Source organism: Nicotiana tabacum, chromosome 9, assembly GCF_000715075.1.
Source record: "Nicotiana tabacum cultivar K326 chromosome 9, ASM71507v2, whole genome shotgun sequence".
Lineage (NCBI taxonomy): Eukaryota > Viridiplantae > Streptophyta > Magnoliopsida > Solanales > Solanaceae > Nicotiana > Nicotiana tabacum.
The window spans coordinates 9,345,242-9,417,330 of NC_134088.1; the positions used below are offsets into that span (position 1 = coordinate 9,345,242).

The 72,089-nt window shown below is 40.0% G+C and overlaps 1 protein-coding gene and 1 long non-coding RNA gene across 2 annotated transcripts; both read left to right on the plus strand.

The window, feature by feature from the left end:
- The first annotated feature begins 23,151 nt into the window (after positions 1 to 23,151).
- LOC107804226 (FIP1[V]-like protein) lies at positions 23,152 to 36,815 on the plus strand. Its single transcript, XM_075221430.1, has 9 exons — positions 23,152 to 24,295; positions 25,599 to 25,825; positions 26,819 to 26,945; positions 27,349 to 27,417; positions 27,523 to 27,663; positions 27,848 to 27,949; positions 28,154 to 28,482; positions 31,621 to 33,223; positions 35,537 to 36,815. The coding sequence occupies exons 1-9, from the start codon at positions 23,309 to 23,311 to the stop codon at positions 36,092 to 36,094; spliced, it is 4,143 nt and encodes a 1,380-aa protein (XP_075077531.1). The 5' UTR covers positions 23,152 to 23,308; the 3' UTR covers positions 36,095 to 36,815.
- Positions 36,816 to 39,206: 2,391 nt separating this feature from the next.
- On the plus strand, positions 39,207 to 42,423 carry LOC107814351 (uncharacterized). Its single transcript, XR_001654529.2, has 2 exons — positions 39,207 to 40,694; positions 40,790 to 42,423. It is a non-coding gene; the product is annotated as an uncharacterized LOC107814351 (long non-coding RNA).
- The last annotated feature ends 29,666 nt before the right edge of the window (positions 42,424 to 72,089 follow it).

Here is a 72,089-nt window from a genome sequence, read left to right on the forward strand (position 1 = left end):
CATTCAGACGGGATCATCGTCGGACCATTACAACATCTGCCCCAATTTCACTTTTGGGGGGAATTTGGATTTTTGTTTTGGTGGAACCCCAGAGAGAGGCTGCCTACGTATCCTTTTGGAATCAAGTCGAACGTAGTTCAGGAAACTTTGTTTTTTATTTTCTTTTGTTTTTCTGTTTTGTTTTGTTTTCTCTTTCTTTTTCCTTTCCTTTCCTTTTTTCCTTTCTTTTTTCGTTTTTTTTTCATTTTCTTTGTCTTTTTTTCCTTTTTTTCTTTTTCTTCTCCATTTTTTTTTTTACTTTTTATCTCATTTTTTTTTATTTTTTTCCAATAACACTTTCAGGTTCCAAAGAGGGTAATCAAAGAAAAGTAACCGGCTCAAAGGGTTTGCAAAGGGTTGATAGTGTTTGGATAGTGAGAAAGAAAAGTCTTCTTCATCCCAACTGGAGAACATTAATGCTATATAATGGATCCAACATAGTACCTTTTGACTGCATTTGTATTGACAATTATTTCAGGGACATTTCCTTTTATGTGTCCCAAGTACAACGCACTCTTTTGGCAGTATTCTTGTTGTAATGTATGGACCTTTCCAATTCTGGAACCAATTTTCCTTCTATTGTTCCAACTCTTTGTTTTATTTCCTTAAACTTTATCTTCATTGCGATCTAATCCTTGATTCATTATTTCGAGGTCTGACAGCTTTCAGGATCCGAGCATGAAGTCCGCAAGCATGTCATGTTATTAAAATCTGCATTTAACAGAATTTAAAAGAGAATAAGAAAGAAAAATGACAAGATTAAGAAAAGAGACATTCCTGGAAAATGAAATATTAATTTCATTTGATTTTTTGATTTTTTGATTTTTGAATTTTTTTTGGAGATAGAAGGGTTTACATCGGATAGTAAGACAATAAAGTAAAACATCCGGATCACACCCTGAGATAATCTGGACGCAGAAAGGATAGCAAGACTGGCAACCAAGACTCCCGTCTGATGGGGAACTTTCATGCTTGGCGACCATTTTTTGGCTTTTCTTCTGTCTCGACAATGGCTGCAATGGCCTTCAGTGCCGGATCAAATTCCTCATCTTCACAAATCATTCGGACTATTGGCCCGATGTTGTGGGCAGGCAACAGATTATTCATCACATCAGGAGCTTCTTCATCCCGAAAAATAATTCTTTCAGCTTCAATCAAATCTTCAACTGCCCTTTTGAGGGTCCAAGTCCTCCGTATTGTGTCCCACTACTCCAGAGTGGTATTCACATCTAGCATCAGCTCGGTGCAAAGGGGACTCAGAGTTTGGCCGGTTTGGGGCCACTAGCTGCAATAGATCTAGCCTGATTAGCTTTTGGAACAAGCTTGAATATGATTCACCAATAGGGGTGAACTGATTCTTTCTGAAAGGCTCTCTTGGTCTAGGATTGTATTGGGGATCATTTGGTTGAGGATTATAAGGAGCTTGGTAAGGATGGGCATTTCTGGGAGGTGGAGCTCGGTTTTGTATATAATGTTGTAGTTGCTCGTAAGATTGCGCGCTCATCACCGCATAGAGAGGCAGTGCCACGGCATAAGCACCATCTTAAAGGGGATAATAGTGTGGTGGGACTATAGAAGGCACCTATGACTGGCTGAATGACCTGCAGGCCCCCCTCGAGCTTGAAACCATCATGGCTCCCTCGTCACTCCCATTTCTGTTCATCAAACCCTCTGAACCATTTTGAACATCTAATGATGTGGCTTTAAAAGCAGCATGACTCAAGATTCGGCCCGTTTTTAGACCGTTTTCAACCATTTCCCCAATTTTGATAGCCTCAACAAACGGCTTTCCCATAGTGGACATCATGTTCTGGAAGTAGTCCGCCTCTTGGGTCTATAGAAAGACCGTGACCATTTCAATTTCATCCATTGGAGGCTTTACCCTGGCAGCTTGCTCACGCCATTTGACAGCATATTCGCGGAAGCTTTCCACAGTTTTCTTTTTCAAATTGGACAAGGAGTTTCTATCGGGCGCGATGTCCACATTATATTAGAACTGGCAGATATAATCGCGAGCCATATAGTCTCACACATGCCAATGAGTAATTTCTTGATATATATACCACTCAGAAGCGATTCTGATGAGGCTTTCCCCAAAATAGGCCATTAGCAGCTCCTCTTTTCTACCAGCACCCCTTAACTGGTTACAGTATCATTTCATATGAGCAACCTAGTCTCCGTGCCCGTCGTACTTTTCAAATTTTGGCATCTTGAAGCCAACTGGCAAGTGGACATGGGGAAACATACAGAGGTCAGAGTATGAGACACTCTTCTGGCCACTCAGACCTTGCATGTTTTTCAGACTTTGTTCCAGGCTCTTCATCTTTCAAGCCATCTCCTCTTGCTCGGGATTTTTAACAACCTTTTCTTGCTCCCCCGAGAGATCATATTGCGGAGGTTGAAAGAAAGAGTATGGGGTCACATATGTTATTTCTGATTGAAGCTGTGGACCTTAAAAGGTGAACATTGGAGGCTCAATATACGACCGTGGTAAAGTTGGTTATGCTCTGGTGCAGACTGGTGCTGCAGAGAACAATATTGAAGGTGCTCTAGAAACTAGCGTCTGGGGGCGAACCACTGAAGGCATGCTAGGAACATTGGACAACATTGGAGGGTGCCCGCACAGGATGAGCGGGTTGGGCATAGGGGCGTTGGTAACCTCACCTGACCTGGGGATCAACTCAGGGAACCCAGGGATTGCACTTGGCGGTTCTCTACCATTAGACCAGGCATCCCACATTTCCAATATGTGGAGACGCAACATTTTATTCTCTTCAACAGCTGTTGATTCTAACTGCAGAATAGCCGATGTCGGGCTATCCTCAGGATCGATGATTTGTAGATTGCTTGCGGAGGCCATATGCGCCTTTGGATCTTGTGAATGAGGGGAGGCCATACTACCAACAAAACCAACCACCAAAACCTGACTAGTTTGCACACCCAACAACCTTGTTAGTTTTGAAACATTTAACATATAGGAAATCGCACATTGGGATGCAATGCACCTAACAGTTAAACGCTTCTACCGTGTGTTTGAATGGTTTCATGTTTCATCCCGGCCTTAACTATCCCTTTTCACTCTGTACCTCTTTTCTTCATTTCTGCCTCTCTTAATCACTCTTGATTTTTTCTCATTACATTTTCGTCGCTCTTTTATTTTTTGGCACTCTCTTTTCTTTTCTTTTTTGTTTTGTTTTTGTCACTCTTTTATTTTTGTCACTCTCTTTTTCACTCAATTTTTCTTTCTCTTTTTTTCAGTTTATTTTTCACTCAGTTAATTTTATGGCTATGATCGAATCCGATGAGGATTGCCTACGTATCATGACACCGCATGAATCAGATCTTGCGTAGTTCGGGAAGATCGAAAATGGAGTAAATTGAAAGAAATGCTTTAAAAGAAGAAAGGAAAGTTTTTTTTGATTTTGGATTTTTGATTTTGATTTTGTTTTTTCATTTATTTTTTAAAGAAAGACTTCTAAAAACTTCTTTTTTTTTATATGAGCTTTGGGAATTTTAAAAGTAAAAAGAAAATATTTTTTCTGTTTGAATTTTAATTTGTTTTCTCTTTTTCTAAAGAAGAAAGAAAATATTTTTAAATTTTGAATATTGCCTCTTAATTTTCGAAAGAGGGACTTTTAAGAAAATGTTTTGGATTTCTGATTTTTTATTTATTTACAAAAGCACGTTTAAAGAAAAGCGAAAATATATTTGGACTTCAATTTTTCAATTTATTTTTTGAAAGAAAGACTTTTAAACAAGGAAAAGATTTTTTTTAATTTTTTTTAATTTTTGATAAAAATACTTCAAAATAAAGGAAACCCGTATTTTGGATTTTGATTTTTTTTTCGTATGAAAGACTTTAGAAAGAAAGAAACTACTTTTTTGAGTTTTTAAAAAACTTTTTTTTTTGAATTTTCTAAGAAACGATTTCTAAAGAAGGAACTAATGGAAAATATTTTTGGATTTTTTGAAAATTAGGGTCGAAACCGATGAGGTTTGCCTACGTATCTCACATCCGGTGAGAATCAAACCCGCGTAGTTCGGTCAGTTTTGACGGAACAAGGAGAACATGGCACTTGAAAATTTTGGCTCATTTTGAAATGACTTTTCTTTTTTTGGAATTTCGGCAGAGTTTTAGAATTTTCTAAATACCTACCTCTCCCATTCTTTTCTTTTTTTTGATTTTCTTTTTTTTTTCTTTTTTTTTTTTTTGATTTTCTTTCCCTTGTCGCGTCCCCTTTTTATCGCGAAATCAGGTTTATGACATTTGGAGGGATGACTCGTTCCTTTTGGGAACTGGGTTTGCGTTTGAAGAGTGGTCACCTAATGATTAAGGTGCATTAGGACACCAATAGAGATTCAACTCTGAGTTTGGTTGAATAACCAGAGATGGGGTAAGGATTTGAAATTATCCCAAGGGGAAGGTGTTAGGCACCCCTCAAGATCCACTAATGTGGTTCCCGGCCAGACAGTTATTGTGAATTTAGCAAACAGACAGGTACGGGCTCAAATATTAGGGGATTTAAACACATAAAAGAAAGAAGCGTTTTAAAAAGAAAGAGTTTGCAAATAAAGGAAAGGGGTCCTAGGTTTATATTTAATATGGATCACCCACACAATGTCCGGTAATCACTCTTTAATAAGGGGCTACACGTGACATTATCGCGTGGTCATCATATCCATATCTACCCTTGCCACCCCGTTAAGGTATTAAAGCACGGATTGGTCTCGATTACTTATTGCATGTTATTACCCGTCCCATTCCTAGTAGTCCTGAAGGTACCTAAGACTTCTAATCCTAAAAGGGAGGGATATTAGGCTGACTTGAGGTTGCAAAGGTAAAAATCTAAGGCGGCATACAAAATATATAGAAAACTACACGTTAAAGGGGAAGCACATAACACATAAGGCTCAAGTATACCTCCTCAAACAAAAACACATAACTAGCATGACTTGCACATACTTTTTTGGGTCTGATTAAAGCACATAAAGACGAGGGAAGTTAATTATTGAGGCGGATTAGTTTATTACATAACTCAGATAAGAAGTCTGAATCAGACATGCCTGCTAGTTGTAGCGATTAACGGAAGTAAATGCAATTTACAGTTATTACTCCAAGGCTTGCCTAAGTGTTTAGACGGGATCCTATAGACATGATATCTACTGAGTTCAGAAGGTGATGAGACAATAATAACTCAAAACGAAGTGTTTGAGATCCTATAGGGATGCTTGCTAAACCTTGTTAAGTAAGGGAATTGAATTATTAAAAGAGATGCAGAATGTATAAAATTAAATTAGACTGATTACAGATTCTGTAGGTGATAGTATATACTATTACGGATTTTAATCCTTATGAACATGATATCTAACATCGAATGTGAATGAAGCGAATCAGAATTATTTAAGAATCCCTATATGCATGATTTCTATGCGTTACTGATTTTAGATCCTTATAGACATGATACCTAACATTGCATATGAGTAGAAACGGACAGGATTTTACTCATGAACCCTTGTAGGCATGATTTCTATATGTTACTAATTTTAACGTGTTACTGAATTATAACCACTTGGGCCCTAAAACATGGTATCTAAACGGTGACAAATGCACAGGATTTTAGATGATCCTTGTAGGCAGGTTATCTAGATGTGAAGTTTAACAAGAAGTCCTATAGACATGGTTTCTAAATGCAGTTTGAATATGCAGAAATTTAAAATAGTCTTATAGGCATGGTTTCTAAATGTAGTTTGAATATGCAGAAATTTAAAATAGTCATATAGGCATGGTTTCTGCCCTTGACATGCATAAAATACCCAACCTTTTTTACTAGCCAGCCCTAAATGTTTATTACAACTTATTACAAATCATGAATACTAAATACTAAATATATCAGGAAAATACAAAGAAAAGAATTACAACCAGAGGAAGCCTGGTTCTTGACTTCCTATATGAGTTATGATATAAACCAACTCAAAGACCCTGGTCCAAAGCCTTTCTCGGACTTGAGTGTGTCAAAGTTCCCTAAGGGCCTCAATAGGACCCCGGGCAGTGCTCACACCTAAGTTTCATAACCAGAATAGGGACAAGTGTAGTATGGAAACGCCAACCCTCATGTGTCCAAGTTTAGAGGGAGCTCATGGGTTCCAAGGCAAGGCTCATATGAGGGGGCAAAACTTAAGTCTAAGAGGAGAGTGCAGGTGCAGAAACAGAGCTTTAATAACTAAGGAAGTAAAGAAGAGAGAAAGAGGTGCTGGGAAACAACCATTAACACTTCAAACAAGTTGATAATTTTACATCAAAGGGGGCAGGGGTTTGGGAATCCATTGCAAGGAGCCTATATACTTAGGCATAAGTTAATTATGGCCATGCACAGCAATAGAGAGTGATGTCATGCTTGTAAAATCAACTAGAACACACAACATATAAGGGTAACATGGAGGTTATGATCCTATGAGGACCAAGTTTGAGTCATGTTCAACAATATTCAATGATGTCATGCCCCAAACAAACCATAAGTATCAAACACATTGGGATAGGGATTTAAGATTCATAATACATTAATTCAGAACAAGAGAAAAGAAATTACAGCATGCTAAATAAGGTACTGAATTAGATACAAGCAATAGGCAGACAAGAAGGCAAGACTATTAAGTAACCATGTTGTTGTTGATGTTGAAAACTTAACTAGAACATACCAGTCAAAGAAGCAAAAATGTAGTAAAGAAAGGTAGCAGGACTTCGAAATATAGCTTTGGCTTTTAGCCAGCTAAACATGCCACAATACAAGTAGTAAAGCAAGAGAGAGTGTTTTTAGTGTAAGTGTGAGTTCAGAACTAAAAGGGTTCCCCTTGTGTTCATGTGTGAAAGAAGAGAAGGTGCCGGGTACTTATAGATTTTGAAAACATGTGAGAAGTAAGGTAATAAGTAAAGTTTCAATACAAATATGTAAATAATCACAATCGGAATCAATTAACCAAGTGGATCCCCTTTAATTAAGAGATCACTTGTTTAACGGGCACTGACAGGCTCAAAATAAGGAAAGAAAATCAGTTTATAAGCAGAATGATTGTTTCCATAAAAGGAGTAATAAAATCATCGAGTAAGTAACCCAGTCTAAGTACAGAAATATACTTATTTTGGGAAAGGGTTCAGCAAAGCAAAATAAGGAAAGGAATCAATTAACCTTGACAGGCGAGTGAAATTAGAATTCATAAAAGAAAGGTTTTGAAATCAGCCACAAGATTGAAGATCAATCAAAGAAGGGAACCTCAGCATATAATAGAGTACACAAAACGCTATACATGCAAGGCCAAACCTATTGGCAAAAGAAACAACATACAATAGTAGCACAAAGTTCAGTAGATAGCAAATATTCGAAGCATGATAGTCAAATAGGTCAAGTCAAGTTGAATCAATAGTGAAGAAAAAATAGAGTATCAAAAGCATGCAAAGGTCTCACAGTAATAGATGAGAAACCTTTTGAAAAGTTAGGGTTTCAAGCATAGTCGAGTTTTAAAGATAGTAGAAACCTAGAGTCAGAGGAATCACATGAAGGAAGAGAGATTCTGAAACAAGGAACTTCAAATCGAGTCAAGTATTTAAACGAACAGTTTCAAACCCAAAGACATAGGGGTTTTCAACAATAGTAGAGCTTAAAATATGATAAACAAACAAATCAAACAAAACTTAACTAAACAAACACTCATCTGACAAACAACTTTTAGAACTCGACTGAGACCCAAAAGAAATTAGGGTTTTCAACAACAACGAGTTCGAAAGATGGTGAACAGACGAGTCAAGCAAGAATTTACACAAACAAGCACACATCTTAAACGTATTAAAAGTTAGAGAAGAGATTTTGAAATAATTTAACTGGAAAACCCCTAATCGGAAAAAACAAAGAATCGTTTTTGAAAGCAAAATTGAAGAAACAAATCGAAATGTCTTAGAAATTAGGGTTTTAAAAGAACCCAAAAGCAACGAGAAAGGCCTTGAAAGTTACCGATCTAACTAGGAGAGTCAAAGGTCTGACTCAAACGGCCATGGTTAGCCGGAGAAAGGGTCAAAGATTACCGGAGAAAGGCCATGAACTAAAATCGAACGAAGACTGGACCAGAGTTCCTCATAGTCTGGCCTTGAGATCATAAGAACAAACACTTAGAAGCCATGGAAGGATGGTACAGGTCTCCGATGACCTCGAAAGGCCATGGATTAGGGCGGATTAGAGTGGCGACGGCTAGGGTTTAAGGGTGTTGTAGAGAGGATTTGGGAGATGAGGGATATCAGAGGTGGCATATGGTAACAAATGAAATAGGTTAAGGGGTATTTTGGGTTTAATTAGGAAAGTGCAGCCGGTGGCTGTTGATCTAAATGATCATCGGCTGAGATTTAAGGGGTTAGGTGGGGATCCGGGTATGGGTCAGCTTTAATTGGGTCGGGTTCGGGTAAGAGTAGGAATTGGGCCGGGGTAATTGGGGTAGAATTTGGACTACAATTGAAATGAACTTTGGCTAAATTTTAAATAGCCATTTTCCACATTTATTTTATAAAAAAATAGTAAATTAATTCATGGTAATAAATTAAAAGTACTAAAATAATTTGTAACACATAATTATCAATTTAAAATACTAGACTTAATTTTTATAAATATAAACGCAATTAAATCTTAAAAGGGGCTAATATCAATTATATGCAATTTAGCTTTAAAAATACTAAATGAATTTGTAAAAATATGCAAAAATTATCTTAGCTATATTTTAGTATAAATATGAGAATCTAATAAATGAATCACCAAAAATAATAGTTTTGGGAATTATTACTGAGTTTTTTATGAATAAAATAGGGGAATACATTGGTTTAAATTTTTTTACAAATTAAGAAAAAATAATAAAACATCTGGACATACTTATATATGCATGCATATGTTATTTTGAAATTATTTTGCGTATTAAAAAATATATAGGAAAAAATTGGGTATCAACATCCCTATTCTAAGAGCCGGTCAACATGCAAGCCGAAACAAACAGATGCGCAAGTAACATGTAAGATGCATTAGGATGGTCTTTTTAATTTGGGTACACCTGTCCTAGAAGGACCCAACCCCTGTGTTGAGTCCCCAAAGTCAAATGCACGTGATGCAAACAAACGTTCCTACTAGGGATCCGGCATGAGGCTGTGTTATTCTAGGTTCAAAAACCTGGGTGTACTGTTCTAAACCTGGCTTACCCGAGCGGACAGCTCGAGCCGAGGGGGGTAGCGTACCGGGAATACAGAAGCTTCACCGGCTTTGCAACTTGTCCGAACCTTGTTCTAAAATTGGGATAAGACTCTAACAGAAAAGAAGTCACACGAAGTGCACACTTCCCAGATGATTTAGAAGACTCAAAGAGAAGAGGGTTTCGTAATAATTTATATACACTCCAAACAATATCATAGCGGTAAAAGCGACATTTAGCACATTAGGCTCAACATGTAAAATCAGATAAAACAAGCCAAGTATAACATTTATTCTAAGCTCGAATTCTTGAACCATGAACCAAAAGTTCTGGGTTATGATCTCCAACGGAGTCGCCAGAGCTGTCACACCTCCTTTTTACCCACCCGAGGGGATATAATGGAGGTTTTTCAATTAAAGTGATATTATTCGAAATGAGATTATTTATTTAATTTCTCACTTGGAATATTTTAATTGGTGTCCCAAGTCACCGGTTTATTTTAAATCCCAAATCGAGGAAATTTCGACTTTCCTTTTGAAGTCTGCGAACCAGAAATTCTAAGTAAGGAATTATGTTAACCCGAGAGAAGGTATTAGGCATTCTCGGGTTCCGTGATTCTAGCACGGTCGCTTAAACTATTATAATTGGCCTATTATCTGATTTTAATACATGTTTTAGCCTATGGTGCATTTTTAACTCATTAACCGTTTTTAATTACTTTTAGGAAGATTCAACGTTATTTAAAACACGCCTTGAATCATACCACATGAAATGCACCCGCGATCCACGACATATTTTATTTAACGTTGTTGAGAATTGGAGTTGGGTCACATGAAATGCACACCCGAGTTTAAGCAAATTAATTTAAATAGCGCGCCTAAGGCAACTACGCATTTTCAAGTTTGCGAGGGCCATGGAAAATTTTTGTGAATGACACGCCTCAATTTATTTCAAAAGATTGTACTCAACTAAAGCAAACTACGGATGTTCATATTTAGAAGTAATTTGAAGTTCAATATAAGGCTACTAATTATATACATGCTTATATATATATATATATATATATATATATATATATAAAGGGCAACAAAAACATAACACACGAAAGGAAAAGACAAAAAGAAAACTTTCCAAAAGTCTTAGGTTATTTAAGGAATTCACGTTACATAACTGATAATGGTTTGGTAAATTATTTCAATGGCCTGCTATTATTTAAACAACAACTATACTGTAGTGTGCTTAAACAATTGACCCCATTTAAATAAATGATACTGGAAAAACAAACTCAGGTACAAAATGAATTAGCCATCAAAATGTTTAACCATAAAAAGTGCAAAACAATTCAAAACCAAACATGAAATCAATGATAGCAACAGTCACAGAATTTTACCAACAAACACCCAACCTAATATGATTAAGATTTAGCTTAAAGGAATCGAACAATTTTATGTTCTTATATCTCAAATGAATCAAAATAATGCTTTACTACTTTCAATCCAAACATAAGAAAATAATGGAATTGAGTGTGAATTCCAACAAAATAATCATAGAGAAGATGGCATTCAAAATTAATTACATCATTTTTGGACTGAAATCCATACCTCAATCAGCAGCAATACATTGCGAAATTAGCCCGAATAAAAGCAAATAAAGGAGCAGGGAGCTCAGCGATGAGACAGACAGAAGCAGCAGCGAAATTGACCAAATAAGGTCTGAAATAAGAGTGAGCTCCAGCAGCGACTCTCTTATCAGCAGTAAAACAAATTAAAACAACTCAAACAGGGACTGAGATCAGCAAATCGGAGCCTAGCTATGCGGAGAACAGCAAACCTATAAATAACGACACCTTTACAACTTGATTAAGCTTTGAAATTTCCAGAGAATATGAAGCATGTGAAACTGAGACTTGAATCAACTTTGTAACTCTTTTTTGGTTCAGTTTTGTTGTTTGTTTTTTGAGATTTTGAAATTTTGAAATTCAGATCTTGAATTCTAGAATTTTCAGTTGCTACTAGGGCTTAGGCGTGTGTAAGAGAGTGTGAATTGAGTGTGTATGAGTGAAGGGAGTCGCTGATTTTGTGGTGTTTTTAGAAACTGAAAATGAAGAAGAGAACCCAGAAGGTCCGCCGTTCCCTCTTCTTTCTTAGAGGTCTGATGGATCTGATCTATATCCTTTAGTCTAGCTAGGTTTTTAATTAAAAAGGGGGAGGTTAGGTCAGGCGGGTCAGGTCGGTTTTTGGGCTTGGGTGGTTTGGACGGGTTTGGGTAGTTTTTAGGCTGGGATTTGGGCCTGATTTGGGTACAAGAATTAGCCCGATTCGTATTAAAACCCCTCTTTCATTCCTTTTCCTTTGTTTTTCTTTTTTCTTCTTCTTTAATTAAAAATCCTAAAATTAAAATTTTAGATTATCTAAAAATATGAAATTAATCTAATTAACTAATTATAAAAATTGTAAACATTATTTAATTCTAAATTAAAAGAGAAAAATCAATAAGCTAAAAATCAAAAGACAAAAATATAAAAATGAGCTAATTTTTGTGATTTTCGAATTTCTATAAAACAACTAATTTACTAATTAATATAAAAAATATAAAATTAAATCCTAAATGCAAATGCAATGTATTTTGTATTTTTCATGAATTAAACAAAATCAAACATGCACACAAAAATGCAAATAATCAGAAAATTTCTACAATAATTCCTAAGATAACAAATTTAAAATAAAAATCTAATTCTTTAGGATTCTGTAGGAGTAATTCATATGAGGCAAAAATCATGTGCTCACAGTATATAACCATCAAAATATGCTAAGGGAACAAAGCTCACTCGAAAATAATCAAATTACATTAAAATCCCGAAATTGATCAAACCCGACCCCGCGGGACCACGTTTCGGATTCTGATAAATTTCAAAAAACTGGAATCCTTACACTCTCAAGAGTTCATTCATACCAAAAGTACCAAAATCCGACCACAAATGGCCCCTCAAATCCCTAAATTAAGGTCTCAAATTTTCAAGCCCTAAACCCCTAATTTTTGCTACTAATTTCCATAGATTTCAAGCTTAATTAGTTAAAAACCATCATAGAAACAAGTTTAGGGTCCAAAAATATTACCTCCATGGAATCCCCTTGAAATCCCTCTTCAAAATGCTCCCTCAAGCTCAAGCCCGTATGAGAAAAATGATGAAATAACCAAAAATTCGTGAAGGAAGCCTTATATACGTTCTGACCCAGGTATTTCGCACCTGCGGTCCATTTCCGCTTTTGAGCTACCGCTTATGTGGTCAAGCGCACCGCTTCTGCGATTTTTTTCCACTTAAATTCCCTTTTCCGCACCCGCACCCAGACTCAGCATCTGCGGGCCCGCAAGTGCGACACACCTCTTGCATCTGCGTCTTCTGCCTTCTTCACCTGTTGCCTTATCTGCTGCTTGATCTCGCTTCTGCGGTCATCTCACCTACGGTCCCCTAACTATAGGTGCGGTTATGACAGTAAATCATCAGCTGAAGCTACTCCAACATATCCTCAAACTCCCCGTTAACCATACGAAATCATCTTGAGGCCCTCGGGACTTCAACCAAAAGTACAAACAAGTCATAAACCACTATTCAAACTTATACCAATCTTCGAAACATCTAAAACAACATCGAAACATCAAATTAACCACGGATTCAAGCCTAAGAACACTAAAAACTTTCGAATTCTGTTTTTGATCAAAAAGTCTATCAAACCTCATCCGAATGACCTAAAATTCTGTACACACGTCACAAATGACACAACGGACCTACTGCAACCTCCGGAATTCTATTCCGACCCTTATATAAAAATCTCACCTATCAATTGGAAAACGCCAAAATTCCAATTTCGCCAATTCAAGCCTAAATCTACTCCGGACCTCCAAAACACATTCCGATCATGCTCCTAAGTCCCAAATCACCTCAAGAAGCTATCCGAACTATCGGAATTCACATCCAAGCCTTTTTTACATAAGTCAACATCCGATTGACTTTTCCAACCTAAGCTTACTCAAAAGAGACTAAGTGTCTCATTCCTTCCAACACCTCTTCGAACCCGAACCAACCACCCCAATAACATATAATACGGCTAAACAAGACAATAAGAAGCAGAAATAGGGTAAACGGAGTGGTAACTCATGAAACGACCGGTCGCATCATTACATCCTTCCCCTCTTAAACAAACGTTCGTCCTCGAACGAGTCAAGAAACATACCTGAAGTGTCAAATAGGTGAGGATATCTGCTCCGCATCTCCCGCTCGGTCTCCCAGGTAGCCTCCTCCACGGGCCGACCTCTCCACTGCACTTTTATTGAAGCTATATCCTTTAATCTCAACTTTCGAACCTGACGCTCCAAAATCGCTACTAGCTCCACATCATAAGTCAAATCATCATCTAACTGAATCGTGCTAAAATCCAAAACATGAGACGGATCGCCAATATACTTCCGGAGCATAGAAACATGAAATACCGAATGCACACTCGATAAGCTAGGCGGCAAAGCAAGCTCATAAGCCACCTCCCCAATCCTCTGAAGCACCTCAAAAGGCCCAATGAACCGAGGACTCAATTTACCCTTCTTCCTCAATCTCATAACGCCCTTCATAGGTGAAACCTTCAGTAGAACCTTCTCCCCAACCATGTAGGACACATCACGAACCTTCCTGTCAGCATAACTCTATTGTCTCGATTGCACCGTATGAAGCCGCTCCTAAATCACTTTTACATTGTCTAGAGCATCTTGCACTAAGTCTGTGCCCAAAAGCCTAGCCTCACCCGGCTCAAACCAACCAACTGGAGATCTACACCGTCTCTCATGCAAAGCCTCATATGGAGCCATCTAAATACTCTACTAATAACTATTGTTATAAGCAAACTCCACGAGTGGTAGAAACTGATCCCACAACCCTCCAAAATCAATGACACAAGAGCGCAACATGTCCTCCAATATCTGAATAGTGCGCGCGAACTGTCCGTCCATCTGAGAATGAAAAGTTGTGCTCAACTCAACCTGAGTACCCAACTCTCTCTGCACGGCTCTCCAAAACTGCGAAGTAAACTGAGTTCCTCTATCTGAAATGATAGAAACTGGGATACCATGCAACCGAACAACCTCTCGGATAAAGATCTCTGCCAACCGCTTTAAAGAATAGGTAGTACATACAGGAATGAAGTGCGCGGACTTGGTTAGCAGATCCACAATCACCCAAATAGCATTGAATTTTTTCAAAGTCCATGGGAGTCCAACTACAAAGTCCATGGTGATCCGCTCCCACTTCCACTCTAGAATATCTATTTGCTTAAGCAAGTTACCCGGTCTCTGATGCTCATATTTCACATACTGACAATTGAGACACCGAGCTACAAATCCCAAAATGTCCTTCTTCATTCTCCTCTACCAATAATACTGTCTCAGATCTTGATACATCTTCGTGGCACCCGGATGGATGGAATACCGCGAGCTATGGGCCTCCTCTAGAATCAACTCCCGAAGCCCAACTACATTGGGCACACATATCCATCCCTACATCCTTAATACCCCATCATCACCTATAGTCGCATCTCTGGTATCATCGTGCTGAACTCTGTCCTTAAGGACACGCAAATGATGATCATCATATTGGCGCTCTCTGATGCGATCAATAAGGAAGACCGAGAAATCACACAAGCCAAGACCCAACTGGGCTCCAAAATATCCAACCTCATGAACCGATTGGCCAAGGCCTGAACATCAACTGCAAGAGGTCTCTCCCCAACAGGAATATACACCAAACTGCCCATACTCACCGCGTTCCTACTTAAGGCATCGTCCACCATATTGGCCTTTCCTGGATGGTACAAAATAGTGATATCATAGTTCTTTAGCAGCTCCAACCATCTCCGCTGCCTCAAAATGAGATCCTTCTGCTTGAACAAGTGCTGGAGGCTACAATGATCAGTAAACACCTCACAAGACACACCATACAGATAATGTCTCCAAAACTTCAACGCATGAACAATGGCAGCCAACTCCAAATCATGAACGAGATAGTTCTTCTCATGGGGATTCAACTGACGAGAAACATACGCAATCACTCTAACCTCCTGCATCAAAATATATCCAATACCAACTCTCGAAGCGTCACAATACACCATATAAGAACCTGAAGCTGATGGCAAAACTAATACTGGAGCTGTGGTCAAGGCAGTCTTGAGCTTCTAAAAGCTCTCCTCACACTCATCTGACCACCTGAATAGAGTACCCTTTTGATTAACTTGGTCAAAGGCGATGCTATAGATGAAAATCCCTGAACGAACCGGCGATAATAACCTGCCAAACCAAGAAAGTTGCGAATCTCTGTGGCTGAGGACGGTCTGGGCCAAATCTGAACCGCCTCTATCTTCTTCGGATCAACCTGAATACCCTCACTAGACACCACGTGCCCTAAGAAAGCACTGAACTGAGCCAAAACACACATTTGGAGAACTTTGCATAAAGCTTCTCCTCCCTTAATCTCTGCAACACAACTCTCAAATGCTCTGCGTGCTCCTCCTAACTACGTGAATATACCATAATATCATCAATGAAAAAACTCACAAATGAGTCGAGATAAGGCCGAAACATGATGTTCATCAAATGCATGAACGTTGCTGGGGCATTGGTCAGCCCAAAAGACATCACAAGAAACTCATAATGACCTTATCGAGTCCTGAAAATTGTCTTAAGAATATCCAAGTCCCTGATCTTCAGCTGGTGATACCCTGAACGAAGATCAATCTTGGAGAACACTCTCGCTCCCTGAAGCTGGTCAAACAAACCATCAATGCAAGGTGGGGGATATTTGTTCTTAATTGTAACCTTGTTCAACTGCCTATAATCAATGCACATCCTCATAGTACCATCCTTCTTCTTCACAAATAGAACATAAGCACCCCACGACAAAACACTAGGCCGAATAAACCCCTTATCAAGGAGTTCCTAAAACTGCTCTTTCAACTCCTTCAGCTTCGATGGTGCCATACGATACGGTGGAATAGAAATGGAATGAGTGCCCGGCACCAGCTCAATACCAAAATCAATATCCCTATCTGGTGGCATGTTTGGCAGGTCTGCAGGAAACACATCGGGAAAATCCCTTACAACTGGAACAAAATCAATACTAGGAGTCTCTGCACTGGCATCCCTCACAAAGGCTAGGTATGAAATATAACATTTCCCAACCATCTGTTGGGCACTCAGAAATGAAATTACCCTACTGGGAACATAATCAGTCGAACCTCGCCATCAATCTGTGGCAACTCATAAGTTAGGATTTTAACATGCTTTATGCCCCTACTTGTCTATGCTTTCATCATATATTGTTACAAAATAGTCCTAAAAGGCTCACAAGTTATGCTTGATTGCAGGTTTGATCGACAAAGTGACGAAATGTCAAAGATCGGCTAAAAAAGGAGTGGAACTTGCTCAAGTATCAAAAACCAAGAAATCTAAGGAAAGAAGGCCCAGTGCGGACCGCGCAAAGTTGAATGCGGCCACACTAGGTGGTTCAGAGAGTTGGTAAACCAGGCTAGAAGAAGCGCGGCCACGATACACATCTCGCGGTCTGCAGTGAAGGCTCCACGACCGTACTACTCTTTTTTGTGGTCCGCGGTCATGAGATTCAGAGAGATGAGAGTTTGTAAAGCCAATGCCATGCGGTCTGCAGTCGTGATTGCGCGGACCGCGCCAGCTCCTTCTGCGGTCGCGGTCCATTCTACGCGGTCTGCGGAGTCCAAGTTCAGAGAAGCAAAAGTCAAAGTCAAAGAGCCCAGTACGGTCGCGGTCCATTTAATGCGGCATGCACTGACCCCACATGGTTTTTGTCCAGTTTTTCCAACCTAGTATAAATAGAACATTTTACCATTTTTTAGGTAATCAGATATATCAGAGTTGAGCTGCGCTCGTGGAAACATCATTTTGTAGCCATTTTTGGCATCTTTGCTTCAAATTAACAATAGATTCTCTGTATTTACATTAGCATATAATTAATATGCCTTGTTCTTCATCTATTTCTTTATTTTCTTCTTCAAGCATGAGTAGCTAAACCAATTAGCTAGGGTTGTGGCTCAATCCTAGTGTGAGTAATTGATGGGTGTTGCCATCTAATGTTAGATTGACTATGAGTGTTTGCTATTTGGGTTGATTTTATGTTTTAATCTAGAATTGGTGGTTGCAAACACTGATTCAAGCTTTGTGGGTTTAACTCTTCTTGAGAAAGAGAGTCCATGACCCCAAAATTGACCCAATAAGGAATTGGGATGGACTCATGAGAAATGATAGTCCCAATTAACGGGTTAAACCTCGAGAGGGTAATTACCCTACTTGAACCCTAGTTGTTTGGTCTAATTTGCCTACCCATTTGGTCTCGAGAGAGTCAATTGGGCAAAATCACTTTCTCTACCGAGAGGTATGAGTGTGGGTAAAATTGTGCAACGGTTATAGCATAAGCCTCAATTATGTCAATCGAACCTTAGTAACATCTACCCGTCAATTAGCTACCTAGGTAGTGTCACGACCCTAGTGCCCTTCTTCCTATTAGATACAACTTAGCAATATTCTCGTAGCATAATTTAGTGTTAATCAGTAGTTTTATAAAAATAGTTATAATTCGAAAACCCAAAAATGTTTGAAGTGACATTAGGAGTACAAACACATCTCTAGGCTAGACAGACAATCTAACTCCACTACTAGCTCCATGAGGAAATTGATCCCGACCCTCATATCGGGTAAAAACTATTGTGACTTGCTCTTCCTACCTGAGTGTAGCATCGAGTTGGCAGCGATCAGCAACCCCCGGCATAACCAACGTCACTGTCTTAGCATGACAGTCTAAAATAGCACGACATGGAGATAACCAATCCATGCCCAATATCACATCGAAATCAACCATACTAAGCAACAAAAGATCCACTCAAGTATCCAAACCCCCAATAGTCACTACACACGACTGATATACACGGTCCACAACAATAGTATCACCCACCGGGGTAGATACATGAACAGATGAATCAAGAGACTCACGGGGCATATCTAAATAATAGGCAAAATATGATGACACATAAGAAAAGGTGGAATCAGGATCAAATAATACAGAGACATCTTTGTGGCAGACTACAATAATACCTGTAATCACAACATCTGGTCTGGCTGGGAGGGCATAGAAACGGGCCTGACCACCAACTGAGCGACCTCCCCCTCTAGGGTGACCCCTAGCTGACTGACCTCCACCCCGAGCTGACTGAGCGGGTAGGGAAGTAACTAGTGCTGAAGCCGAAGGCTGACTCCTCTACTAGGATGAACCTCCCGTAAGACGGGGACAAAGCCTCTTGATATGACCAAAATCTCCACACTCGAAGCAACTTCTCGCAGCAACTGGCGGTGGGGACTGAAGGGATCCCCAAGCACTGATGCCTACTAGAAGAACCAGTCATAGATGAGCCCTGAACTGATGGTGCCTGAGTCGAACTCTGAGTTGGAAGGGCACTAAGAGACTAGTGACCCTGATGTGAACTTTGAGAACCATGGCCAAATGACCCACCACGGTGACCTAAACGGGCTAGCTGAGCATGCCTGAATAAACGGCCTCTGCCATGCTGAAACTGGCCTCCCGAAGAAGAACCCCCAAAACTACTAGATCCCCGAGGCCTCTTGACCTCCCTCTCCTCTTGCTCCTGGCGACGAAGTGACTCAATCTCTCTAGAAATGTCAACCACCTCCTCATAAGAAGCGCCAGATACTCTCTCTGGTCAGAAAAATCTATAGCTGATAGTTGAGGCCATCAACAAACCTCCTGATCCTCGCATTGTCTGTGGGAACTCGCCAGATAGCATGACGGGCCAACTCGGAGAACCTCATCTCATATTGCGTCACAGACATGCCCTCTTGACACAGCTGCTCAAACTGCCTACACATCTCCTCTCTGTAAAATGCGGTACATACTTCTCTAGGAAGAGAATGGAGAACTAATGCCATGTAATGGGCAGTGCACCAACAGGCCTACGCCTCTCATAAGCCTCCTACCAAGTGAAGGCAGCCCCAGAAAGCTGAAAAGTAGTAAATGAGACCCACTAGTTTCCATAATACCCGTCGTACGCAATATCCTCTAACACATATCCAAGAAACCTTGGGCATCCTCGCCCTCTACACCACTGAAAGTCAGAGGCTGAAGTCTATCAAACCTCTCCAATCGACACTGCTCGTCGTTAGGCATAACTAGAACCACAAAATCCTGAGCAGGTGCAACCGGTTGGACTACTGGTGCCTTCGGTGTCTGGATTCATTGAACAACCTACCCGGGTGTACGGGCGGCGGGAGTCTGAGTGCCTCCCCTGGCCTGAGAAGTAGCTGCTGTCGTAGAAACTGCGGCTGCCTGAGCAAGACTGATGCACATGGTCAGAATCTAAGCCAAAATCTCCTGGAGACCCGGAATAACAATAAGCACAGTCGGTGCCTGAGCTGGTACTGCTGGAGCATCCCCCATTGGAGCCTGATCATGAACTGGGGCAGCGGGTAGATCTGCAAGTGTTGCCCTAGCTGTTGTGCGAGCCACACCCCTACCCCTACCACAGCCTCGACCGCATAATCGGCCTCTAGAGGCCCCAACTGGTGGTCGTCTATCCTGATCGGTAGCACGTGTCCTCACCATCTGTGAGAGAATAGAACAACAGAAGTTTAGTTACTAGAGTCAACAGATTCGTACGACAAGAATTCAAGAATGTGAAGTTTTTCCTAAAGGTTGTGTAGCCTCCCGAGGATAAATACAGATATCTCCGTATCGATCTGCAAGACTCTACTAAACCTGCTCATGACTCGTGAGACCTATGTAACCTAGGCTTTGATACCAACATGTCACGACCAAAAATCTAACTATGTTGTGATGCCGCCTATCGTGATACTAGGCCAGCCACTTATTCTCAAACACTCCATTTTTCAAATAAGTACTTAAGGAAGATCATAATTTTAACAGAAATTCAATCAGATAAAAGTATAACTTAAAATCCAGTGGAAAGAAACATAATACCGACCTCGGGTGTCACTAAGTCATGAGCCAAAAACTACTACAACTATTCGAAATAACATGACCAACACAGTCAGAGAATATCCACATAATTAAACTAAAGAAAGATAGGGAAGGAGAGGGCGGAATTGCGGTCGCCAAGCAGCTAATTCACAATCTCCTCTAAAAGCCTCCAACCGGCAAGATCAACAACCGCTACCGTACCCCGAGATACATGGATTTGCACACAAGGGTGCATGGTGAGTACACCAACTCAGTAAGTAACAAGTCCAAACTATAGACTGACGGTAGTGACGAACCAAACCTCAACAAGTTACAACAGTTAATTGTACGGAAAAGTAGACATGCTTACTGTTCATAAAGTTTCTCAGCAGTAATTAAACACAGTATATACGAAGCAGAGTATAAAGCTTAGGAAACTCTAAGTACCAATGCACAGATAGCATGCTCAATGTTACGTATAATACTTCTGCTCATAGTGCTCAACCACTCGGTACTGTATACGGTCCACTCGGCCCAGGAAAGATCCATCCCGAAATGTATACACATCATAGACTATAAGTCACCCAGTACCGAGGAAACAGTCCAATCCAGCCTCATGGAGAAGATCCATCTTCATACCAATATTTTGGACAAGATCCATGTCCAAGGAAAATTCATCCCTTAATATCGCCAACTGCGCTCGTTGGGGGTGTAAAAACTTCGGAGGGGCTTCTCTGAGCCCAAGCGCTATATCAATGCCCGCGAAGGCATGATCAATATCTTGCTGCGCGTGCAGCCCGATCCCATATTGTCAATCAATATCAGGCTCTCGGCCTCACTCAGTCAATACTCTCCAGTCCACACACATGGGCTAAGATGTCATAATACAAGCCCGAACAATGATATGATATGTCAAATAGCAATAATCGAGATTGAGGCATGATCTAATATGCATGAACATGACTGAGTATAGAATATACATGAAACTAATGACATGACAACAAGAAACGACCCATCGGGTCTCAATAGTATTGGCGTGAAGCCTTAACATGGTATTTAGCATGATTTGTAGTTCATTGACTTAATCACACAGATATATCACAAATATCACCAAGAAAGAGTCACTAAGCGGTGCCCTGGAATGACCCAGGCCGCATTTCTCATGGTGCATGCCCGCACGCCCGTCACTTGGCATTTGCGTCACCTCAATAGTAATCATAGAACACATAGTTCGGGGTTTCGAACCCTCAAACCCAAGTTTGAAAGAATTACTTACCTCAAGCCAAGCCAAAATCTAGCCCGCGACGTCTTTTCCTTTCGATTCGGGCTCCAAATGCCCCGAATATAACCAAAATCAGTATATAATCATCAAAATATGCTAAGGGCAAAGCCCACTCGAAAATAATCAAATTACATCAAAATTCCAAAATTGATCAAACCCGACCCCCCGGGGCCACATCTCGGATTCTGATAAATTTCATAAAACTGGAATTCTTACACTCTCACGAGTTCATTCATACCAAAAGTACCAAAATTCGACCACAAATGACCCCTCAAATTCCTAGATTAAGGTCTCAAATTTTCAAGCCCTAAACCCCTAATTTTTGCTACTAATTTCCATAGATTTCAAGCTTAATCAGTCAAAAACCATCATAGAAACAAGTTTAGGGTCCAAAAATCTTACCTCCACGGAATCCCCTTGAAATCCCTTTTCAAAATCCTCCCTCAAGCTCAAGCCCGTATGAGAAAAATGATAAAATAACCAAAAATTCGCAAAGGAAGCCTTATATACTTTCTGACCCAAGTATTTCGCACCTGCGGTTCATTTTCGCTTCCGCGCTACCGTTTCTGCAGTTTTTTCCCACCACATCTGCGGCTTGATCTCGCTTCTGCGGTCATCTCACATGCGGTCCCCTAACCGCAGGTGCGGTTATGACAATAAATCAACAGCTGAAGCTGCTCCAACAAATCCTCAAACTCCTGTTAACCATCTGAAATCATCCCGAGGCCTCCGAGGCCCCCGGGACCTCAATCAAAAGTACAAACAAGTCTTAAACTACTATTCGAACTTATACCAATCTTCGAAACACCTAAAACAATATCGAAACATCAAATTAACCACGAATTCAAGCTTAACAACTCTAAAAACTTCCGAATTCCGCTTTTGATCAAAAAGTCTATCAAACCTCGTCCGAATGACCTGAAAGTTTGCACACACGTCACAAATGACACAACGGACCTACTGCAACCTCCGGAATTCCATTCCGAACCCCATATTCAAATCTCACATATCAATCGGAAAACGCCAAAATTCCAATTTCGTCAATTCAAGCCTAAATCTACTCCGGACCTCCAAAACACATTCCGATCACGCTCCTAAGTCCCAAATCACCTCCAGAAGCTATCTGAACCATCTGAATTCACATCCGAGCCTTTTTTCACATAAGTCAACATCCGGTTGACTTTTCCAACCTAAGCTTACTCAAAAGAGACTAAGTGTCTCATTCCATTCCAACACCTCTCCGAACCTGAACCAACCATCCCGATAACACATAATACGGTTGAACAAGACAATAAGAAGCAGAAATGGGAAAAACAGAGTCGTAACTCATGAAATGACCGGACGGGTCGTTGCACCAGACTTCACATATGGAAATATACTGGGTATGTTATTGGTGTTGAGTGTGTTTTGAATACCAATCTTATTTTTAAAGCTATTAAATTAGAAGTTAACCTTGATTTATCATTAAATTCTCAAAAATCACATTTGATTATTTTTACCTACATAGTACTAATTTTGCACCTTACTAGTAATTTAACCTTGATTAGGAAATTTTCCCCAAAAGGCCATAGTCCTAGCAAAATTCGTACCTTCTTGAGACCCTTCCAACCCAGGTAGGGAGTACAAATTATACCCTTCTTAGAAGCCCTCAAAACCCTCTCTTTCTTGCGTTTCTCTACAGAAACAGAACTCGCACTCCTCTCTCTCTCTCTAAAGCAATATCTCTCTCTCCTAAAATGGAAGATGACGACGAATTCGGAGATCTCTACACCGATGTGCTAACGGCGTCGTTTCAGTCCCAGCAGCAGCAGCCGCCAGCTCCAGCTCCACAAGACGAAGCTGCCGCCCCCAGAGCCGCCGCCGGCGCGGGCCCCACTACCCGGCCGATCGATCTGAACAACAATAGCGATGACGAGGAGATATTATACGGAGCTCCTAATCCGAGTTCGAATCCGAATTTTACTGCCCCGAATTCTGTTATCACTGGTAACGAAAAAACCCTAGCTCCTTTACAAGATGTACAATCCGGGTCGAAGTTACCCGAATTCAATCTAAATTTTAATCAAAAAGCTGGAAAACTCGAGAATTTGAGTGAAATTAATGAATCGGATTTGATTGTTAGGGTTTTGGAGAAGAGTGAGGATATGAAATTACCTAAAGTGGGTTTTCAAGATTCAAATTTTATGGATGATGATAATATTGATTTTGTAGTGGAAGAGAGGGATGATAAAGATGATATTTTGATTGAGAAAGATCAAAATTTAGGTGAAAAGAACGCTGAGAATCTAAAGGATGGGAGTGGAAATGTAGAGAATTTTGAGCCCTTGATTCCTGGCGTGTCAATCCCGGGCGTTTCAGGTGGAGGAGGGAATGGTGGGGATGGCAATCTCGAGGATGATTGGGATAGTGATGATAGTGAGGATGATTTGCAGATTGTGTTGAATGACAACACTCATGGACCAATGGGTATGGAGAGAATGGGGGACGATGAGGATGATGAAGATGGAGAGCCTTTGGTTATTGTTGCGGATAATGATGGCCCGAGCCATCCACCAATGATAATGGAGGAGCAAGAATGGGGTGATGAAGGGGGTCCTGCTGTTAATGGAGAGAGAAAGGAGATTAATGATGCATTAAAAGTGAATGGAGCACCTGGAGGAGTAGCGGCAAAGGTTGGGTACAACAATCATGGATACCATCATCCCTATCATTCACAGTATAAGGTCAGTGATGTTGTAGACGTGATCAGAACTTTGCAATGTAAGATGACTTGTAATTTACTCATAGTTTTGTGGTCATTGGTGATGATAAGGCCGGTGGCTCTTATTTGTATGCACAAGCTGTATAAAGGATTGTACTGATGATTATAATATTAATGAAATATATTTTATAATTTTGTTGGAAATAATTCCTATTTTGGGCATTCTCTATAGCATATTCATGCTTTAATTTATAGATAGATGATGTTTGAAATGTTACAATTCAAGGCAGCTGCAAAGGCAAGGATTGAACTCTCTTTGGAGATATCCAAAGTAGAGATGAAATTATCCTTTGTGGAAAATATGTGAGTGGATGTGTGATGAATTCTGACTAATCAAAATCGCAAGTGGCTGCTTGTCCGTGCACACGGGTATTGCCGCGTGATCTGTCTAACAATAATCATTTAAAAGCACTTCAAAGAGTGGTCACCGGCTGTTATTGGCAACTCTTTAAATAGTTGATGGCTATATTTGAACTAATATCGCTGGCTGCAAGACGTATCTTCTGCTGCTATGCTAGTAGGCCTTGAGAATGTTAATGGAGAATTTCTGAAAATTTTACAGACATTAGTTTGTTGGACCACTCCTGACTTTTAATCGTTTCTGGTTTCGCTATGCTTTTGTCTCTAGTCAGTGCTTTCATTTTCCAGATGGGCTTGACCTGTGCAAGTAGGTCATTAACCAATGAAGCCTATTCAAGCCAATCTGGTTGCTTATACTGATAATGACATTAAGATGCACTTTCTTATGCTGAGTGATGAAGTACAACTTTCAAGTAGTATTTGGTTGAACGTAAAGAAAGAAAAGATATATAAGAATTGGTAAAGCTGATAACTGTTTTATTTCGGTTGCATAAGGTTTATCACAATTAAGCTACAGATGCAAGATCTATTTTCAGATTTTTACTACTTTCCCTTTATATTAGATAAAGATCTATTTTAAGATGTCGTAATAAAACTGAAGATTTTAGACCTTATTTCTCATTTTCTTGTTGAGTCTGTGAAAGCAAAGTTATATGTTCTTTTTATTTTCCCCTTTCATTTTTAGAGCAAAGTTGTGCAATACTTAACATTTGAACTGCCCTTTTGCAACTTATTTACTCTTGCTTGTTTACTTGTGTCTGTTTGTTCTCTGATGATTGGAAGATTAACTATATATTTCTTATCTTGATACTTTTTTTGTTGTCACTGTCCTGATAGTTGTTTCCTGTTACATTATTTTGATTGCTGATAGTGAATCTTTTCTCCCTTTCTCTTGTCTCATGTAGTATGTGAGACCTGGTGCAGCTCCTATGCCTGGAGCTCCTCTGTTGGGTCCTGGAGGAGCACCTGGTCAAGTTCGTCCTCCTGTCAATGTGGGTCCAGTTGGTGGACGTGGTAGAGGTGATTGGCGACCAACAGGAATGAAAGGTGGCTATGGGATGTCCGGTTGGGGAGGCAGTGCGCCTGGACGTGGCTTTGGTATTGGGTTGGAATTCACTCTTCCAACGCACAAGTATGTTTCTTTGTCTGGCCCTGATTTATACCTTATTTAAATTTGGCATTTTTCTGTTAGGTGATTTTTGTCTTTACTTTTATGAAAGAATGAAGTGTGCCGCCTATCTCTTTCCTAGTTACACTACTTTACTCCCATATTTATTTTTAGTTTATTGTTGATTCTGTAATTTAATTGGATTAATGTCATCATGAGCAAATCTTCTAGCGCAGCCTAAAAAGCTTGAGGGTGCTTTAGTAAGTGTGTCCAAAATTCTGTTGAAGTTTTAGAGTAATGTAACTTTATTTACAGAACAATATCTTTACAAGATGCATCTGTTGTAAAGAACAGTTTTCAGAAAGAGAGAAATCAAAGATGCTTTGAAGATAAATCAAAGATGAAGTGTTTAGTTCTTTTCTATTTTTGGTGTAAAGGGAAGTGTTTGGAAGATCATGAATCCATTTTTGATGTTTTAGAATTCTTGTGAGAAGATAAAGGATTAGGAGTGTTCTTTTCTGCGTTCCTCTTTGTAATTTTGGGTGGCTTCACAGTTTTACTGTTGTCAGATAGGTTACCTTCTCAAAAATATGTTTACAAAATGCAGTTAGGGATCATTTAATTCTTCCTGCCTCTTCTATTATGGCGCTGTCAGCAGCTGCTATAGCCTATAAGAAGTGTTTGCTTCCTGTAAAATTTTCTATATAACTTGTGATTTATGATATCTCTAAGACCTATTGAAGAACTTGTCCATATATTGTTAAACTCTGTGGAAGAAGGTAGTTAATTTATAAGCATGTGTTAGATTTATGAGGTAAAAACTCATGCTTTTGTGGCATATGCATGTAGGTTTGCGTGTATAGAAATGATGATAGAATGAGCATGTTGGAATGTGGCTGAAAGTACTATTATGCATGATTACTTTTCATTTGATCATTCTTTTTCCGGGAAAACATGTAAAATACTGGTAAGAGTTAAAGACAATTAAAATGCTCATTTAGCCTTGTACATTGTCAGGACTATATTTGAAGTTGACATAGACGGTTTTGAGGAGAAACCTTGGAGACTTCCAGGCATTGACGTAACAGATTTCTTCAACTTTGGTTTAAATGAGGAAAGCTGGAAAGATTATTGCAAGCAGCTGGTTGGTTAACTATACTTCTTGTTATTGTATTAGGTTTCCTTGTGAATCCTTACTTTTAAACCAGGGAACATTTTTGTGTTTCACGGTTATTCTCTTTATATCATTCGGGTTCCGAATAAATTGATTTCCAAGCTCTCTTCCTCCCTCCACCTCTAGCATCCCCCTTCCCTTTCCTTGTTCTTGTTGTGCTATGCCCCATATACTGTTGGCTGCGCCTAGTGCACCGTGGCAAGCCTCTCAGGCAAGGAATTGTGCGTGCGTTAGGAGAGCTAACAAGGACCTAGTTCGGGATGCAGCCGTAGATTTGCAAAATTAAGTGTATCATTTAGTAGATATGTATACATATTCGCATTGGTTTCACTGACTGAAAATCTTGAAAGATGATAATCCATCTTTGCTGCAGGAACAACTGCGACTTGAGTCAACTATGCAAGGAAGAATTCGGGTATATGAAAGTGGAAGAACAGAGCAGGTAATGCTTGTGCAGATGAAGATACTATCTTCAGCAATACGTGCATGTCTGAGATACTTATCAAACTTAATAGTTGTTCTTATTCTTATGTTGTATTTATTTTAGGAATATGATCCAGATCTTCCCCCGGAGCTTGCAGCTGCAGCTGGTATTCAAGACATTCCATCTGAAAATGTGAATCATGGTAAAACTGATGGAACTTCAACTGACCCAACAAGAGGATCTATACGCATGCGACCGCCTCTAGTACGTATTTCAAGTTCAAGCCTTACCTTTAGAAAATTTTCTGGTATTATTTGGGCCTCCCATTCCAACTTGGCCATTGGGTGAAGTATGCTTACTGTTACATCTTTAATCAAGCAAGTAATGATACAAAAGTTTCAGATATTAGTTGCCATGCTACTCACTGATATGTATGATATTCTACTAGCCTACTGGAAGACCGATACAAGTTGAAACCGGTTCTGGTGATCGCCTACCATCAATTGATACCCGACCACCACGGCAGCGTGACTCGGATGCAATTATTGAAGTGAGTGATCTGACCCTATCTTCTTCCAAATTCAAAATGGAAGTGTCTATCAAAAAAGGAAAAAGCGGCAAAGTTAATGCTGGAATCTCTCTCTGCATCGGTGCTTTCCTAATTTTAGCGGTCTTTCTAACAGGATGGTGCTGCTGCTTACTTTCTACATCTTATTTTATTTGTGCCTTTTGTATTTGTTTTTGGGGTGAACAGATTGTGTGCCAGGATGAGGACCAATACTCAGGGAATGACAAGAATGAGGTGCAATTAGGCAATAATTCTTCAATAGAGGATTTTAGAGGTGATGCAAAAGGATCCCCCCTGCAGGAGGATTCTGATGGTTTCCAGCATTCTTATAAAAGCCACAAGCAAGATCTCAGTACTAGGAGATCACAATTTATGAACCCTGTAGGTGATCATTTGACCAAAGGAGATGGAGTGGGTCCTTTTCCCTCGGAAGCCCCTGGTCAGTTTGTTTCTGGTTCTAGAGGACATACTTCTGCACATGGAAGCAAGACTAATGTTGTTCAACATGAGGAAAGGTACTATATATGTTGCCTAAATAATGGTTTATCTTCCTGAGCAAGTGGAAGTTAATTTTTCATTTCCTGTTTTAACTGGTAACTAAGATAGAAGCAGCATGAGGTTTCACTAACTTATTGGTGTTATCAGCTCAACAGTAGTAAATATGAGTAAACGTTGGCGTCCAAGGCTAAATCTATCCACTAGATAATTGAAGTAGAAATACAAACTTTAAGATGGCTGTGTTGTCCTAATAAATTGGAAAAGATTATGATTAATTTGAACAGAGGGTGCAGTTGCACATGTGGAGAATGAATTGAGAAAAGTCGTCGGATATGGATTGGTCCTGTTTGTAGGTACAACAATATGCTGATTGAATGAGATAAAAGTGGTTGAGGAAGACATAAAATTATGGGGAGAAAAGTAATTCCAAAAGACCTACAATCTCTTAGAAGTAATATGGACTTGGCTAAGAAGCTAACACAGTGGAAGCAGAGGACATCCATGTAGGGCATCCATCTAGTTGGGATTAAAGCTTTTGTTGTTGTTACATTAGGTCTGGCATTTGCTACGAGTTTTTTTATTCTATTCCAAGATTTGTATTCCTTTGTATAAATAAGTCTGAAATTTAGAGAACCTTAATTTATGTAGTATAGGAATGAAATAGAAGTGAATAGAACAGAATGGATTGCAAATATTTCAGATAGCTGATAAAAGATCAGGATAGAGGATACCGCTGTAATTTTGGAGTTGTTGCAATCCTTGCAATCTTGGAGGATTGTCAGCTTGTAATGGTTTGTACTCGTTCGGTACTAGCTTGTAACTGAATTTTCAGTAGTAAAATTTCCCTTTTACTTATAAATTTTTTTAGGATTCTGTTATAGTTGATTGATGGACCCTAAATGTTGATAATGTGGCTGAGGGCCCTTACAAGATTTCCTTCTCTTTCAGAAAGGAATACGGTCATCTTTGGGATTTGCATGCTCAAAGTCTCATTTCCATTGCAGATCCCAAATCTATGGTAGTTCTGTGAACCAGATATATCTCATTGCTGTAATACACTTTGGTTTGAAGTGAGCCATGCATGTAGTAAATGAGCCATGTTCTCTTGTACCTAGAAAAGTAGGGTACTTGCGGGTGGTTCTAGATTGGAGCAACTCATATAAAATTAAGGGTGGTTTCTTGATCAATAAAATGAAGGGTGGTTACTGGTGGTTCTTGGTAGGAGGAGCTTATACAATATTAAATATTTATGATTAGTAACTTACGCATTAATTTTCTTAGTCTGGCGGATGCTTCTTCCTTCTTTTTCTTTTTGCTGACGTAAGATGGAGATAGCAGCGTGTACATGATATAGGAACAAAATTATGCTGCAAGTCCAATTATTTAAATTCCTTGTTCTTATTATTAGGAAGATCAGCCATTTGGCTTTACATTTAATTTGCTCTCACTTACCTCCCCAATACAGTGAACTCATTCATCACGTGGAATCATTTGCTAGTGGATATGCTTTATAGTATATATGGTTGTTTGGCTTAGATGTACTTTGTTAAGCTGTGTTTGGCAACTTTTCCTCTATGGCACTGTTAGGTGATAACCAATTTGCGTCATGCTAATATGAAGAAGCTGTTAAGTTTAGCAAGATGAAAGTAAAACTCCAGACTAATGCAGAGGTCTAAACATCAAAGTATAGTGGTCGACTTTGGTGGTCTAGGCTGGTTAATCCTTCACAGCGGAAAAACATTGACAAGCTGGTCTCAGGAGGCAGCATACTGTAGCTATTTTGGAACTCTTGGAGATGTATCTAAATTTGTTCGAACATGTAGGGAAATACTTAAAATATTTGTTCGACAAGATAAATAATTATATTATACATCTATTTTTGGAAATTGTCAACCACAAGGAGAATTTGTTTTGTGCATTAGCATAGAAGTATTGGATTTTTTTTTTAAAATTTAAAAAATAAGTCAAATGGTATTATAGAAGTTTGTGAGAATAAATTGTTTCTTTAAATGGTGTCACGTAGGATCCTGATATCCTACTATTTTTATTTTATGTTCAACCGAAAATGAATTGGTCTTCCCTCATCAAAACTTCTGTTTTACGGGGTTCCTATTTCAATTTATATAGGAAAAAGATCAACAGGTCCTTAGTTATGCTGCTAGGTGAATTGATCCATCAAGTTTATTGTCTGATACATCAGTATTGATTTATCATAGAACTATGTCCAATTAGATTTTGTTACTTGGCATGGAAGCGAGCATAACAAAGTCAAATATTAGTTAGTTAATTGCTATAGCTCTTCATCGAGTATGGAACTCGCAGAATGATTTGATGATACATTAGAATATCCTTAGATATCATCTTTCTGTGCTTACTACTTTTTATGTTTTAGCAGGTCCATCCCTTATTTGGCACTGCCGTGTCACTAGTATGGAAGGTTTGTTAGCAATGTCCAAGTCCAGTCCTTTTCTTTTTTCTAGTTAGAAAAATTAATTATTAGTACAAACAAATAAGAGTACATAGGAAGCATACGAGAGGTCCTTAAATAGGGAATATCAGAAGATATTAACACACAGCGCTCTAAACAAGACGTGCCCGCCCACCCATCCTTGTAGTATTTGATCGGTAGCTGCTTCTACCAATGTGACAACCTAAAGTTTAAGATTGACCTGCAGCATACATCTGTTGCATGTGTCATGAGAATTTTATTTTATTTGTCAGATTGTTTAATCTATCCTTCTGGGGTAGGGGTAAGGTTTGCGTACACTCTACCCTCCCCAAACCCTACTAGTGGGATTTTACTGGGTTATGCTGTTGTTGTTGTTGTTGTTGTTGTCAGATTCTTTCACTCTTGTTCAAAGATGGTTGGTATGAACCAGCATGTGATCTTCCATCAATGCCCTAGTCTGTTGAACAATGATCTATTTTGGACATACGACTTTGAGAATCTCTTGTTCATATCACTGTACTTGTTAAATCTCTTTGAATAGCTTCCTATCTTATTTGGATGTGTTAAGGAGTTAAGTTTAATTACATATTATGCTAACTTCCATTCGCTTGCTATTTGTCAAAAGAGCACTATTGTCCTCTGCTTCTTTTCTAAGAGTCTATTGCCTTGCATTTGTCCTAATTTTGGCTCTCCGTTCTCATTCCAGGGAAAAAAAGGGAAGTGCACACGAAGGATCACCTGATATTAGTCCCAGTGGTGATAGCAGAGACAGACTCCAAGTTGATAATCAGAAAGAAGAATCATTTGAAAGTGTTGATCATAGGCACAGTCCTGTCCCTCCTTCACCCACCACTGATAGACCTGCTCAGGAGCAAGATATGGAAGATAGAGATGATATTCGTGATCAACCTGTTGGAGCCGACACAAACAGTGAAGCTGAGAGAGAGGAAATGGCTTTGGATGCAAGAGCTGATAGTGAAGCCATGAATGATGAATTTCTGCATTCTAAAAAGCAAAAGTTAAGCTTGCGACGTGAACAATCTTCTCCGCAAGAAACTGATGGTGGAGAAGACTCCAAGGCTGGAAGAAGTAGCGAGAATAGCAAAGCCCAATCTGGAAGCAGTAGAGATTATCGCAAATTGCGGGATGATGTTGAGGAGGAAGTTGTTCAAGATGGACGTCCTATGCGCATGGATAATGCCAAAAAAGCAGTTGCCAGGGATGAGGATAGAGGCCGAAGAAGAGTCTACAATGAGAAAGAAGCAGAAAAGCACCGTGGGGTAGTAAAAGGGAGGGAAGATTCTTATTCGCGTAAAGGCATTGACTCTAGCTCAGCCCATTACATTGACCGACGGAGGGAACGTGAATATTCAGAGGCAGTATGGCAAAGGAGGGATGAAGATCTACCGGGGAGGAGAACTAAAGTGGAAGAACCACGAAAGAGAGAGCTCATTGATGAAACTGGATCCAGACACCGCAGCAAGGTGCGAGAATTTGATGGGAGTGATAGAGAAGAACGCCATTTACATAGAAAGCAGCTGGAGAGCATTACGTTAAGGCCTGATTATGATAAGGACATGGGAGCAAGGCAAAGAGACAGGGATGAGTTGAAGAGGTATGATACCTTGGATGATCGCCACAATAAAAGAAGGAAAGAAGAGACAAAATTAAGTAGGGAACATGCTGACAAGGAAGAATCCTTCCATCCGCATGGAGAAAATATGGTTCGTAGAAAGAGAGAGAGAGATGATACCTCAGATCATCGAAAGAGAGATGAGCTACTGAGGCTGAGAGATGATGAGCAGCACTATATCAGGCACAAAGAAGATGGAGTATTTCAGAGGGAGAGAACTGACAGACAGCGAGAGCGTGAGGAGTGGTATAGGCTTAAACAGTCCCAAGAAGAGGCACTGTCAAAAAGGGAGAGAGAGGAAATAAGGGGCGGTATGCGTGCTGGGCGTGTTGCAGAAGAAAAAGCTTGGGCTGGTCATTCTAGAGGGAAAGATGAGAACAGAAACTCTGATCAGCATTTGAAAGATGTGAGGCATGCCGACCATATTAGAAGGAGGGATCGTGCTGAAAATGAAAGTCCTTCAAGGCTGAGGACCCGTGAGGATGAGAGAAGAGCAAGGCCTGATAGAGTGAGTGCACGTGAAGATCGTGCTCCCCATGCTCCTGATAACTCCAGGGTGAATGAGAAAAGACATAAAGAATATTTAAAGAAAGGTAAAGAATTTGAGGGGGATCATAATTCCCAGATTGCTTCGAACATGAACGAAGACGAACTGAATGGACGGCGAAATGAGATGGTAAGTACCTATGTCGTCTATTTTATACCCCAAGAGTCATCAAGCTTTGGTTGTCACATTGCATTTAATAAAGATAATTTAGGACATTGTGTCCTTAAAGACGGGGATAGCAAATTTTACTCATTTAGTAACAGATGATTTGCTAGTGGGGTGAAATTGAAAAGATCTCCCGAAATTAAGACAGCCGCATTTGGTCCTTTTCTAAAACACTTTCCTAAATGAAAATAAAATTCTGTCAGAAATTAAAAGCGGTCAAAAGGTAGGTTTCGCAAAAGTAATACTAGATAGTAACACCCAAGTCCAGATGGCTCAGTCGGCTATATGATCCCTCTTTGTTCATTCCAACAGCAACATACCCACTGAAATCCCACGAATTGGATCTGGGGAGGGTAGTGTGTACGCATAACCTTACCCCTACCTTGTGAAGGTAGAGAGACTGTTCGATAGACCCTCGGCTAGAATACCTCTTTATTCGTTGTAATCTTCTAAATTCGTTTCATTCTAGTTCAAATTTTCTCGAAAATGATTTGAAGTTTTTTCCGGAACCTAGTTTTCCCTAAAATTAAATCAAAGATGTGCTACCAAATTGAGTTCCTTTTTTCTCTTTTTTGGTTTTTTTTTTTTTTGGGGGGGGGGGGGGGGGGTGGGGTGGGGCAGGTTTTAGCATCTAGACCAACCTTGCTTGTACATTGACTAATCAACCATGTACGTGCTATTTCACTACAGCGAAGACGTTCATAACCTTACTTATGAAGACTTAAACAGATCAAAAGACTTCACCTAGTGTCGCCTCTGATAAGGTTCGGATCTTGGTTCTCAAGATTTTACGTCAACTCAGATTATTATGCCACCCCTTGGAGGCTCTAACAATCTGGTTTTCTTCTAATATTCATGAGAAATTCTTAAAGCTAAACACAAAGCTTGGACAGCACGGTGAACTATTTAATGGAAATTCTAGTAATTAGAGGAGGCCTGGTACTCTGATTACACATGGTTTGGTACTTAGGTTCTGTTAACTCAGATGGTACTTTCTAGAGATTCATTTAGAATTTGATGACTTGAGAAACTTTTGATGTTTCTACAGAATACTTCTTGTGTTTTTTTTCTTTTTAAAGTTACATACGATGGTGGATAGAATTACTTGGTAAACTCTTGTTAACTATGTTGGTGGAAGGTTGCAAGTATCGTGTAGAAAAGTCGAGGTGCGAATAAGTTGCCACAAACACCATCTTTACTAAAATAAAGTTATAATATAACTGCCGCGTTTGTGCTAGCTTATGTTTAAAAACATTAGGGGAAGAATCGTCTGAATGTTAGAATAAGGTGGTAAGCGGTGCTAATGTGGTTTGAAGGCAAGATCTCATAGAAAATTTGAACACCTGGTTGAATTTTTTTAATATCTAAATAGAATTAAGTAATTATGTTGATGTGATAAGGTAAGTCCCTGCTAACTAATTTATAGACACAAGTAGAGAATGTCACAAAAAACTGATATGAAGAACATCTCATTGTCTCTATAGACTTGAATGTCAGCTTCACAAATGTTTTAAGTTAAAGTTTCAATAATTAATACGAGGTATGGTCAACTTTTTCAGATGCTTTTTGGTCCTTTAGTTCCTAGGTCTTTTTCTGAACAGATAGCTCAAAATTTTCAATGCACTCTATTACGGGTAATTTTCAGGTGAGGAATAATGTTTTGAGCCATTTAGAAACCAAGGCCTAAATCCATGAAGCGCGTTAAGAGTCCAAATAGGAACTTAATTGCAAAATTGGCTTGGAATCTCTAATTTGTGTATGCTTGTACTCTCAAACATACTTGGGCACTAAAGAAATTTCAGTTAATTAGATTGTATGTTTTTAATCACGGATGAGGCATGTGAGGTATTTACAAACTAATTTCTAGAGGTAGAAGGTGCATTTGGACTTTGGAGTCCAAACAGATGGTTAAAAGCAAGACGGGTTGACTGGATGTATTGTTCTCAAGAACTAGTTAATATCTAATATGAAGAACTGATTCTATGCGTTCAACACAACTATCAAACAATAAGTTGGAAAGGAAACTTAAGAGGCACACTGGATTTAATTTGCATAAACAATCAAGTGCATGTATATGTGATTCGTATTACTCTGAGTTTTTAATTTAGATCGATGGAGTATTAGTGAAGCAATGATGTTTGGGAAGAAGAATATTATTCTTCAAGTTCTAATTTTACATCCCACAAAGTTAAATGTTTGTTTCCTGTTATCTCCAAGTGCTACTGCTATTTCTTTTCTACTGAAGGTGCTTATCACGAAGGTTTTTCTTACCTTCAGATGAGCTTGAAGAGAAAATTTGAGCAAGGAACCAATGAGAACAAGGTCCACCGGAATCGTCAGTCTTCCAGGAAACAGCAGGAAGAGGCATCATCAGACGATGAGCAGCAGGATTCCAAGAAGGGACGCTCCAAGTTGGAACGGTGGACAAGCCACAAGGAAAGAGACTTTAGTATCGATGCTAAATCATCGTCCTTGAACATGAAAGACAATGATGTACACAAGAGCAGTGGTACTTCATTAGCTAACAAAAATCCAGACGAAGCTTTAAAGGCAGTCGAAGACAATCAACAGCCTGCAGCTAACAATAAAAATGGAGGTGGTCCAGAAATTAATAATGTAGAGGCAAAGCATATGGAGGATAAACACTTGGAGACAGTTGAGAAGTTGAAGAAGCGGAGTGAGCGCTTCAAGCTTCCAATGCCAAGTGAAAAAGAAGCTCCAGTAAGTAAAAAGGCAGAAGGTGATCCAATATCCTTGGTCCAAAGTGAAATCCCTCCAGATTCGGAGGTGAAGCCCGAGCGTCCAGCACGAAGGAGGAGATGGACCAGCAATTAAATGAGCATTCAAGGAACATCTTTGTTGGATGACTTGTTTCCTCCTCCTGGAGTATATGCCTCCTCGGCTACTGTATTTCCAATATGGATACCTTGAGGAGCGCGCCCTGTTGTCTATTCAGGATGTGATGTTCGTTTAGACCTTCCATAGTAGATTTGGGAACCTGTAACATGCCTACTTTATCTATTTGGTTTTCTTAATTCTGTAATACATGTATATACCAGTAAGCGTAACACTATAGCGGCCCATTGTTTGGGTGCCAGAATTACATTTTTGGTTATTAAATGACATTGAATTATAGTGTATGAGTAGTAAACACTGTATACGAGAACCATAGTTGGTGACTATGGTTGACGACCAGGTCCTTCATGGTCTTTCTTCCTTGAACCACTCTCTGGCCTCTGCAAGGAGTCCCTGTTTACTGTCGCCTTTTTGGACTATGAATGATGAGACTTCAGGAACTGAAACTCGGGGTCAAGAAGATGAAGGATTGGCTGAGAAGCAAAATTTCAGGAGGATCTGGTATTAGGAAACAGGGACTTGATATTGCCCTGGCCATGTAGGTAGTATGTATCATGATAAAGCTTCTTTGTCTCTGGGAAAAGTTTATTATTTCATGGAGCGTAAAGTCAGATATGTGACTTTTGTATGTTGTGTTAGAGAAAGTAACTGTGTTACAGAAATTATAAAAGAAGAGAAGAAAATCTCTTGACCACGCAAATGTTTTCTTTTCTGTTTTAACTTTTCGTTTGAGGTTCTTGTGGTTAAGATTGGAAAAGAGACCAAGAACTATCATAAACATGAGGCCGGTTATGTTTGACTATCAGTTATTGTCAGTCAGTGAATTTAAAAGTACCAAGCTATTGCAGGAATATTTCTACAAGAGTTCCAAATGACTAACATTTTATTGCCATAATAATTTTATCTCTTGGCGTAACTAGTAAAATTGTTGTTATGTGACCAATAGGTCATAGGTTCGAGCTATGGAAACAGCCTCTTGCGGAAATGCAGGGTAAGGTTGCGTACGATAAACTCTTATAGTCCGGCTCTTTTTCGGGCCCCGTGCATAGCAGGAGCATAATGCATTATGCTGTCTTTTTTTTTTTTTTAAATCCATCTATCTTTGTGTCCCCAGCACCTGATCAGACCTTTCTACAAGCTTTTTGGACACTAGAAGAAGTCCAAGGTTACTAATTTGTATCTTTGGAATTTGGATCCTTTCATAGTGTCCGGATTAAGTTGTACGCACCTCTATTATTTTCCTAGGTATTTACTACCTTCACTAATAATGTACGGGGTAACTGTACCTACCAAAACTTAGGTAAATGAGAAGAAGTCAAATAACATTTTCTGCTTTTGTTATAACTTGAACTTTGGTCTTTCATAATTTAAAAATCCGGAATACTTACCAGTATCCGGTGCATGAGAGAAGACGATAAGTGCTGGCACGCATATTTTACATAATATGTATTACATGATCATGGTTAATTAAAATAAATTGTTACCTCAATTAGCATTTAACCATAATTAACATGGATAGGGTAAGTTTTTTCCGGAAGAGGCTTTATAGTTTGTTTGGCCAAGTTTCTAAAATAAGCTTATTTTGAGAAATGCTTTTTCTCAAAAGTGCTTTTTTAAAAGTATTTTAGGTGAGTTTGTGTTTGGCTAATTAATTTTAAAAGCACTTTTGAGCAACAATTAGCATTTGGCCAAGCTGCAAAAATTAGTTTATCTTGAGAAGTGTTTTTTTTAAAAATACTTTTGGTAAGAAACAATTTATTTTTGGCTAATTTATTTGAAAAGCACTTCTGAGCAGCAATTAGTATTTGGCCAAGCTTTTAAAAATTGCTTCTAAGTGTATTTTTCTCAAAAGTGTTTTTCAAAAAATTGCTTTTGGAGATAAGCTACTTGTTTCTGCTTCTCCAAAACTACTTCTGCTTCTACTCAAAAGCACTTTTTTCTTCTAAAAGCTTGTCTAAAACACTTCAACTTTAGAAGAAAAAAAAAAGCAATTTTGGCTTGGAGAAGATAGACCAAACAAGCTATAAGTGTATTTATCTCAAAAGTGCTTTTCGAAAAAGTGTTTACGGGGATAAGCTACTTTTTTCTACTTCTCCAAAATTATTTCTACTTCTACTCAAAAATATTTTTTTTCCTTCTAAGTTTGGCCAAACACTTCGGGTGTGTTCCAGTGTTTGGTACGCAAATTAAGGAAAATAACTTCTCAAGAGTATTCATAAATTATTTAGATATAATAAACATAAAGCCATAAACTTTCAAACCAACAACCTTCCGAACCCACAAATTTCATAAACTTTCGAGCCGCTAAACTTTCAAAACTGCAGAATTTCGAACTCGTAAACTTTATAATTTCTAAACCCGTAAACTTCCAAACACATAAACCTCTGAACTCATAATTTTGGAACTTGTAAAATTTTGAACCTTTAAACCGATAAATAAAAAAATTAAAACTAAATAATATATTTAAAAAATATTTTGGGGGGAGGGCAGGTGAGGGGTAGTAGGGTGAGTGGTAACGGAAAAACTGAAATTAAAAAAAAAAGCATTGTTTGGAGAGGGGGTGGGTTGGATTGGTGAGGGTAGGGAAGATTGAGAAGAAGTTTTGAAAAATATTTTTCATTCTCTTGATAAGGAAAACATTTGAGTTCATAAGGAAAATATTTTTCAAAACATTTAAGCCAACTAAACATGGGAAAATTGGAAAATATTTTCCGAAAAATGTTTTCTTTCATACCAAACACACCCTTCAACTTTAGAAAAAAAAAGTATTTTTAGCCTCGGAGAAGCTTGGCTAAATGACTACTAATCTCCTAATACATATACATACTTTTCAAAAAAAAAAAAAAGTACTTGGATATTATTATTTAGCATGATAAAAAAATTCAAAATAACAAGGTTCCTCAATGAAACAAGGGTAAGAACAAGAAGGTTTTAAGGATAATCTTGATCATAGAATGACTAAAAATTACCCTAACAATCTGTATTCATCCACTCTTTGCAAATACGGGGTAAAAGAAAGGACATAAAAGTAAAAGCATGACACCATAGGGTACTATAAAATAACCTCTTTGGGACAAAGACAAATGTTATTTTTGGTGAAAGAACTCTAGACGGAAAGAATGAGGCAGCGGAGAGGTAGAGGGGAGTCTCTAATGGTGGTTGCCCTCTCTCTGTTTCCTATGATTTCCTTTTCCATTTTAACCAAACGCGGCACTAATAAACCACCATTCATCTTAAGTGTCTGTTTGGTCAAGCTCTGATCTATACACACACACATATACGATATATATATATATATATACACACACACCTGTAGGGGTAAAAGGGTTTAGGATTTAAAACCTAACCCTTTTTGCTGCTGCTTCTTCTTCTTCTTCCTCATCATCAAAATTATTATTATTATTATTACTCCCTCCGTTCCACTTTATTGTTACTGTATCGGATGAGAGGCTGTGATGATTAAGGTGTCGTCTAGAGTTCGTGGGGGTAATGGAGCAGCCCGTATCTTGGCGGGGCGACCCGGAAGGCACTATTTATATAGTGCAACCGAGGTTTGCAGCCATGGCGGTTGCTTTGTCTCCTTTGCCCTGATTTTATCACAGATCTGAGCCTCAATATACCCCCCAAAAAAGTAGTAGTACTTTAATAATTTCAAAATTTGCTTTAATGAAGTTACATTTGCTTTAAGTTTTAGTTTGCTGACTCCTTTGTTTAGAAATTTTTGTACAGGTAGCTATTGAAGTCATTATATGGACAAATATACAATGCTTATTTTCTATTCACTTAGATGATTATTTTATAGAAAGTTTTATTCTTTTTAAATAAAGTAGATCGGATTGTTTGAAGGAAGTTTTTCTTTTCAGCTAACTAAAATGGTGAATATTGACATTTTAAGTTTTTGAGGAAATTGAAAACGAGAAAAGGACTGGGGAATGTTTTTAGCTGACTATCTAGTGTAAAAAGAAAATATTTGCAGTCATGAGTGCATAATAAGGAAGTAAAGTTGTTGTTTTGGTATAGACCAATTTGTAGTATATTATATTCATGATTGAATTATCAATATGACTGATTAAGAAAGAATTTTAGTATAAAATAATCTGTGAAATCTGTCATATTTTTCCCCTTTAGGTACTAAGTTGAGATATATAGAGTAATGATCCAACTTTAAAAGAGGAATGGAGTATTAAAGTATTTATCTTACCTTTAAACCCTTCCCTTTTTTTCTCATCTTGCTCTTGTTCTCTTTTCGTTTTCTGTTGTTGATAGGTGATGCAGTCTTATTTCTACTGCATGAATTGAAATTGGAATTAGTACTCAAGAATAATCTATCTAAGGAAATAATAAATGGGAATGAGGTAACATAGGGATAGGAAAGTATCTAGGGATGTTGCCTCCCATCTGAATGCAAATGATTACTAAGTGTTCTGCTTTCTTGGTCATTATTTTTCCCTCACAAAATCGGAATCATTGTGAGCATCATTGCTGATGCTTATCTGTAGGCTGTGACGATAAAGCTTACTGAATTGATCGGGTTTTGTCAACTGGACCCGTATCTTGACAAGGCAAACCAAGATGTCTTGTAAGCAGACTAATGAGTATCAGAATAAAATAGATTGTGATTGAGATTGTTGTTGTTGTTGACTTGTTGTTGTTGTATGCTACTCTGGTTTGCAGCCATGGCGGTGTCCTTTTCCTTTGCCCGATTTTGTCACAAATCTGAGCCTACTTATGTACTCAACCAAGAATAATTGGTCAGAGAGAAAAGTAAGTAAAACACTAAGAAATAAGAATGAGGCAGCATAGTGATGCCAGTTTGTTTCGATGGTTGCCTCCCATTTCTATGCCAATGATTTCTTAGCGATCTGCTTCTGTCAAAGCTAGAACCTTTATTTATTGACACTGTCATGCTTATTGATGCTCGGTTGTGTTCTTGTACTTCCTGCCACTGTTTTCTTAGTCATTATCTTTTTCCCTTTCAAAAATCACAAACATATGAGCATTATTACCGATGCTTTTTTGTATGCTTTTTGAATTTGTCGTGTTTAGGTTAACTGGAGCCGTATCTTGGCGGGGCAAACCAGGTCTTTCATTAGCATAGATTAATGGTTATTGAAATAGAGCAAAATCGATATTGGCATAAAGTTGATTCCGATTGGTTTGATATTGTGGTGTAATTGTTCTATTATGTTATCATGGTTTGCAGTGATGATGGCGTTCCTTTATTTTACCTGATTTTGTGTCGGATCTGAGCCTACATATGTACTCGCCTATCACTTTATTGATAAATGGATGGATAGATAGATAGATGAAAGTGATGGAAATAATTTGTAGATACGAATGCAAATAACTTATAACATGCATGGAGAAAGGGGGAAGGTAAATGGGGTAAAAACATGGATCTATTTTGGATTTGTGATGACATTTCTTAGGGCAACTGACTGAAGAACTGATGTTACTTGGTGAGACAGTAAATACTAAATAGTATTCTTAATTTGGTATTTGGTTGTGTGCTTCTTATTTTCTCTATTCTTGATATTCCCTTGCCCTCATTTTTCTCCTTTTCTTTATAAAGTCCTTTGCCTGTGATTTCTCTCGTCATAATGGTTGCATCTCGTGCAGTTAGTGATTTCTAACTACGCTGGTGTTTGGGATTCAGGGTTTCTACAATAATGTTATGTTATGCGGACTCTCCAAAATGTTGTTGCACCCATATCGGATCCTCCAAAAATGCACTACTTTGGAGGATCTCGTATACAACCGGCAATATTTTTGGAGAGTCTGAGCAACATATCAATAATGTGCAGAGCACCGGAAAAAGGGCGGTATTGTAATCGTAGCAACTTATCTTCCCTGCTGAGATTGAGGGGTGATGTTTTTATGGTTGCCACCAAGATTTCCAAGAAGGATTACATTGGTAAACATGCTTGATTGAGGGGCCTAGACTAACATGAAAAGTTGGCAAGTTCAAAAAGGTTTCTTACAATGAGAAAGCAGATGGTTTGCAAGCAATCTGAAAAACAGCAGGAGTGAAGTGAATATTTTCAATTAACTTTGTCTAAAATGAAATGTCAAATCAAGATTCTACATTAGAATAAATTGCTCTAGGATTTATGTTTGCTAGATGTTCATGAGCTGAAAATTTCACCAAGTGTAATCGTTTTCTTTCTCTTTGTTGTTTCACTGAGTCTGATCGTTTTCGGCAAGAATTTGTGTCTTAGATTTGAAGTTCATGTGTGTTTCCACAGCACCTGATCAGACTCTTGTACCAGCTTTCTGATATCACGAGACAGCTTATAATCAAATCAAAATTAGTTCTAGAACGCAATTTTTTTTGACATTCACATAGATATATACGCGAAAAATGGTAAAATATTGGGAAAACTACCATATATAGTCCTTCAAAATTTTAATAGCCCAAAGTTTTCCCCATTGGACCCGAAATGTCCTTCCGGCCCAAACTTATTACATCTACTAGCCCATAATCCATAAATCACCCACGCTTTTGAACTCGCTCCTTTAACTCGGCTCTCTCAAAACACCTTTCTTCTCAAACACAACTTCTGAATTTTTACTTTTAGTTTTAATGTAAGTCAAAATTTTAGTAGGTTTTCCGATTTTTGTTCATAATCGACTCTAGGTTTTCCGATTTTTGCTCATAGTCGTCTCTATAATGGGGGAAAGAAGTCTTTGAAGAAAAAAAGGAAGATGAAGGCATCTCCAAATTCTCTGAAATTAGCCGGTCAATTAGTGAAATATAACCTTAATTTCATTAGCAATAACAATGATGATTTTGAAGATTTACCAGAATTTGGGTACGATTTGGGGCATGCAACCCATAAATCTGTTGAAGCAATGCAAAATACCCTAATGAAGGAAAGCAAAATACCCTTGTAGATAGAATGACTCGTTTTCATAACAGGACTCTCAGCGATAGAGTAAAGAGGTCAAACACTGCTCAGTATGTAGTTGTTGAAAAAGGCACAAGTTCCAAGAGAAAGATTAAAATAGTGGGAAAGGATGTTGTGAAGGATAAGGGTAAAGGTTCTAAATGGAAGGCTAAAAGTGATGGGGATGATGTTCCATCAAAAAAGAGAAAAGTTCATGTTGATCAAAAATGTTCTAGCTCATCTGATTTGAAGGTATTTTCTAATGATATAACTTTGACTTGTGTGCGCTTAGTTTATTTTAATATGTAGAAATTTAACCAATGTGGCAGTTATGTTCCAGATTTATATATAAAATGTATCATTCTTTTTCATATTGTATATAATGTGTATCAAGTCAATAAGTAATGTGCAACTTTTGTATATAAAGTGTATCATTTATCCACATATTGTATAAGTAATGTTTAAAGTGTGTATTTGTGATTATTATGAAGCTTATATATATATTTATATTTTTGTGTTGTTTGCAGCTTTGAGATTATTATGTTCCTTTTGGTGATCATTATAGTACCCGTATCAGTGTGCATACAAACTGCAGTATAGTGAAACATTTGAAAGATAATTTGGATGATCAACAGATTGAGATGTTTAGAAGAACATGTTTTGGTTATTTTGTGGACTTGCCCGAATTTTTATACAGAACCTTATCCATTCACTATTGCTTAGGGAAGTAGTGTCACCTAAAGATAATGAGTTATGGATTAAAGTGAATAGCACCAAGTTGCGCTTTGGACTTGCAGAGTTTTGTATTATTACAGGTTTAAAGTGTAATGGTGATCCCAATAAGGATTATGAATCTCAGTCGAGTCGGTTGATGGAATTGTACTTTCCAAGCATGTCGAAAGTGTCTAAGAAATTGTTAACTGACTGTTTCTTAAAAAAGATGTGGAAATCTGATGAGGATGCATTAAAGATTGTAGTATTGTATTTCATTCACAGTTTCATGTTTTTTTTTGTTACGAATGATGATTTGATAACAAAGAATGATTTTCTGTTGGTTGAATCTGGTGATTTTGAGACTTTCCCTTGGAGAAAAGTGGTTTTTAATGCTACGTTGGAGTCAGTGAAGGATAAGGTTCGTAGCAGGAGAGAGATGCACCGATATGGTGGTTTGAGTTTGGCATTCCAGTGTTGGTTTTATGAATGTTGCCCCTATACTCGCAAAAACCTAGCTTACCGGATTGGAGATCTTGTGCCACGCATACTTAACTAGAAAGTAAAGAAGAAGGTGACGTTTAAGAGGTTGAGGAAAGAGTTTTTTCTTTTAAGTCAGGAGCAGGTAAACAATATATATTTCTGATACATAAATTATACATTTCTGATACATGTATTATGCATTTTTGATACATTTCTGTTACATGAATTATGCATTCTGATACATTAATTATGCATTTATGATACATTTGATGATTGCTAACTTTTATTTATTTATTTGTAGTTGGTGTTTCATAACATTTCCCCAACAAATGATGAATAAACAAGGTTTCAATTGCATGACTTTGTCCCGATTTGTGAAGATAAAAATGAGATTCATATTGAATCTGGAGTCGTGGCTGAAGTTAAAACAAATGCTAAGAAGCACTCCAAAAATAAGCCGGAATCACAATCTATCAACAATGAGAATCCGGATCCACAGTGTAGTAACTTGAATTCAAGCGAGAAAGAGCTGAAACTTCTAAGAAATGAAATGAAGAAGGTACAATTCTATTTTGTCTTTGAGCAGTTCTGACAATTTAATTGATATTCGGTTTCACTTTTCCTCTTATAGGTAAACGACAAGGTTTCATCTTTGGAGAACTTAATGATTTCCTCATTTGAAAAGGTTTTTAAAGCTCTAGGTGTACGCGATGCTTCAAAGGTATTCTCATGACTACGCTTATTTGTTATTTTTACCTTTTACTATAATTTTACAACTTTTTGTATATTTTTTCTGAACAGGGTAATCAAAAAGATGACAACCATCATGATAAGGAAGTTTCAGAGAATAATTTTGGTAGTGAGGAAGTTATGGAGAAAAATATTGGCGTTGAAGAAGTTGTAAAGAAAAATATAGACAACGAGGTAAGTCTAGAGCAAACTGTTGATGTTATGGAGGGTGTGGTGAAGGATTCTATACAAGATGGTAAAAGTAGTGAAGGAGTTGGTGGTGACGAAGCCTGGATTGAGGATGCCGAGCCTGAAATCACTGCAATCACCCAACAGTTTTGTGACAAAAATATTGCTAATATGGGGAGTTTGGTGGATGATTCTGTACAACTTGGTAAAAATAGTTGTGAGGAAGTTGGTGAGGACAATAGCTAGAGTAGTGATGCCGAGGCTCAAATAACTGCAATCACCCAAAAGTATTTCAATCAAAATATTGTACATGGTGATTGTTTAGGAGTGGAGAAAAATATTGCTACTATGCAGGAAGATCATATAGTTGTTGTTGATCATGACACACCTGAAATGAACCCTAGAGAAAGGAAACCAGCAAGGGTCATGAAGTCACCATTCATAAACACATTTGACTCTGGTGGCACAATCCAAGTTGTTGAAAATAAGCCAACTAAGTCAAAGAAGCTCATTTTGACTATAAAGTATCCTTTTGAGGGAAATATTGACAATCCTGTTGATTTCAGAGTATTGTGTAAGTGGAACACTTTCATCAATAAAGGCTTAAGGACTAATGCGCCATAAGTTTTATGTTTTAGTTTTTCTTTTTCCTTTTTTTTTCTTGTTTATTTTCGTGTTTCGTGTTATGAACCATATCTTTTTATCATGATTCACCAGGGATGGTGTTTATACAGAAGCTAGCAATAAGCTAAATAAAATCTTTGAATTTGGAGTTGATAATATTGGAGAAAAAAATGGTTCTTCACATTTTCATATCCCGGCCTACCCTTGTGTGATTCAGTAAGTCAACGCTTTAACTGTAAAATATAAACTGGTGATATACATTTTTAGCTTTCTCATACTGTAATTTTCTAACTGTGTGTATATTCTTCATATTTCAGCATATTGATATAATTTTTTACTATTTGAGAAAGAAAGGGAAGTACGGTGTTGATGTTCCAGTAAGATTCACAACTACTGACTATTGGTTTAACTGCTTGATTTTGAATTTGTATAAGGAGTTTTTGGAGAAAAACAGAGACATGAATTTGATTACTGAAACAAATCCAATTGCTGAGTATATACTTGGGTATTTTTTAAGATGTAATATTCCTTGGTCTACTGTTGATGAAATCCTTTTCCCTATAAATCTGTCTGATACGTGGCACTGGATATTGGCGATATTGTCATTCAAAGATCTGCACATTTATGTATATGATTCCATGAGTGGCGCATGACAGAATAGTGCAGTTCGGAGATCAGTTGAGCCATACTCAATGTTGCTCCCATATTTCCTTCATCGTATTGGTTGTTTGGACACAAAGGAGAATCCTATGGGAATCCCTGCCAATGATCCTTTTGAGATTCATGTCGTTCATGGGTTGCCAACGCAAGATAACACATAAATTATTATTGAATATTTATGATTCTTATTCATTTTTTGTATATGAATTCTTATTTGGATATTATCCTAACTTTTATTCAATGTTTATATGCTACCTTGTATGTAGTGATTGTGGTGTTTATGTTGCTGCATTTGCTGAGTACATCATTCAAGGCAGCAGTATTCTTAAAGCTATTGATATTGATGGGATACGGAACCGATTTGGTATATTGCTATGGGATTATGGAGTGAAGAAACAAAGAGGACATGCAGCTAGTGATGATGAGTCTACTGGTAGATTGAAGGATCAGAAAAAAAAAAAAAGGATAACAAGAAAAAGAGCAAGTCGCATTCCGTTATTGGTGACAAGTCTTTGAAGGATAACAAGAAAAAAGGCAAGATGCATGTCGTTTGTGATGACAAGACTTTGAAGGATATCAAGAAAAATAGCAAGTTGCATGATGTTGGTGATGACGAGACTTTGAAGGATATCAAGAAAAAGGGCGAGATGAAGTAGTTTGGGATAGTTTAACAGAAAATTCACATGTAGTTTTAAGATGGAAGTAGTTTGGTTCTGATATTGTCTATGATTGGATACAGTTGCATACTTATATCACGTTTTATGCTTTTTGTTTGGGATGTCTTTGAACAATATGTTTGAAATGCTAATGTTGAATATTACTTTTAATTGGGACTTGTTGTGTAGTTTTCAGCTAATAGTGAAATTATGAAAATTTCAGATTTTGTGTAGTTTTGACTTTTTTATAGTTTTAGTTTTGTAAGTTATACAGTTTAATCTGTTTTGACAGCTTTTGCATTTTCGAAAGATTTTGCAAATTTAGCTGGTGTTGCTAAGTTGCTACAGGAAGTTTTGTGAACGATGTTTTGGGGGCAGCTAATTGTATATACATTGTATAGCAACGGTCTATTTTGTATAGTGATATCTATCTGTATATTTTTTGGATAGTCACAGTCTATTGTATGCAAATTGTATATTTTTGTATATTTAATTGGTAATCCCTCTTTTTGTATAGTTTTTGTATAGTGACATCTATTTTGTATATTTTTTGTATAGCTATAGTTTATTTTGTATTTTTTTGTATAGGAACAAAATATTACATATAAATTGTACAGTGACAGTCTATTTTGTATATTTTTGTATAGTAACGGTCTTTTTGTATATTGTCATCTATTTTGTATATTATTTTGTATAGTGACATAATAGTATTTGAAATAAAACTTCTACCAATACTTTCATTATGACAAAAAGTAGCATCTTAATTCATACATCAGAGAGAATCTGATTGCAAATTTCATTATTTTTTCAATATTCTAATTGCAATATTCAGAAGAAAAAATGTTACAAAATACTAAATCATTGTAGCAACATCTGTCACACCTCCTTTTTCCGCACCCGCGGGGGCGCAAGGGAGTTTTTTCCAATTAAAGGACAATTGAAATGGGATTTGTTTATTTATTTCAGAGCCGCCACTTGGGAGATTTAGGGTGTCCCAAGTCACCAATTTTAATCCCGAATTGAGGAAAATAATGACTCTATATTAAAGTCTGCGTACCAGAAATCCGGATAAGGAATTCTGTTAACCCGGGAGAAGGTGTTAGGCATTCCCGAGTTCCGTGGTTCTAGCACGGTCGCTCAACTGTTATATTCGGCTTGATTATCTGATTTTGTACAAGTGTGAACTTATATGCAAAATTTAACTTTTAACCGCTTTTATCATTTACTGTGTTTATCAAGAATTGCAACGTTGTAAAAATGTATCTCGAACCGCGTCACAATCAATGTACCCGTGATTAGAAACACATTTCGACTCCGTTGATAATTGGATTTGGGTCACATAAATGTGCACCCGGGTTTAAGAAGGTAAGATTTATTAAGGCGCGTCCTAAAGAGTCTAACGTATTGTTATTTTAGGAGGGTTGTGAGATTTGCTAAACAACCCGTCCTGGAAACTAAATGCTTCGATAATATACATTTAACGAGGGCCCCGCATCTGCGCGTTTTGTTTATTTTCGTCGAGGCTCATCTCGTTCTTATTTTAAAAGGATATCCTATAGCAACTACGTTTCTTGTCGCATTTGTCTCTACTAGTTGAGAATAAAAATGACCCTATTCAATTACATGCTTGCAGGTTATTATAACGGAATTCCGAGTGCCTTTGCAGAATAAGAAAACATGGCCATGCCCATGGGCAGCTAATCGAGCATCGTGGGCCCAAACCCAGCCCACACAGTATCGGCTGGACCTGGGCCAATGCCTTTCTGATGAAAGGCTGCTGGGTTCGTTTGATTCGGGCTCGACCTTCGTGAGGTTGAGAAGTGCAGACTTGCGCCGTTTATTTTAAGGCAATGGTTTGCCAATTGTAAGGAGACAGTTTATCAAAAGGACATGAAATTAACTAACATGGATAGTTCTATGTATTCAAGGACCTGCTAACCATATAAAACCTAAGATACAACCTACTGCATTGGAGACCCTTTTATCTATCAACCTACATATACAAACTAGCATTCAATCACCACATATTGACATCTACTGGGCACACAGGCTACCTTCAGTATCTAAACAAGAATGCAAACTATTACACATTACATGAATATTTAATGTAAAAATCTATGTATAAAAGACATTCTTCAGGACTTTCATTTGTATTCATGCTCAAATTTCCCAATTACATTTTTTGACAGTGCATTGGTTGTGTACCTGGTATAGAGGACAAAGAAGAAAGGAATGATCAGCTGGGCAGTATGCAGTAAACACAGCAACAGCAGATACACAACAACAATACAGCAACAAATCAACAATCCAAGTGTTTTCCACAGCCACGACAACCAACAATATTTCCCAGAACAAAGAAAACCAGCAAATAGTCGAGCACCAAATGAGCAATCCCAGGAAAGAGTGATGAAACGACAGCAATAACAGAGTGTTCAATGCAGCAACACCACCAGTTCAACAAACACAAACAGCTCAGTCAATGCAAACAACAGAACTTGGCCAAGACAGCTTGACCAATATGCACTCTTATACAACTTTCAAGCAGTGTTTGGTTACAATGTTTATTGGAAACTACCTTATGTTTTTCAGTTTTCTTTAAACTCACTAGACCTTTCTTCAGACTAAAAGTTCCAGCCTCTTAAGTTCTCAAATGGCCTATTTATAAGCCAAAATGACCCAGTGCAGCTAAGCTGCCTCCCTCTTATTTGCAGACTGCCCATACTCTTTTAAGCCCATGCCTAAGCATCTTTTGGTGCCAGCCCTCTGTTCCTCACGCCTGGCTTTTCTTTAATCCAGGATTATGGGCTTATTTTAGTATTCATTTTAAACCCATACTCTTGTGTCTTGTTCCCCATTGGTATTAGTTTAATCTTAATTAGTATCCTACTTGTCAACTTGTTTAAACTAAACCCTTTCTGTTCTTTTCGAACCCCAGACTACCCCTGTTAAACCCTGCTTATTACTGCCCTGCCCCTTGCAGCATCAGGGCATTTTGAACTCATGAAAGTTCAAATTCAAGACTGCCCTGGACTGAACCTTTTCAGTCATTTTTGTAATGCAAGCAACTCATTTCAGACAATGCTGGGCATTCAGTCAGTGACAAGGTTCACTTAGTCATGTGACATTATTAGCTCATTCGATCCATTAGTTATAGAAAACTAATCGACGACGTTTATCGAGTCGACTATACTAATTATAACAGGTAATAATCAGTCGCTTAAATAAACAAACACATACGGGGACCTACAAGCATCAAACAACTTTTGTTCAATTATTGGGAACCTATATGAACTATTTATGCGTCAACTAATCTAGTCAAACATGTATATCACAGAACACGTTCAAGACATACACAGAAGCCAATCGACCAAATAAAAGGTCTTTACAAGGACGGAAGAAATCAGAAAAATAACAAAAGAACAAACAAACACAACGAAACATGCTGACAACTTAATTAGAACTTAAACAAAAGGAAAGGAAAACTTACCGAAAAATGTTTGAATCAAACAGACCCAAATCTGACTCAACTCTGCCCATTTGAGGCCGAACAAATTTTAACCAGGGTGTTCTCACATGAGAACACCTTGGTTAAGATCCATTAAACCTCAAACCCCTTTCAAGACCGGCCGGATTCCCCAGGTGCATGTGTTCTAAGGTCTGGATTTTCAGATCTGGTTTTTTAGGAGTTGTGGGTAGATTCGGACCAAACCAAGTCTGGTTTGGTCACGAAGAGGGTCCGGGGAGTGTCTGGTATGAAGACGGGGTGGTTTGGTATAGGTCCGGGTTCGACTCGAATCTTCAAATGAAGATTCGAGACGAAGGAAGGTGATTCGAGACTAGGGGGTAACAGATCCATGTTCAGGAGAGTGAGGGGGTCTTAGGGTGTTCAGGAGGTGGTCACCAGCGTTCATGCCGCCGGCTTTAATGGCGAGGGAGACTAGGGCGGCTGCTAGGGTTTGGGGGGGTTTCAGTGCTTTGGTGAAGACGGTGAGTGGAGGGGGGTTCGGATAGGGGGCGTGGGGTATGATAGGAGGCTTATATACGGGGAGGCTGATTCAATCCTGGCCGTTGGATTGATTAAAATTGATGGCCAGGATTGGGGAAGCTTGACCATACGGTGCCGTTTGGTTAAGTAAGGGGTCGGTCAAAAATGGGAATGGGTCGGGTCATGAGGGCCAATAAAGGCCATCGGATCAATGGAAATGAACGGCTCAGATTAACCGTCCCTGAAACGACGTCGTTTCAGGAGGTGCCTGGGCAGGCCTGGTCTGGACCGGACTCGTGCTGGTTTGGGCCCATTTCTTGTTTTATTTCCTGGGCCTAACCCGATTTTCAATCACTCTTTTTTGTTTTCTATTTTATTTTTCTTTTAAAACAAAATGAAATAACAATAATAAAACAATGAAATTAAAACCAACAACAATGTAACATTTTAACACAATTATCACAAAAATATTTAAGTAAGTTAACTAAAAACCTAGAACGAACGATGCACATATATTTTTTGAATTTTCTTTTACTGATCGAATTATGGTTTAATCACCCTGACATACATATTCTGTATTTTGTTTGTTAATGATAAAAATGCAAAATGGACAGATCCACAAATGACTAACAACACATGTCACGAAAAACTCGAACAATTGTACAGCGAAATCATTTGTCACCATTTTTATTTTCTTTTGGAGCGATTGCTTGTAAAGCAAAAATCACGTGCTTACAGCTGCCCCTCTTTGCACGAAGACACGAAGGGTTTTCGCGCAAAGATAAAGCGGGCGATTTTTGCTCGTCCGAGTACTCCGTGTGAAGCATTTTTTGAAAAAGATTTGACCGAACCTTTGCTTCAAAGGTTTCCTACATATCCTGGGCTGAACAGGAATCAGGTCAATGTAGTTCGGGAAATTTTTGGTAGCTGGGACTACCGTGTGACTGTAGTGTTTGCTGCTGTTGTGCGCTGTTGCATGCTGCTGTAGGATGCTACCGCTCACTGATCTCCTTGTTACATTGATCTTGAAAGGAAAAACAAGAAGCTAAGCTAGAGTAGGAGATCTCATCTATCTCCGACTTGTTCTTGTTGTCTTGCTTTCTTGTCGGCCAATGCTTTCCTCTGACGCCTTTATTTTGTGAACTTGGCAGATTATGCTGGCCCTTCGCCCTTTCTGAATGCCAATTTTCATCACTTTGCTTGATTTGCTGGGAACATGGCTTTCTTCTTTAAATCTTTCAATGGTTTCTTCAGTGGTATGTTTCTTCATCAACATTGTTATATTGGGCATGCTATAACGTCTCCAAACTGCTTCTTCTGAGACGCGTTCCTTCTTCCTTTTGAATGCGCGCTTGCTTTTGCAGCCTTCTGCTTCTCGGTGCTGGGGGATTTCATTGTTTCCTGCTTGGGGGATCTCTGTTGTAACCTTCCGTCTTCAGGTGGGGTTACTGATTCCAAAATCTAGAGCAAAAAAGTATTCCCGCCTTATACTGGTGGGCGACCTAGAACTTAAAAGTATTCCCGCATTATACTGGTGGGCGACCTAGAACTTAAAATGTATTCCCGCATTATACTGGTGGGTGACCTAGAACTTAAAAGTATTCCCGTATTATACTGGTGGGCGACCTAGAACTTAAATGTATTCCCGCATTATACTGGTGGGCAACCTAGAACTTAAATGTATTCCCGCATTATACTAGTGGGCGACCTAAAACTTAAATGTATTCCCGCATTATACTGGTGGGCGACCTAGAACTTAAAAGTATTCCCGCATTATACTGGTGGGCGACCTAGAACTTAAATGTATTCCCGCATTATACTGGCGGGCGACCTAGAACTTAAATGTATTCCCGAATTATACTGGTGGGCGACCTAGAACTTAAATGTATTCCCGCATTATACTGGTGGGCGACCTAGAACTTAAATGTATTCCCGCATTATACTGGTGGGCGACCTAGAACTTAAAAGTATTCCCGCATTATACTGGTGGGCGACCTAGAACTTAAATGTATTCCCGCATTATACTGGTGGGCGACCTAGAACTTAAATGTATTCCCGCATTATACTGGTGGGCGACCTAGAACTTAAATGTATTCCCGCATTATACTGGTGGGCGACCTAGAACTTAAATGTATTCCCGCATTATACTGGTGGGCGACCTAGAACTTAAAAGTATTCCCGCATTATACTGGTGGGCGACCTAGAACTTAAATGTATTCCCGCATTATACTGGTGGGCGACCTAGAACTTAAATGTATTCCCGCATTATACTGGTGGGCGACCTAGAACTTAAATGTATTCCCGCATTATACTGGTGGGCGACCTAGAACTTAAAATGTATTCCCGCATTATACTGGTGGGCGACCTAGAACTTAAATGTATTCCCGCATTATACTGGTGGGCGACCTAGAACTTAAATGTATTCCCGCATTATACTGGTGGGCGACCTAGAACTTAAAAGTATTCCCGCATTATACTGGTGGGCGACCTAGAACTTAAATGTATTCCCGCATTATACTGGTGGGCGACCTAGAACTTAAAAGTATTCCCGCATTATACTGGTGGGCGACCTAGAACTTAAATGTATTCCCGCATTATACTGGTGGGCGACCTAGAACTTAAATGTATTCCCGCATTATACTGGTGGGCGACCTAGAACTTAAATGTATTCACGCATTATACTGGTGGGCGACCTAGAACTTAAAAGTATTCACGCATTATACTGGTGGGCGACCTAGAACTTAAAAGTATTCCCGCATTATACTGGTGGGCGACCTAGAACTTAAAAGTATTCCCGCATTATACTGGTGGGCGACCTAGAACTTAAATGTATTCCCGCATTATACTGGTGGGCGACCTAGAACTTAAATGTATTCCCGCATTATACTGGTGGGCGACCTAGAACTTAAATGTATTCCCGTATTATACTGGTGGGCGACCTAGAACTTAAATGTATTCCCGCATTATACTGGTGGGCGACCTAGAACTTAAAAGTATTCCCGCATTATACTGGTGGGCGACCTAGAACTTAAATGTATTCCCGCATTATACTGGTGGGCGACCTAGAACTTAAATGTATTCCCGCATTATACTGGTGGGCGACCTAGAACTTAAATGTATTCCCGCATTATACTGGTGGGCGACCTAGAACTTAAATGTATTCCCGCATTATACTGGTGGGCGACCTAGAACTTAAAAGTATTCCCGCATTATACTGGTGGGCGACCTAGAACTTAAATGTATTCCCGCATTATACTGGTGGGCGACCTAGAACTTAAATGTATTCCCGCATTATACTGGTGGGCGACCTAGAACTTAAATGTATTCCCGCATTATACTGGTGGGCGACCTAGAACTTAAAATGTATTCCCGCATTATACTGGTGGGCGACCTAGAACTTAAATGTATTCCCGCATTATACTGGTGGGCGACCTAGAACTTAAATGTATTCCCGCATTATACTGGTGGGCGACCTAGAACTTAAAAGTATTCCCGCATTATACTGGTGGGCAACCTAGAACTTAAATGTATTCCCGCATTATACTGGTGGGCGACCTAGAACTTAAAAGTATTCCCGCATTATACTGGTGGGCGACCTAGAACTTAAAAGTATTCCCGCATTATACTGGTGGGCGACCTAGAACTTAAATGTATTCCCGCATTATACTGGTGGGCGACCTAGAACTTAAAAGTATTCCCGCATTATACTGGTGGGCGACCTAGAACTTAAATGTATTCCCGCATTATACTGGTGGGCGACCTAGAACTTAAAAGTATTCCCGCATTATACTGGTGGGCGACCTAGAACTTAAAAGTATTCCCGCATTATACTGGTGGGCGACCTAGAACTTAAAAGTATTCCCGCATTATACTGGTGGGCGACCTAGAACTTAAATGTATTCCCGCATTATACTGGTGGGCGACCTAGAACTTAAATGTATTCCCGCATTATACTGGTGGGCGACCTAGAACTTAAATGTATTCCCGCATTATACTGGTGGGCGACCTAGAACTTAAATATATTCCCGCATTATACTGGTGGGCGACCTAGAACTTAAAAGTATTCCCGCATTATACTGGTGGGCGACCTAGAACTTAAATGTATTCTCGCATTATACTGGTGGGCGACCTAGAACTTAAATGTATTCGAAATCGTTCCCCCGTTCTTCCGAAAAAAAAATTTTTGACAATCGGAAGAAAATTTTCTGCCCCGGTCTTGGTGACTTCCCTGGCGTTGTATCTTGCTGCCATCATCAATCCTTTGTTTTCCTGCAGCAAACAAAAGGATTTAATTAGCTTTTATCGTGGTGGTAGAGGGTGCCTTTCTGGCGGATGATTTTTTCTTTCTTCTCTTTTCTGGCTCTATGTCCCATAATTGATTAGTGGGCAGAGTTGCCTGCTGGGGGTCTCTAGCCTTCTGGGGATTGGCTTTCAATTAAACCTCTTTTCTGCTTTCTCTTTAAGCATATGCTGTGGGAGTCTGCTTTTAACTCCCGAAACCACTCCCTTTAGGAGCTTACTTCCTCCAAAATTGCCGGGCACGATCATTGCATTGCCTGGGTCGGCTTTTAAGACTGTTTGTATTATCCTGCATTGGATGAATTCCCCTTCGGTCTCTGGTAGTAAGCTTTGAAAAATCCTTTTCAAAACAAATTCTAGGAAGAGAAATAAAAGCTAGAAGGAGAAAATCTTTCTGAACCCATATTTGGTGGGGGAGAAGAAACTCAGAAGAACTTATCTGGAGGACATGACTGGTCCCCGTGATCATGACGTGCACCATAGATTCCCGACCTAGTCTATTTGTATCAATCGATTTGCCTGGTGTTCTGACTTGCTGGGGATGATAAATGACTGTCCATTTTGTTGCAAATGTGGTCGTTCTATCTTGTCGCCTCATAGTGCCCTTCGAGGGGTTTTCACTAATGAGACTCTCTCTTTTCTCTCATCTTCCGACGCCTTATGGTGCCTGTGAAGGTTTTCACCAATAAGACTCTCTCATTTCATATCCCTCATCTTACATCGCCTCTCGGTGCCTGTGAAGGTTTTCACCGATAAGACTCTCTCATTTTATTTCTTTCGGGGAATCGGGGCGTTGTAGGTACGACCCTCTCTTCTGGAGATTCCTTCGACCATCAATTCATTCTCAGTCTTACGATCCTCTTCTTTGCTGGGGATCGGTGTATTATACTCGGTCTCATTTGCCTGACTCGACATCTCTTGAACATTGATCGGGAGGTCTTTTGGACGTTGATGTTGGCTTTGGTGTGGAGTTAAAGAAAGGCTATGAAATTGAAAATAATTTGATGGGTGATGTGCTACAACTTTTGGAATCAAACCTTTGTTGGAACCTAAAACATAACCTCTGCCCCAGTTTTCTTGCTTGGGGAATTTTTTTTTTTTTTACACTTATGTTGCGCTATGTGCGTTACGCACACTGTGCCTATTATGCACACTATGTACCTTATGCATCCTATATTCACTATGATGCATACTATGACCGAGCCGTGAGGCGCCTACGTATCCTCTTTGAGGAATCAGGTCAAACGTAGTTCCCACGGTTTTGTATTTCTTATGATTTTATCTTCTTCTTTTTTTCTTTTCCTTCTTTTCATTTTCTTTCTCTTTTCTTTTTTTTCATGTCTTTTCCATTAGTGATTCCAAAAGAGGGGTATGAAAGAATTACTTAAGGCTCAAAGGGGGAAGCAAGGGTTAAAAGTGTTTGGATAGAAGAAAGAATTGCCTCCGTCATCTCCTTGTCCAATAAATGCCAAATACAAACAAATAAACCAAAAATTGCCATAATTAAAGAAATTACACATAATATCTCTTGACTGCATCAGAATTGATAGTCATGTCGACACATCTCCCCTCGACATCTGTCAAACACAAAGCGTCGTTGGTCAATACTCTGGTCACGATATAAGGCCCTTGCCAATTTGGGGCGAATTTGCCTTTTGCCTCGACCTGATGTGGGAGGATCTTCTTCAATACCTGCTGCCCTACTTCAAACTTCCTGGGGCGCACCTTCTTATTATATGTTCTTGCCATTCTCTTCTGGTACAGCTGACCATGACACACTGCTGCCAATCTTTTCTCATCTATCAGGCTCAACTGTTCCAATCGAGCTTTTACCCATTCATCATCATCAATCCCGGCTTCAGCGACAATTCGGAGGGACGGAATTTCGACCTCCGCCGGTATTACGGCCTCAGTTCCATACACCAACAAATAATGAGTTGTGCCTATGGAAGTTCGGACGGTAGTGCGGTAACCCAACAAAGCAAAGGGTAATCTCTCGTGCCATTGTCTGGAACCTTCCACCATCTTTCGCAGTATCTTCTTGATATTCTTATTGGCTGCTTCGACTGCTCCATTCGCCTTGGGACGATATGGGGTGGAATTGCGGTGTGTAATCTTGAATTGTTGGCACACCTCTCTCATCAAGCTGCTATTAAGATTCGCACCGTTATCCGTGATGATCACTTTTGGGATCCCAAATCTGCAGATGATATGGGAGTGAACAAAGTCCACCACTGCCTTCTTGGTTACTGATTTGAAGGTTTTAGCCTCAACCCATTTGGTGAAGTAATCAATGGTCACTAGGATGAACCTATGACCGTTGGATGCTGCCGGCTCGATGGGCCCAATGACATCCATGCCCCATGCCACAAACGGCCAGGGTGCTGACATCGTATGTAACTCTGTTGGCGGAGAATGAATCAAATCTCCATGTATCTGGAACTGATGGCATTTCCTCACGAAAGTGATACAATCGTGTTCCATGGTGAGCCAATAACACCCTGTTCGAAGGATCTTTCTTGCCAATACATGTCCGCTCATGTGTGGCCCACAAACTCCAGCATGTACCTCTGTCATAACCTTCGCTGCTTGACTGGCATCTATGCATCTCAACAGTCCCAAACCCGGGGTTCTTTTGTATAATACTCCTCCACCGAGGAAGAAACCATTCGACAAACGCCGAAGGGCTCTTTTTGGTCTCTAGAGGCATGTTCTGGATATATCCCCATTCTGAGGTATTCCTTGATATCATGAAACCAGGGTTTGCCATCTACTTCTTCTTCTATGGCATTGCAGTAGGCGTGCTGATCACGGACCTGGATGTGTAGAGGATCAACATACATTTTGTCAGGGTGGTGCAACATTGATGCTAAGGTGGCCAAGGCATCCGCAACCTCATTGTGAACTCTCGGGATGTGTTTGAACTTCACCGATCGAAATTGCTTGCTCAGATCATGCAAGCATTGTCGGTATGGTATGAGTTTTAGATCTCGTGTTTCCCATTCACCCTGAATTTGATGTACCAAGAGGTCCGAGTCTCCCAAGACCAAGACGTCTTGGACATCCATGTCGGCAGCCAAGCGCAGACCCAGAATGCAAGCCTCATACTCGGCCATATTGTTGGTGCAATAGAAGTGTAGTTGAGCCGTAACAGGATAATGCCGTCCTGTTTCAGAAATTAGCACTGCTCCTCTTCCAACCCCTTTCGCGTTTGCAGCTCCATCGAAGAAAAGCTTCCAACCCGGTTCCTCAGGCAATTCCAACTCATTTGTATGCATTACCTCTTCGTCAGGTAAATACGTTCTTAAAGGCTCGTATCTTTCATCAACGAGATTCTCTGCCAAATGGTCTGCCAGCGCTTGGGCTTTCATGGCCGTCCTCGTTACATAGACGATATCAAACTCTGTGAGCAGAATTTGCCATTTTGCCAACCTTCCCGTGGGCATAGGTTTCTGAAAGATATACTTCAATGGGTCCAAGCGGGATATGAGATAAGTAGTATACGAAGACAGGTAGTGTTTCAACTTCTGAGCTACCCAAGTTAGGGCGCAACATGTTTTCTCGAGTTGAGTGTACTTGACCTCATGTACTGTGAATTTCTTGCTAAGATAGTAGATGGCTTGCTCCTTCCTTCCTGTGTCATCATGCTGCCCCAGTACACAACCAAATGAATTTTCCAGGACCGTTAGATAAAGAATTAAAAGCTTCCCGGGCTTAGGCGGGACCAATACGGGTGGATTAGACAGATACCCTTTGATTTGGTCGAAAGCCTCCTGACACTCTGTCGTCCAACTTACTGCAGCATCCTTTCTCAGCAGCCGAAATATGGGCTCACAAGTCGCTGTGAGTTGAGCGATGAACCTGCTGATGTAATTGAGTCTACCCAGCAAACTCATTACCTCTGTTTTGTTCCTTGGCGGTGGCAAATCTCGGATGGATTCAATTTTGGATGGGTCTAACTCAATCCCCTGTCGACTGATGATGAATCCTAGCAACTTTCCTGATGGAACCCCGAATGCGCATTTGGCCGGGTTAAGCTTGATATCATACCTCCGGAGTCTTTGGAAAAATCTCCTTAGGTCTGCTACATGGTCCTCCTGACGCCAAGATTTGATGATCACATCATCGACATACACCTCGATTTCCTTGTGTATCATGTCATGAAACACAGCAGTCATTGCTCGCATGTACGTTGCCCCGGCGTTCTTTAACCCGAATGGCATTACCCGATAGCAGTAGGTTCCCCATGGCGTAATAAACGCTGTCTTCTCAGCATCCTCTTCGTCCATTAGGATCTGATGATAACCCGCATAGCAATCCACAAAGGATCCGATCTCGCGCCCAGCGCAATTATCGATCAGGATATGAATGTTGGGTAACGGAAAATTGTCCTTGGGACTTGCTTTGTTGAGGTTGCGGTAGTCGACGCACACCCTGATTTTTCCATCCTTCTTTGGGACTGGTACCACATTGGCCAACCACTCGGGATATCGAGTGACCCGAATGACCTTCGCTCGCAACTGCTTAATCACTTCTTCTTTGATCTTTACACTCATTTCTGTTTTAAATTTCCTTAGTTTTTGCTTGACCGGAGGGTATGCCGGGTCAGTGGGCAATTTGTGAACCACTAAATTGGTGCTTAATCCAGGCATATCGTCATATGACCATGCAAAAACATCTTTGAATTCCATGAGGGTTTTGATCAATTCTTCTCTGACATTCGACTCAATGTGGATGCTAATTTTGGTCTCTTGGACGTTATCAGCGTCTCCTAGATTCACAGCCTCAGTGTTATTCAGGTTAGGCTTGGGTTTCTCTTCAAATTGGCATAGTTCTTGGTTTATCTCTTCGAAGGCTTCCCCTTCGTCACATTCAGATTCATCGTCACAAACGACCTCTTGCATCATTGAGTCGGTTTCAGATTGATTTATTAGACTAGGTCGAAGATCCGCTGTGCATGCCATGTCATTAGAACCAGTAAAAAGAGAACTGTTCAGAAAGAAAAAGAACAAAACAAAATTAAAATGGGACAAAAGAAAAGAACTTTATTAAACTTGCGGGATAAAAAGGGTTCACACTTTTACAAAAATGAAAGTAAAATTTGGATTACTCCCTTGAATAATCCAGACAAAACAAAACACACAAAACATAAATCAAAGCCTACTACCAAGACTCCCCTCGGACAGGAAGAGGAGTAACTGTCCAATTGTTGGTTTTGGCCTCAGGCCCCACAAACTGTATCTCTGTTCTGCTAGAACCTTCTCCAGCTTCCACCATACTGACATCCGCGAATAGCCTCTCAAAACTCTGATTCAGGTCTTCATTTATACCGATCAAAGGTCCTCGAATCTTTGGGATCGGCGACCCCTTGGCACTCGCTTTGACAAAAGACCTTGAGAGGCGTGGCACTGGTTTAGGCAGAAACCAGACCCTCTTCTTCATTTTTCGCGCTTGCTTCCTGTCTGCTGCGGTTGGTTTGAACCCCAATCCGAAAGTTTCCAGATTTTTAGGAAGGGAGACAGGTTGGACAATCCCTTGAAGCTCGACTCCCAGGCCTTTTCCTGGCACAAATCCATTACCCAGCATTTCTGAGACCATCATGACTGTAGCGGCAGCTATCCTCGGGTGCGGGATGATTTCTCCTTCAGAAATTTTGTTGGCCGACCCTGTATCGAAAATCTGGTAGACCCAAGGACCTTTGTCATCAGCGGTCTCTATGAAAGGTACAATGGTTCCGCCCATGGTGCATGTTGTATCCTCGCCGTGTAACACGACCTCTTGTCTTTCCCACTCGAACTTCACCGTCTGATGTAGGGTGGAAGGCACCGCTTTGGCTGCATGAATCCAGGGTCGTCCTAACAGCAGGTTATAAGAAACTGTGGCATCTAACACCTGGAATTCCATGGTGAATAGGACTGGACCAATGGTTAGTTCAAGTACAATATCCCCTACAGTGGCTGTTCCGTTTCCGTCAAACCCCCGGACACAGATGCTATTCTTCCGGATTCTTCCGCGGTCGATCTTTAACTGGTCCAGAGTGGATAATGGACAAATATTGGCGCTTGAGCCGTTATCCACCAATACTCGAGTTACCACCGAGTCTTCACATTTGACAGCTAGGTATAGAGCTTTGTTATGCTCCGTACCTTCCACCGGCAGGTCATCATCTGAGAATGTTACCCTGTTCACCTCAAAAATCTTGTTGGCAATGGTTTCCAGGTGGTTTACAGAAATCTCACTAGGTACATGAGCCTCGTTCAATATCTTCAACAGGGCCCGACGATGCTCCTCAGAATGGATCAGTAATGACAACAGTGAGATCTGGGCCGGTGTTTTTCTCAGCTGCTCGACCACAGAATAGTCTTGTACTTTCATCTTCCTCAGGAACTCTTCAGCCTCTTCTTCGGACACAGGTTTCTTGGTTGCAACTGGGTTGGTTCTTCTTAACTCCACCGGAGCAAAACATCGACCTGATCGAGTCAGCCCTTGCGCTTCACAATTGACTTCTTCCACCTGTTTTCCTTTGTACATCACCACCGCCTTTTCATATTTCCAAGGCACAGCCCTACTGTCAATCATCGGTAGCTGGACCACAGGCTTTATGGTCACCCGTTCTCTACATACCCCTTTCAACACGACTGCTGGTGTGGACGGGATCCCTGGTATTACCAACTTGCTTGGCTCGGGTTTGCTTGTTATGGCGGACGGGCTCTTTCCCAATATCACTACCGGCTTGACGCCTTCTCCCTGCGACTGTACACTCGTTTCTCCACTGGTTGAGACTTCCTTTGGGGCGGCTTGGATCATCATCACTGTTTGTGAAGGTTTTCTCAATTCTCCTCCTTCACACACCAACTCAATCATGTGAGTTTCGTGGTGCGCTGGCAGTGGGTTTTGGTTGATGTTAGGAGCTTCTGGTGTCTGGACCTCGATCTTATTGGTGTCAATAAGATCTTGTATGGCATGCCTTAATTTCCAGCACTTCTCGGTATCATGCCCGAGCATCCCTGAACAGTATTCACAACTGATTGATCGATCCAAGTTCTGAGGTGGGGGATTTGGTTCTCGAGTCTGGACAGGACTAACCAAATCCAATTGCCTCAGTTTGTGGAACAAAGCGGTGTAGGTTTCTCCCAGCTCCGTGAAAGTTCTCTGCTTCCGCAACCTGTCATTCCTAGCATCTAGATTTCCCCGAAAGCCTGCCCCTGAAGGGTTTCTATACGCCCTTGGTGGAGGGTAGGTGTTTTGTGGTGGTGCATATATGTTCTGGGGAGCCGGTGCGCGCCATTGTGGGCGAACCGGAGGCTGAGTGTATGCCTGGGCTTGGTGTACGGAACAATGTGGTTCTCGAGGTGGATAGAAATTTTGTGGTGGGTTGTATGGGTAGTTTGACCTGTGAGGTCTGGGTTGGTTGTAGTGCGGCCTGCCAGCCCTGGACCAACTGCCTGCCTCGATCGTGGCAACCTCTTCTTTCTTTCTTCTCAACGCATCTCCCGTGCCGTTTTGAATAGCCTGGGTTGTGGCCTTGAGTGCCGAATAGTTCAAGATCTTGTCAGACCTCAAACCCTCTTCTATCATGACCCCTATCTTGACCACCTCGTTGAAAGATTTTCCAACCGTTGTCACCAAGTGACCAAAGTAGGTTGGATCCAATGTCTGCAAAAAATAGTCCACCATTTCTCCCTCTCTCATGGGAGGATCGACTCTAGCTGCTTGTTCTCTCCAGCGGAACCCGAACTCGCGAAAACTTTCCCCGGGTTTCTTCCCAGTTCTCAATAATGTGAGACGGTCAGGGACTATCTCGAGATTGTACTGGAAATGACCTGCAAAAGCCTACGCCAGATCATCCCACGTATACCACCTGCTGGAATCCTGCCTGGTATACCATTCTAGTGCAGATCCGCTCAGACTTTGGCCGAAATAAGCTATCAACAGCTCATCCTTGCTGCCTGCCCCTCTCATTTTGCTACAGAATCCCCGCAAATGTGCCATGGGATCACCGTGCCCTTCATACAAATCAAACTTAGGCATCTTGAACCCAGCCGGGAGTTGGACGTCTGGGAAAGGGCACAGATCTTTGTATGCTACGCTGACTTGATTGCCCAATCCGTGCAAGTTCCTGAAGGATTGCTCCAGGCTTTTGAACTTTCTCAACACTTCATCCTGTTCAGGAGCCTTAACTGGCTTCTCAACCTCTTCCGGCACTTCTAAATGTGGATTGTAAGCTTGAGGCTCGAGTGCATGGAATGTAGGCTCAGGGGGATAGTATTGTGCATCATGAGCCTGAAACAATGGCTCACTGGTCGTTTTCTGCAAAGGGGCTGATATTGGTCCCACGAAAATGGGAATATTGGGTGCTGGGAGAGGTTGATGGGGTGGTGGAGCTTGGGAATCATGAGGGCTTCTTTCTTGGTGATAAAGGGGATTTGGGCGGCTCGTGGAAGGGCCAGAGTGAGGGTATTCCGGCATGTGTCCCAGTGTTTCAGGGCTCTTTTGTGTTTTGGCTAGGGCTAGCTGCATTGCATTCATCTCTAGTCCCATCCTTTCAATCTTTTCCATTGCTTCTTTTAGCAACTGGCCCATTGGCCTTTCTTCCTCATTACTATTCTCTGAAGTAGTCATGCTTGTTGCTACCGGTCCTTTGGATCTGGTTTGGTATGAGTGTGTTGCCAGAATTCTTTAACAACTAACTGTCTGGTATCAGACAACAACAAGCTTTGTTAGCGTTAGAGCTTAACAGATTTGATCATAACACATAAAGGATGCAATGCACCTAGGCAGTTAACCGTTTCTACATGCTTTGCTTCAAACAACATGCGTCATCCCGGTTTGCTCATTCGTCCCTTTAAAGTATTTTGGGCAACGCTGCGTTTTATTTTATTTGTATTCTCTTTTCTTTCTTTATTAGAAGCGGTCGAATCTTATGGGGATTGCCTACGTATCACGTCCCCGCGTGAATCAGACCAGGCGTAGTTCTGCCTCGAAGTAAAGACATATAGAAATTCTTCTGGAGTCGCTTAATTTTATTATCAAAATTTGCTATTACACATTGCTTCAAAAAAAATGGCAACAGTACAGACTCCACGGTTTTAAACTTGGTTTGAGGAAAGAAAACAACATATGGGCAAACAACAAACAAAACGACCAGGACTCGATCAACAACTAATTTTCCAATTTAGGGACCCACGAGGCATCTTTCGGCCCTTTCGCGGCCCTAGGTGTAAGGTCTCTTTGCAAGCTCTTCAACTCGTTCATAATCCAGTGGACGCAGCCCATGATAGAAGCAATGAGGGTTTCCCGAGGTGTTCGCTCGCATGCCAAGCATTTTAGGTAGATGTAATGCCCGATTTCGTCAATTCTTGCTCGAATGTTGTCCCTTTCTGCGAACAATTGCCTTATCTGTCGGCTCTTTAGTCCTAGCGCTTGTGCACTGGTGGCGAGCTGATCCTGGAACATATCCATTTGCCTTTCCATCCTTGTCATTGCATTGTAATAGCGTCTCCTGTCGGCTTGGGCATCTTGTGTTTGCTTGAAGATCCGCTCTTGCAGAGCGGAATTTGTTTCCTTTGCTGCTTTGACGCTCAGTTCACAATCCCTCATGACTTGCTGTAGGCGCTTCCTCCGGGCCTTTGTACCTTCTGCCCATTTGACCCTCATCCTTGCTATGCAAGCCTCTGATTGGCCTAATTCTTCTTGGCTCTGGATGACCTGATTTCTCAAACTGGCTATCAATCTTTCGTCGGAGCAACGCTTCTGTCGGTCGATGTTATTCTTACTGGCTTGGCGAAGGCGGGCCTTCAGGGTTTGGTTCTCTTGGGCTAGCTTGTCTTTTTCAGCCTGCTCTTGGGCGACTTGCACGTTGTTTTCGAATACAATCCTTTCAACTTGTCGCTTCAGCTTCCTGATTTCAATCAGGTAACCTTCCTCTTTTGCGAGCCAGTCCCATTGTTCTTGCGATGACTCAACAAAATCTTGGAGGTGAGGCCGTTTGGTTGGCCATTTCACAATGTTCTTCTTGTTATGCCAAGTGAGATAGGCCGGCGATACTTCACCCCTAGACACATCACTTACCCGGGTATTTGCCGTCAAGTACTGGCATTCACTCCATGTGCAACGAACTGTCTTTTCAGGAAATGGGCCGTCATTGCTGACCTCGACTGCATAAGTGCTGAGATTTTTGTCCGGGTGTAGTACTTGACATCTTCCCAACTGTCTCATTACCCTGTAAGGGGCATAAGGTTGAATACCTCTGAGTCCCATCAAGAGGAAGTGAGGACCAGTGGCGGGCATGTATATGATTTCTTCCACAGAAAGCCAACCCAAAGTCCAGTTTATTTGGTCTGCGGTGATGACCCGGAGATAGGATATCCATTCTTCAAACCCTCCCGGTGATCGGAAACCTGAAACCCTTAGGTTATAACCCCCGATGCAGCCCCCATTTGTAGACATGTAGCGCATATACTGAGGATGGTGACACAAGTGTTCGATCATCCACATCTGTAACAACAAGTTGCACCCCTCGAAGAAGTCTGCTCCGGCCTTACAAGCCGTGAGGGCTCGGTATATTTCTGACATTATCATAGGAGCAAGGATGCTTTTATCGTTGGTAATCAGGATTTTGACGATTCCAGCCACTTTCAGGTCGATATTTCTATCTTTTCGGGGAAACACCACAAGGCCCAAAAATGCCACCATAAAAGCGAACCGCCTATGCTCATTCCATTTTACCAGATTTCCCCTGCTGCAAATACCACTTTCTGGATCATTAAATCCTCCTTTTCTCCCGTACCTCTGGTATATGAATTGTAGGGTGGAAAAACCTCTATCCAGTTCAGCGTATGGGACTCCTTTGCTTATCTTCAACAGATCCATGAATTTGTGTGAATTCACAGCTCTTGGAGCGATCAGGTATTTGTGTCTCAAACCTTCAGTGACGTCCATGTAACCCGCCATTTCTTCTAAGGTTGGGGTGAGTTCAAAATCAGAGAAACGGAACACGTTCTGGGCCGGATCCCAAAATGTAACCAAAGCCTTTATGATGTCGCACCGAGGCCTGACGTTCAACAAATCAACCAAACCTCCCAGGTGCAGTTTGACCTTGTTTTGCTCTAACTTTTCCAAATCCTCCCACCATAATCGCACTTCCAGAGGGATTTTGCTTCTAACTGTTACCGGCAAACTTGGACTTATGCTCATTCTGCATGTTTATTGGGGTGATTAAGCAAAGATCCAGACTCATTGGACTCAAATACCAAATTGACACACCTTTTTTCTAAAAAAACGAAATTTGGTTGTTTCCGAAAAAGTATGATGTCACCTTAAAAACTTTCGTTCTTTGGATTGTACCTATATTTTGAAAAACAAGTTGAGCCCGATGGGGGTTGCCTACGTATCTTGCACCCTGCGAGAATCAAACTGACGTAGTTCAGGCATAAATCGAATTTTGGGGACACACTATTTTTCTCTTAGAAATGAATCAAAGACTCTTACTTTTTTAAAACAAATTAATAAGACACACATTTTCTTTTTTTCTTTTTTTTTCAAAATTCTGGCAGAGCTTTAACCATTTTTTGACTTTTCAAGAATAAATAATTAACCCCTTAACCGTTATTCCTCTTCCTTTTTTCGAACATTCCCGATATTCAGAAACCGGTCAGCATGCAAGCCTTGAAACAAGTAAATGCATAAAGCAAACAGGATGTAGCAGGATGGTCTTTATTCTCAGGTTGCTTGTCCTAGACGGACCCAGCCCCTGTGCTGAGTCCCCTAAGTCAAATGCACATGATGCAAATAAGCGTTCCTACTAGGGATCCGGCATGAAGTTATGTTATGCTAAGCTGTAAAACCTAGGTGTTTGTTCTAGACCTGGCTTACCCGAGCGGACAACTCGAGCCAAGGATGGGAGCTGTGTACCGGTAACCAAAAGGCCATCCGATTTTGCAACTCCTCCGAATCCTCATTCTATTTTGGCACATGACACTAACAGAAAGAAGCCACGACCAGCGTGCGCTCCTCAAGAGAGAAGAGAAGGGTTTCGGCACAGTTTATATGTACAGTTCAAATAATATCAAAGCAATTAAAGCAGCATTTAGCACCTTCGGCTCAAACATGTAAAAAAATCAGATAATAAATAAAGCAAAATAATAACAATTATTTTAAGCTCGAATTTTTAACCCTGAGCCAGTGGTTCTGGGCCAATCCCCGGCAGAGTCGCCAGAGCTGTCACACCTCCTTTTTCCGCACCCGCGGGGGCGCAAGGGAGTTTTTTCCAATTAAAGGACAATCGAAACGGGATTTGTTTATTTATTTCAGAGTCGCCACTTGGGAGATTTAGGGTGTCCCAAGTCACCAATTTTAATCCCGAATCGAGGAAAATAATGACTCTATATTAAAGTCTGCGTACCAGAAATCCGGATAAGGAATTCTGTTAACCCGGGAGAAGGTGTTAGGCATTCCCGAGTTCCGTGGTTCTAGCACGGTCGCTCAACTGTTATATTCGGCTTGATTATCTGATTTTGTACAAGTGTGAACTTATATGCAAAATTTAACTTTTAACCGCTTTTATCATTTACTGTGTTTATCAAGAATTGCAACATTGTGAAAATGTATCTCGAACCGCGTCACAATCAATGTACCCGTGATTAGAAACACATTTCGACTCCGTTGAGAATTGGATTTGGGTCACATAAATGTGCACCCGGGTTTAAGAAGGTAAGATTTATTAAGGCGCATCCTAAAGAGTCTAACATATTGTTATTTTAGGAGGGTTGTGAGATTTGCTAAACGACCCGTCCTGGAAACTAAATGCTTCGATAATATACATTTAACGAGGGCCCCGCATCTTGTGCGTTTTTGTCTGCCGAGGCTCATCTCGGCTTTATTTTTAAAAGGATATCCTACAGCTACTACGTTTCTTGTCGCATTTGTCTCTACTAGTTGAGAATAAAAATGACCCTATTCAATTACATGCTTGCAGGTTATTATAACGGAATTCCGAGTGCCTTTGCAGAATAAGAAAACATGGCCATGCCCATGGGCAGCTAATCGAGCATCGTGGGCCCAAACCCAGCCCACACAGTATCGGCTGGACCTGGGCCAATGCCTTTCTGATGAAAGGCTGCTGGGTTCGTTTGATTCGGGCTCGACCTTCGTGAGGTTGAGAAGTGCAGACTTGCGCCGTTTATTTTAAGGTAATGGTTTGCCAATTGTAAGGAGACAGTTCATCAAAAGGACATGAAATTAACTAACATGGATAGTTCTATGTATTCAAGGACCTGCTAACCATATAAAACCTAAGATACAACCTACTGCATTGGAGACCCTTTTATCTATCAACCTACATATACAAACTAGCATTCAATCACCACATATTGACATCTACTAGGCACGCAGGCTACCTTCAGTATCTAAACAAGAATGCAAACTATTACACATTACATGAATATTTAATGTAACAATCTATGTATAAAAGACATTCTTCAGGACTTTCATTTGTATTCATGCTCAAATTTCCCAATTACATTTTTTGACAGTGCATTGGTTGTGTACCTGGTATAGAGGACAAAGAAGAAAGGAATGATCAACTGGGCAGTATGCAGTAAACACAGCAACAGCAGATACACAACAACAATACAGCAACAAATCAACAATCCAAGTGTTTTCCACAGCCCACGACAACCAATAATATTTCCCAGAACAAAGAAAACCAGCAAATAGTCGAGCACCAAATGAGCAATCCCAGGAAAGAGTGATGAAACGACAGCAATAACAGAGTGTTCAATGCAGCAACACCACCAGTTCAACAAACACAAACAGCTCAGTCAATGCAAACAACAGAACTTGGCCAAGACAGCTTGACCAATATGCACTCTTATACAACTTTCAAGCAGTGTTTGGTTACAATGTTTATTGGAAACTACCTTATGTTTTTCAGTTTTCTTTAAATTCACTAGACCTTTCTTCAGACTAAAAGTTCCAGCCTCTTAAGTTCTCAGATGGCCTATTTATAAGCCAAAATGACCCAGTGCAGCTAAGCTGCCTCCCTCTTATTTGCAGACTGCCCATACTCTTTTAAGCCCATGCCTAAGCATCTTTTGGTGCCAGCCCTCTGTTCCTCACGCCTGGCTTTTCTTTAATCCAGGATTATGGGCTTATTTTAGTATTCATTTTAAACCCATACTCTTGTGTCTTGTTCCCCATTGGTATTAGTTTAATCTTAATTAGTATCCTACTTGTCAACTTGTTTAAACTAAACCCTTTCTGTTCTTTTCGAACCCCAGACTACCCCTGTTAAACCCTGCTTATTACTGCCCTGCCCCTTGCAGCATCAAGGCATTTTGAACTCATGAAAGTTCAAATTCAAGACTGCCCTGGACTGAACCTTTTCAGTCATTTTTGTAATGCAAGCAACTCATTTCAGACAATGCTGGGCATTCAGTCAGTGACAAGGTTCACTTAGTCATGTGACATTATTAGCTCATTCGATCCATTAGTTATAGAAAACTAATCGACGACGTTTATCGAGTCGACTATACTAATTATAACAGGTAATAATCAGTCGCTTAAATAAACAAACACATACGGGGACCTACAAGCATCAAACAACTTTTGTTCAATTATTGGGAACCTATATGAACTATTTATGCGTCGACTAATCTAGTCAAACATGTATAACACAGAACACGTTCAAAACATACACAGAAGCCAATCGACCAAATAAAAGGTCTTTACAAGGACGGAAGAAATCAGAAAAATAACAAAAGAACAAACAAACACAACGAAACATGCTGACAACTTAATTAGAACTTAAACAAAAGGAAAGGAAAACTTACCGAAAAATGTTTGAATCAAACAGACCCAAATCTGACTCAACTCTGCCCATTTGAGGCCGAACAAATTTTAACCAGGGTGTTCTCACATGAGAACACCTTGGTTAAGATCCATTAAACCTCAAACCCCTTTCAAGACCGGCCGGATTCCCCAGGTGCATGTGTTCTAAGGTCTGGATTTTCAGATCTGGTTTTTTAGGAGTTGTGGGTAGATTCGGACCAAACCAAGTCTGGTTTGGTCACGAGGAGGGTCCGGGGAGTGTCTGGTATGAAGACGGGGTGGTTTGGTATAGGTACGGGTTCGACTCGAATCTTCAAATGAAGATTCGAGACGAAGGAAGGTGATTCGAGACTAGGGGGTAACAGATCCATGTTCAGGAGAGTGAGGGGGTCTTAGGGTGTTCAGGAGGTGATCACCGGCGTTCATGCCGCCGGCTTTAATGGCGAGGGAGACTAGGGCGGCTGCTAGGGTTTGGGGGGGTTTCAGTGCTTTGGTGAAGACGGTGAGTGGAGGGGGGTTCGGATAGGGGGCGTGGGGTATGATAGGAGGCTTATATACGGGGAGGCTGATTCAATCCTGGCCGTTGGATTGATTAAAATTGATGGCCAGGATTGGGGAAGCTTGACCATACGGTGCCGTTTGGTTAAGTAAGGGGTCGGTCAAAAATGGGAATGGGTCGGGTCATGAGGGCCAATAAAGGCCATCGGATCAATGGAAATGAACGGCTCAGATTAACCGTCCCTGAAACGACGTCGTTTCAGGAGGTGCCTGGGCAGGCCTGGTCTGGACCAGACTCGTGCTGGTTTGGGCCCATTTCTTGTTTTATTTCCTGGGCCTAACCCGATTTTCAATCACTCTTTTTTGTTTTCTATTTTATTTTTCTTTTAAAACAAAATGAAATAACAATAATAAAACAATGAAATTAAAACCAACAACAATGTAACATTTTAACACAATTATCACAAAAATATTTAAGTAAGTTAACTAAAAACCTAGAACGAACGATGCACATATATTTTTTGAATTTTCTTTTACTGATCGAATTATGGTTTAATCACCCTGACATACATATTCTGTATTTTGTTTGTTAATGATAAAAATGCAAAATGGACAGATCCACAAATGACTAACAACACATGTCACGAAAAACTCGAACAATTGTACAGCGAAATCATTTGTCACCATTTTTATTTTCTTTTGGAGCGATTGCTTGTAAAGCAAAAATCACGTGCTTACAACATCTACTAGTTGTCTTGAGCATTCTTGCATGTTCTTCTGTTATGTCCTTGTTTTCCACACAGTCCACATGTAATAGTTTAAGTATATAGATATTCATAAAGTCCCTTGCATCGTGACTTCGTCGGTCTTCCTAGTTTGCCCTTCACTATCGGTGGTAGGACCACATTATCTAACACTTCTGTTGGAAGGTCCCATGTAGTTTCATCAGGAAGTGGATTAATGGCACTTCATATGTCTTCTTGAAGTATTCCTTGGTGTAATAGGCAAAACAATATTTGGGTGCTTCCATGTGTGTGTAGTCCAATACTGCCATAACATGTGGACAAAGAATCTCATCCACTTGAAATCATTTGCACGGGCATTCTCTTTTTTGTATGCAGACTATGTTCCGCCTTTGTTCAGCATCCATTACTATATATACATAATTGGTTGAAGGCTTCACCTAAATTTAAATAGATATCATTAATAAAACTAAAATAGGGATATGACAAGTATTAAGGCATTTTTGTCAAAGTATGTTACTCCGGCGTATGAAGTAAGACATGATAAAAGAATATTTACCGTCATCTTCTGCGACAAATAGCTATTTTCCTTCAGTACTTCATGATATTTTTTTCCTATGCCAATAAATGTACTCATTGCAGTCATTTTATTTGTATTATTCCATTCCATAACCAAATTCA

Coding starts and splice junctions, on each gene's coding strand:
- LOC107804226 (XM_075221430.1), top strand. CDS start 23,309: ATGGAAGATGACGACGAATTCGGAGATCTCTACACCGATGTGCTAACG. Junction 27,664..27,847: donor TACGCATGCGACCGCCTCTA/GTACGTATTTCA, acceptor ATATTCTACTAG/CCTACTGGAAGACCGATACA. Junction 33,224..35,536: donor ATGGACGGCGAAATGAGATG/GTAAGTACCTAT, acceptor TCTTACCTTCAG/ATGAGCTTGAAGAGAAAATT.